This window comes from Hemitrygon akajei, chromosome 4 (assembly GCF_048418815.1).
Source record: "Hemitrygon akajei chromosome 4, sHemAka1.3, whole genome shotgun sequence".
NCBI lineage: Eukaryota > Metazoa > Chordata > Chondrichthyes > Myliobatiformes > Dasyatidae > Hemitrygon > Hemitrygon akajei.
Genome location: NC_133127.1, coordinates 8,455,723 through 8,509,874, shown reverse-complemented (window position 1 = coordinate 8,509,874; position 54,152 = coordinate 8,455,723). Strand labels below are relative to the sequence as shown.

General features: G+C 44.2%; 2 protein-coding genes and 1 long non-coding RNA gene across 3 annotated transcripts in view; 2 read left to right on the top strand and 1 right to left on the bottom strand.

The window, feature by feature from the left end:
• Positions 1–516: 516 nt before the first annotated feature.
• On the bottom strand, positions 517–27,718 carry LOC140726107 (protease-associated domain-containing protein 1-like). The gene is made up of 5 exons (XM_073042060.1): positions 27,605–27,718; positions 18,528–18,628; positions 8,124–8,233; positions 4,513–4,680; positions 517–1,891 (listed from the first exon to the last, which is right to left on the bottom strand). Exons 1-5 carry the CDS (start codon positions 27,669–27,671, stop codon positions 1,771–1,773), a joined length of 567 nt encoding a protein of 188 aa, XP_072898161.1. The 5' UTR covers positions 27,672–27,718; the 3' UTR covers positions 517–1,770.
• LOC140726108 (uncharacterized) lies at positions 3,959–20,200 on the top strand. Its single transcript, XR_012098573.1, has 3 exons — positions 3,959–5,974; positions 8,008–8,209; positions 20,015–20,200. It is a non-coding gene; the product is annotated as an uncharacterized lncRNA (long non-coding RNA).
• Positions 27,719–37,343: 9,625 nt separating the features above from the next.
• Positions 37,344–54,152, top strand: part of cct7 (chaperonin containing TCP1, subunit 7 (eta)) — a 34,892-nt gene continuing 18,083 nt past the window's right edge. Inside the window, exons 1-6 of the mRNA XM_073042057.1 lie at positions 37,344–37,469; positions 44,619–44,772; positions 46,030–46,136; positions 47,334–47,459; positions 52,960–53,012; positions 53,676–53,847. Coding sequence (XP_072898158.1) covers positions 37,380–37,469; positions 44,619–44,772; positions 46,030–46,136; positions 47,334–47,459; positions 52,960–53,012; positions 53,676–53,847 — 702 coding nt within the window. The 5' untranslated portion in view covers positions 37,344–37,379. The remainder of the gene's footprint in view (positions 37,470–44,618; positions 44,773–46,029; positions 46,137–47,333; positions 47,460–52,959; positions 53,013–53,675; positions 53,848–54,152) is intronic.

Below are 54,152 nucleotides of genomic sequence, written 5' to 3'. Positions count from 1 at the left end.
CACTCTACAAAGAAACATTTGCTTTCACATCAGCCCACAAGGTCGTCAGTCTAACCCCTCCCACATAACCCACTGTTTTTCTACCATCTATTGGTCAAGATTGGCTTTCATTTTAACTCAAAGATGTATTTATTTGTTTGATTTATTGTCAGATGCAGCCAGGTGCAATGTTCGTGTGAAGTTGAACTTCCTCAGCTGTCGTGCTGGATTTGAACGACAGACCCTTTCAGTCCATTGAGCCCACACTGAGCTTCAACCAGATTCCCCCTTCATTCTCCCCACCTCATCCACGCAGCAGCCAATTAACCTACACACCCACATATCACCAGGGGAAGTCCACGCTGTTTCAAGGACAGCCTGCAGACTCCACACAGACAGCATTGTTGGTGGAGATTGAACGGAGGTTATTGGGCAGGTAAGGAAGTGCTCCTATCAGGGGTGGTACTGCCCCTCACCCTGCCTGCCTCTCCATAGCTCCCCATGGCTATTTGAGGAGCCAGCTCTGCAGGCTACAGGGCCCATATGGGCAGGGATGAGCAGTCCTACTTCCCCTAGGTCACAGGAGCTTCCATTGTAGGCTGAACCCGTGGGTCAGAGGTGCTACCTTAACAGGATAGAATCCTCACTGTCCCTAACCTACCACCCCATGACCCTCCACATCCAGCACATCATTCTCCATAATGTCCGCCCTCACCAATGGGATCCTACCACCAAATGCATCTTTACCTCATTTTCCCCTCGATCCACGTCTCCCTTGTCCACTCATTCCTCCTGTCACTTACCCCGGCAAATGGGATAAGGACTACACCTGTCACTTCATCACCACCACAGAATCCTTAACTTCCAGTAATTTCCTCCCACCCCCTAGCTTCTCTCTTTTCAATTCCCCATTCTGATTCCCATCTCACCCCCACCACCAAACTACCCATCATCTTCCTCTGGTTCTCAATTTCCCTTTCTTTCATGGACTCCTCCTCTAACACCTATGAGTCTGTCAGGGGTCACCCACTGTATCTGCACTCCCAGTTCAGCCTGCTCTAGACAGGGGAGACCTGACGCAGCTTGGTGTTAATCACTTTCACTCCGTCAGCGTCAGGGAGGATTTCCCAGTGGTCAACCATTTTAATTCCAATCCTAATTCCCAGTCTGACGTGTCAGTCCACGGCCTGCTCTACTGTCACAATGAGCTCACTCTCGGGCTGGGGGAACAATTCCTTCTGGCTAGCCTTCAACCTGACGGCAAGAACATCGATGACTCTAACTTCTGGTAATTTCTCCCAACTCTCCCTTCTCTCTTTTTCCATTTCCCATTCTGGTTCCCTTTCTCCCATGGTCCTCTCTCCTCTCCTATCAGATTCCTCCTTCTCCAGCCCTTTACCTTTCTCACCATAACCTTCCCCCATCTTCTCACTTCATCCCACCCAGTCAGTCACCTGGTCTCACCAATCACCTGCCAGCTTGTACCCCACCCACCCAGTCTCACATATTACCTGCCAGTTTGCACACCCACCTCCCTATTCTAGTTCCTTTCTAGTCCCGATAAAGGGTCTTGGCCCAAAATGTAAATTGTTTATCTCCCTCCACAGATGCTGCCCGACCTACTGAGTTCCTCCACTGACTGGGCAGCAGCATCACTCTGGAACCTGCGGGAAGAGGCTGAGGGGGTCAGGGTGTGGAATCCAGTGAGGAGATGATTTAGTACAACACCAAACCACGAGCATCACAAAGTGTTCATTTGATCCGGCCAGAAGTCCTTCAGGCGCTGTCTCCTCACCACAGAGTCCAAGGTGGCTGCTTCAGGTGGAAGGTCGGGACGCCACTCACGTTGACGGGGATAGAGATGACAGCCCAAGGCAGCCCGTGGACCTCCAGCGATCGGCGGATCATATACCTGCCCGACACAGGAAAAGGAAGCTGTCACGTGTTGAGATTATTAAGCAGAGGAGCAGAATTTGACCCATCGATTGCTCTGCCATTCCATCATGGCTGATTTATTATTCCTCTCAATCCCATTCTCCTGCTTTCTCCCCGTAACCTTTGGTGCCCTGACTAATTCTGTAAATTCTGCATTCACAATACCCAATGACTTGCCACCACAGCTGTCTGTGGCCATGAATTCCACAGATTCACCACCCGCTGACTAAAGAAATTTCTGCTCATCTCTGTTCGAAATGTATGTACCTATATTCTGAGTCTGTCCGTTCTGATCCTAGACTCCCCCACTGCAGGAAACATCCTCTCCACACCTACTCTGTCTTGGCCTTTCAATATTCAATAGGTTTCAATGAGACTCCCCCACATTCTTCTAAACTCCAGTGAGTACAGGCCCAGACTATCAAACGCTCCTCAAAAGTTAAACATGCAATCATTCTCGTGAACCTCCTCTGAACCCTCTCCAATGCCAGCACATCATTTCTTGGATAAGGGGCCCAAAACTGCTCACAATACTCCAAGTACGGTCTGACTAATGCCTCACAAAGGCTTGGCATTATATTTTTGCTTTTATATTCTAGTCCTCTTGAGGTGAATGCTGACATTGCATTAGCCTTCTCACCGCCAAGTCAACCTGTAACTTAACCTTTAGGGCAGGGGTTCCCAATGTGGGTCCATGGATCCCTCAGTTAACAGTGGAGGTTTATGGCATAAAAAAGGTTGGGAACACCTGCTTTAGGGAATCCTGCACGTGGACTCCCAAGTCCCTTTGCACTTCTGATTTTTGAATTTTCTCCCCATTTAGAAAATATTCTGTGCCTTTATACATTCTACCAAAGTGCATGACCGTACATTTCCCCACACTACATTCCATCTGCCACTTCTTTGCCCATTCTCCCAATCTGTCCAAGCCCTTCTGCACACTCCCAGATTCCTCAATACTGCCCACCTCTTCTGCTTCCTCATCACCACCTGTCCCTCCACTTACCTTCGTATCATCTGCAAGCATTGTTAGAAAGCCATCAATTCCATCATCGAAATCATTGACATATAACGCAAAAACAATCAGTCCCAATACCACCCTCCACTAGTCACCGGCAGCCAGTCAGAAAAAGGCCCCCACTTGCCTTTATCTGCATTTCGCCATCACACAGGGAAGGGCTACATGAGGGAGGGGAATGAAAAGCTTCGTACACAAGGCAAAGTTGGAATTGGTTTACTATTACTGAGGCACAGTGAGAAACTAGTTTGCATATAATCTACATGGATTCATGGAACATAGAATAGTACAGCACAGTACAGGCCCTTCAGCCCACAATGCTGTGCTGACCCTTAAGCTCTGCCTCCCATATAACCCCCCACCTTAATATTCCTCCATATACCTGTCCAGTAGTCTCTTAAACTTCACTAGTGTATCTGCCTCCACCACTGACTCAGGCAGTGCATTCTTCCACACACCAACCACTCTCTGAGTGAAAAACCTTCCTCTAATATCCCCCTTGAACTTTCCTCCCCTTACCTTAAAGCCTTGTCCTCTTGTACTGAGCAATGGTGCTCTGGGGAAGTAGTGCAAACCTACTCTAGTGTAACGGCTTGTCGTGTCCATTCCAGGGCCATTCACTCACTTTTAGTTCCCCACCAGAGACTCGACTCTCACCTGTACCTCCAAATAGCTGTTTGCATTTGACATCAGACTCACCCCAGTACATCGCTTCAATAGGTGAGGTCAGAGAGTGGAGCTGCCCCAGTGCAATGGCTTTCCCACTTTAAATCATCTCCCGTCATCAGGGGAACCATCATATTTTATGGTGGTGGCATCCGTCGGTCTCGAGAGACCATGGATCTGCGCCTGGAGTTTCCAGGGCGCAAGCCTGGGCAGGGTTGTATGGGAGACCGGCAGTTGCCCAAGCTGCAAGCCTTCCCCTCTCCACGCCACCAATGTTGTCCAAGGGAAGGGCACCAGTGACGTCGCAGAGCAATGTGTGGTTAAGTGCCTTGCTCAAGGACACAAACACGCTGCCTTAGCTGAGGCTCGAACCAGTGACCTTCAGGTTACTAGTCTGATGCCTTGCCCACTAGGCCACGCGCCAACACATATTTTATATACACAGTATATATCATATTTATACATACACCTTATTAGAGTACATCTCATGACAAATTTCATGACATGTTAGTGATAAAAATTCAGATTCCGATTCTGAGTGGAGATGTCTGGCCTGTATGCTGGGGAGAGAAGGGTTAAATATCCCTGTTACGTGGCACAGAAAAAGGCCCTTTAGCCCAGCTCATCCATCCCGGCCAATAATCTCATCTGAGCCAGTCCTATTTGCCCACATACACCTAAAACTTCCCTATCCATGTCCCTGGCCAGAGACTTTTTAAATGTTCGTGTACCCACCTCAATCACTTCCTCTGGCAGCTCAATCTGCACATTTACCTCTCTGGGTAAAACACTGTCCCTCGGGTTTCTGTTAAATCTTCTCCCTCTCACCCTAAAACTGGGCTCTCATTCTCAATCCCCTAAGCCCAGGGAAAAGTCGGAGCACATTCACCCTAGACGATTACAGTCGTACTCACCCGTCCTTCCCAAGAAGGAAGAGAGCAGGGATTTCACTCTCCTGGTTTGTCCCGTCCTGCACCATGTCAACGTAGGAGTTGTCATTGTCAAAAGCATTGTCCGAGATGATCACTGCCCTGCCACCGTGTTCCTGGATAATGCGGGCTTTGGAGAGAAAGGAGCAACCCCTGCAAAACACACGCACCACGGGTAAACACTATCACAGGTAACAGACACAAAACGCTGGAGGAACTCGGCGGGTCAGGCAGCATCCACGGAAGGGAATTACAAAGTCGACGTTTCAGGACAAGAAGCTTCATCGGGACTGGGAAGGATGGAGAATGGAGGCAGAATAAGATGGGTGGGGGGGGGGCATGAAGAAATACAAGCTGGCAGATGATAGGTGAAACCAGGTGAGGGGTAATGTGAGTAGGAGGGGGATGAGTGAGAAGCTGGAAAGGTATAGGTGGAACAGGTAAAGGGCTGAAGAAGAAGAAGAGGAGAGTGGATCACAGGAGAAAGGGAAGTAGGAGGGTAACCAAGTGAGAAGGGGAAAAATGGAAAATTGAGAGAACGTTTCAGAGATGAAATTACTGTAAGTTTGAGAAATCAATGTTCGTATCATCAGGTTGGAGGCTACCTGGATGGAATACAAGGTGCTTCTCCTCCAACCTAAGTTTGGCCTCATCGTGGCGAGAAGAGGAGAGCATGGAGCAATATGAGAATGGGAAGTTAAAAGGGACAGGTTTAACAGAGAGGGGAGAAAATATAAAGGGGATCTGAGGGGCAGGCTTTCACACAGAGGGTGGTGGGTTTCTCGAGACCACTGCCAGAGGAGATGGTCAATGCAGATACAGTCACATGGGTTTGAAGGCACCTTGATAGGGGATGAGGGCTTAATGCAGGAAAATAGGATTACCATTGGGTGTTATCACAGTCAGCATGGATAAGATGGACCAAAGGGCCTGTTTCTGTTCTGAATTGTTCCATGATTTCTCCCAGACCCCAACTTGAAAGGGAAATCCAGAGCAACACACAAAATGCTGGAGGAACTCAGCAGGTCAGGCAACATCTATAGAAGGGAACAGATAGTCAACATATCGGGCCAAGACCCTTAATCCTGGCCTAGTGACGGATCGTGGTCTGTAATGTCAACTGTCTGTTTCACTCTACAGATTATGCCTGACCTGCAGAGTTCCTCCAGTAGGTTGGGTGTTTCATATCCCAGCGTCTGCCATCTCATGCATCTCCTCAACAACCACCTCACTGAATCTCCAAAGTTCAAAATCCCGTGATCAGCGAGTCCTGGGGTCAAGACCAAAGTCGGCAAATCCAGCAGTCGAGGCCCCTGGGTCGTGGATCTGCAAGTCTGAAGCCCCTGTGATGGCCACTGTGTTCCCTTTAAACTGCTCGGGTCTGTGGCCATGCAGTGACTGAAATGCTCCTGTGCACAGAGCCTTTGTTGCCGCACAGCTAGAAAAGGTCCGTGAAACGTGGAAGGTTTTCTTTGTTGTATACTATATCCTTCAATTAATAAATAAAATCAAAAGTCTGATTTTTCAATTTTCATTCTGAATGTTCATAGTATACATATTACTAAAAAAACATTTAAAGTTCCGCGCAGCTTTCCGTCCATGTAAAAATTTCCTGCTCAAAAATTTGGCCCTTGCAGCTATTAAAAGAAAAATCAGAGGGAACATTGGTCATAGCCCCTGGGTCAGGGGTCCGGAAGCCCGAGGCCCAAAAGTCTGGACCAGGGACTGTCCTAGTGTCAGAGCACTGTCTGTGTGTTTGTTTTGCTATTGTTATTTTGTCTCATTTCGAGACAAAGCGTGGAGTAGGCACTTCCAGCCCTTCAAGATGCGCCACCCAGCAACCCTCAACAACCTCGTTTTACCCCTAACCCAATCGTGAGACCTAACCGGGTCATCTTTGGACTGTGGGAGGAAAGCAGAGCACCCGGATAAAACCCACGTGGTCATGGGGAGGATGTACAAACTCTCTAGAGGACACCGGGATTCAACTCTGAACTACGACCCTCCGAGCCGCAAAGGCATCACGCCTACTGTGGCGCCCAAGTTCTGTTGTGGTTATTGTTGTTTGTGACAACGCAGCAGGCTTGCTATGTTCATGCCAGAACGTGTGGATAACTTCACTCAGCTCAACGCTGAGCTGACTCCACAACCTACAGACTCACTTTCGTGGACTCTACAACTCAAGTTCTCAGTTATCTATTGATTTCATGTTTTGTACAGTTTGTTGTCTTTTGCACACTGGTTGTTTGTGTGATTTTCACTGACTATCATGCTTCTTTGTCCTACTGTAAATGCCTGTAAGAAAATGAACCTCAGGGTTTTATATGGTGGTATATCAAAGTCAATTTATTATCAAATATGAACATGTCACCATATTCAACCCTGAGAGTCATTTTCTTGTGGGCACTCACAGTAAATACAAGGAACAAAATGAAAGACCAGACAAGCAACCAATGTACAAAAGACAACAAACTATGCAAATACAAAAATAATTCAGCAATAAATATCAGGAACACGAGATGAAGTGTTCTTGAAAGCGAGTCCAAAGGGTGTGGGCACAGTTCAGTGATGGAGCAAGTGAAGTTGAGTAAAGTTAATCCCACTGGTTCAGGAGCCTGATGGTTGAGGGGTAATAACTGTTCCTGAACCTGCTGGTGTGGGTCCTGAAGCTCCTGTACCTTCTTCCTGATGGCAGCATCAAGAAGAGAGCATGTCCTGGTAGTGGGAGTCCTTGATAATGGATGCTGTTTTCCTTCGACAACACTCTGTGTAGATGTATTCAATGGTGGGGAGAGCTTTACTCGTGATGGACTGGGCTATATCCACTACCTTTTATAGACTTTTCCGTTCAAGGTCATTGGTGTTTCCATTTCAGGCAGTGATGCAACCAGTCAATATACCCTCCACTACATATCTATAGAAGTTTGTCAAAGTTTTAGATGTCATGCTGAATAAATTTACTGGATCTTTAAAGTTTTGAACTTGCAGGCTGCCCACAGCACATCAATGTACATGTGATAAATAAATCTGAATGTGGGACAGGTCCGATTTCAAAAAGTGGTGGATACAGCCCAGGTAAAGGTCTGCCATCAGGAAGAAGGTACAGGAGCTTCAGGACTCACACCACCTGGATCAGCAGCAATTAATACCCTCAACCATCAGGCTCTTGAACCAGTGGGGATAACTTCACTCAAATTCACTTGCCCATCACTGGATGCTCCCACAACCCATGGACTCACTTTCAAGGACTCTTCATCTCATGTTCTCAATATTTATTGTTTATTTATTATTATTATTATTATTATTATTATTATTATTATTATTATTTTGCCTTTTGTTGTACTTACTATCAATATCCACAAGAAAATGAATCTCAGGGTTGAATATGGTGAGATACGTATAGTTTGATAATAAATATATTTTAAACTTTGAAGATTTGCATTAACTGGGCGCCTTCTCCTGCTCCTGTGTGTCTAACAGGGAATTTACTCGCCGAGAAGCGTCTGTTTTGTTGGCTGTGAATTGCTGTGGAAGTATGGCTCAGTGGGTATGTGGATCCTGTCTCCATAGCAGTGTTGAAAGAGGCTAATACCCACCCTCGCTCAACCAAGGCGATCTGATCCTGGATAAAAGCTCCGTTGTTCAGGTCACCGCAGGCTTGCGGAGGGTCTGCGGGAACCAGGTAAATCTGCTCGTATCTGGTGTGCTGCGGAGAGAAAGTCAAAGATACATACATCTATTTCTCTAACTTGGGCTAGCCACTCCCCTCCACGTTTTCCCCTTTTCCCACCAGCCCCCTTTAATCCTTCTCTTTCCCTTCCCCACCCTCTCCATCTGCTCATCACTCACACATTCCACCCTCCTCACCCCCTCCCTTTATTCCATGGTCCACTGTCCTTCCCCCATCAGGCTCCATCCGCTTTAAGTACGCCCAACGACTTGGCCTCCACAGACATCTGTGCCAATGAATTCCACAGACTCACCACCCTCTGGCTAAAGAAATTGCTGCTCATCTCCATTCTAAAGGGACATCCCTCTATACCAGGAGTTTCCCAACCTTGTTTATGCCATGGACCCCCACCATTAACTGAGGGGGTCAACTGATGTGGAAGCCATAGAAAGGGTGAAGAGGAGATTTACAAGGACGTTGCCTGGATTGGGGAGCATGCCTTATGAGAATAGGTTGAGTGAACTCGGCCTTTTTTCTTTGGAGCGATGGAGGATGAGAGGTGACCTGATAGAGGTGTGTAAGATGATGAGAGGCATTGATCCTGTGGCTAGTCAGAGGCTTTTTCCTAGGGCTGAAATTGTTAGCACGAGAGGGCACAGTTTTAAGGTGTACAGAGGAGATCTGAGGGGTAAGTTTTTTTTTTATGCAGAGAGTGGTGAGTGCGTGGAATGGGCTGCCGGCAACGGTGGTAGAGACGGATACGATCTGTCTTTTAAGAGACACCTGGACAGGTACATGGAGCTCAGGAAAATAGAGGGCTATGGGTAACCCTAGGTAATTTCTAAGGTAAGGACATGTTTGGCACAGCTTTGTGGACCGAAAGGCCTGTATTGTGCTGTAGGTTTTCTATGTTTCTATGTTTCTAAACTGGAGCAAGCAGGGGAAACCCACACAGGGAGAGCTTGCAAACTCCACAGAGATAGAGCTGGAGGTCGGAATCAAACCAGGGTCTCTGGGACAGCGAGGCAACAGCCAGGTTATAATCAGCTGTTTCAAGCACACAGGAGAAGTAACAAGGCAAATGGATTCACAGTTATCTAACATGGAAACAGGCACTTTGACCCAACTCATTCATGGTGACCAAGATTCTCATCTAAGCTAGTCCCTTTTACATACGTTTGGCCCATTTTCCTCTAATCCAGGGGTTCCTAACCTTTCTTATGCCATGGACCCCTACCATTAAGCAAGGGGTCCGTGGACCCCAGGTTGGGAAGACCTGCTCCAAGTCTTTCCAACCCATTTACCTGTCCAGGTGTCTTTTGAATATTCCTGTGGCAGCTCATTCCACATACGGACCACATGGATAAAGTCACAGAGTAGTACAGGAGAGAAACAGGCCCTTTGGCCCATCTAATCACTGCCTATCTCGTCAACCTGCATCTGGACCATAGCCCTTGTGCGAATCGGTTATTTTTAAACTTTATATGTATTAGTTGAAATAATGCAAAAACTAAAATTGTAGTTTGTTAAGAGATAAATTGCCATATTTGAATCTACTGAACCTCTTTAATCAACTTCTCAGCTCTTCACTTAGTTTCAAATGCTCTGTAATTTTGTTAAACTCTAACATAAACTATCATGAAGAATCAATGAATCGAAAATTCTCAATCATTCCTGAACTCCTAAAAGAACTCAGAAATCGAAAATTACTGACATCTAACACTCTCCATACTCCTCCCATCCACGTACTTATCCAAATTTCTCTTAAATGTCACAATTGCACTCCTGCTAGCAGCTAGCACCACCTTCTGAGTGAAGAAGTTCCCCTCAGATTACCCTTAAAATATTTCATCTTCCACCCTTAACAAATGACCTCAAGTTCTATACTCAGCCAACCTCAGTGGAAAAAGCCTGCTTGCATTTACCCAATCAATACCCCTCATAATTTTGTCAAATCTCCCCACAATCTCCTAAACTCCAGGGAATAAAGTCCTAGCCTATTCAAGCTCTCCTTCTAATTCAGGTCCTCAAGTTCCAGCACCATCTTTGTAAATTTTCTCTGCACTCTTTCAAGCTTATTGATATCTTCCCTGTAAACAAGACCTACACACAATATTCCAACTTTGGCAACACCAACATCTTGTACAATTTCAACACTGCATCCCAACTCTTTGCGTCAATACTCGGATATTTGCGGATGTAAGAGAAAAGGAGGGTGATGGGCTGTGTAGGAGGGAAAGTTTAGACAGATTGTGGACTATATTTGCATAGGCCAGCACAACATCATGAGCTAACGGGCTCAGTCCGGTTCTATTTTCTATGTTCAGTACAGTGCAAAGACATAATATTACTATAAATTACAGAATGATTGTGTGGATAGTCAGAGCTGTCCCCAGGGCTGAAGTGGCTAGCACGAGAGGGAACAGTTTTAAGGTGCTTGTAAGTAGGAACAGAGGGGATGTCAGGGGTAAGTTTTTTATGCGGAGAGTGGTTAGTGTGTGGAATGGGCTGCCGGTGGTGGTGGAGGCGGATACGATAGGGTCTTTTAAGAGACTCCTGGATAGGTACATGGAGCTTAGAAAAATAGAGGGCTATGGGTAACCCTAGGTGATTTCTAAGGTAAGGACATGTTCGGTACAGCTTTGTGGGCTGAAGGGACTGTATTGTGCTGTAAGTTCTCTATGTTTCTAAAATAAATATTATTATGTGCCGTGTTACATGATGTGGGTGAACATGGTTTCCATGTTCTTGGCAAATATTTCTACAGAAGTGGTTTGCCATTGCCTTCTTCTGGGCAGTGTCTTTACAAGACGGGTAACCCCGGCCACTATCAATACACCTCAGAGATTGTCTGCCTGGCATCAGTGGTCACATAACCAGGACTTGTGATATGCACCAGCTGCTCATACAACCATCCACCACCTGCTCCCATGGCTTCACATGACCCTAATTAGGGGGCTAAGCAGGTGCCACATCTTGGCCAAGGGTGACTTGCAGGCTAGCAGAGGGAAGGAGCACCTCTCCTTTGGTAGAGACGTATCTCCACCCCACCCAATCACAAAGAATAAATATAGTGCAGAAACAAAAGGAATAGTGAGAGTTCAGAAAAAGGCTGAAACATCAACAGTTCATTTATTTCTATAGATTCTGCCTGACCTGCTGAGCTCCTCCAGCATTTTGTGTGTGTTACCCATAATGAGGTATTCATGGGCTCATGGACTGTTCAGAAATCTGAATGGTCCTAGCCTGTTAATTTGTATATACAGGACACTTACTCAAAGCTGTTAACACATTAATGATCCCAAAGTGCCCCTCAGGAGCTCTTCAAAATAAGCACCTACTGAGCCATTGAAGGAAGTGATCAAAAAGATATCTTGAAGGATTTTGCATTTGTACAAGATGTCAGTGGGGCCACATTTGGAATACCATAAGAAATAGGTGCAGAATTGGGCCTTTTGGCCCATTGAGTCTGCTCCATCATTTCATCACGGCCGATCCATTTTCCCTCTCAGCCCCAATATCCTGCCTAAGAATCACAGCAATGGACAGCACAAAACAGGCCCTTCAGCCCTGAAACCATATAAACTGCCTACTCCTATCAACCTGTACTGAGACCATAGCCCTCCATATCCCTACTATCCAAATACCTCTCCAAACTTCTCTTAAATATTGAAATCCAGTTTGCCTGGACTACTTGCGCCGGCAGCTCATTCTACACTCTCACAACTCTCTGTGTGAAGACATTTCTCCTCATGTTCCCCTTAAACTTCTGACCTTTCAGCCTTAAGCCATGACCTCTGGTTGTAGTCACAGCCAACCTCAGTGGAAAAAGCCTGGTTGCATTTACCCTGTTGATATCCCTCAATCTTGTGTACCTCTATCAAATCTCCTCTCAATCTTCTCTGTTCTAAAGAATATAGATCTTTCCTTATAACTCATGTCCTCCAAACCCGGCAACATCCTTATGAATCTTATCTGCACTCTGTCAAACTTTTTTTTACATCTTTCCTGTAGGAGGGTGACCAAAAATGCACACAATGCTCCAAATTAGTCTTCACCAACATTTTATACAATTTCTAAATAACCTTCTCTCTCCTGCAACACACACAAAATGCTGTTGGAATGCAGCAGGCCAGGCAGCATCTATAGGGAGAAGCACTGTTGATATTTGGGGCTGAGACCCTTCGTCAGGACTAACTGAAAGGAAAGATAGTAAGAGATTTGAAAGTAGGAGGGGGAGGGGGAAATGATAGGAGAAGACCGGAGGGGGTGGGGTGGAGCCAAGAGCTGGAAAGGTGATTGGCAAAAGGGATACAGAGCTGAAGAAGGGAAAGGATCATGGGACAGGAGGCCTAGGGAGAAAGAAAGGTGGGGGGGAAATAAATAAATCAGGGATGGGGTAAGAAGGGGAGGAGAGGCATTAATGGAAGTTAGAGAAATCAATGTTCATGCCATCAGGTTGAATGTTCCTCCAACCTGAGTGTGGCTTCATCTGGACTGTAGAGGAGGCCATGGATAGACATATCAGAATGGGAAAGGGATGTGGAATTAAAATGTGCGGCCACTGGGAGATCCTGCTTTCTCTGGCGGACAGAGCGTAGGTGTTCAGCGAAACTCTCCCAGTCTGCGACAGGTCTCACCAATATATAAAAGGTCACATCGGGAGCACCGGACGCAGTATACCACACTGGCCGACTCACAGGTGAAGTGTTGCCTCACCTGGAAGGACTGTCTGGGGCCCTGAATGGTGGTGAGGGCAGATGTAGCACCTGTATTACAAGGATAAGTGCCAGGAGGGAGATCGGTGGGAAGGGTTGCGGGGGGGTGGGGGGGGGAACGAATGGACAAGGGAGTTGCGTGGGGAGTGATCCAGCATCTGCTTATTTCCTCGTGTATCCTCTCTCCTGTATTCAATACATTGATTTATGAAGGCCAATGTGCCAAAGCTTTCTTTATGACCCTATCTACCTATGACACCACTTTCAATGAATTATGTACAGATAGATCCCTTTGTTCTACTGCACTAAGTGCCCTACTGTTCATTGTGAAAGACCTACCTGATGAAGTTTAAGGGTGTTGGGGAGGTAGGGAATGATTTTTAGAACTTCGCACTTTATCAACATGACTTGTGTAATTCCCACCCCACGCGACTGCCAGATTGACAAAAGATAGCTGACTTCTGCATAACTGTCAAACCACAAAGACAACCCTTCTGTTTGCACATGTTCTGTAATGATTAGCAACTCTTTGTATGGTATAAAGGCCAACGCTTCTAAGTTAGAAGTTCAACATGAGCCAACAGTAGGGAGAGGAACTCTGTCCTGCTGGTATTTGGCTGCAAACTTCTCGCTGGCTGAGTTTGAACAAATAAACTGGTGGAAAGGATAAAGTAGAGAACTGTTTGTGGTGTGGTTATTGGTCCGGCGAATTTAAGTTTACATACCCCCTGGCTGGTTCCACCAAAGTGCAAAACCTCACACTTCCCTGCATTAAACTCCATCTGCCATTTTTCAGCCCATTTTTCTAACTGATGCAGATCATAAGATCATAGGACATAGGAGCAGAATTAGGCCATTCAGCCCATCGAGTCTACTCTGCCATTACATCATGGCTGATCCTGGATCCCACTCAACCCTTCAATCACTGAATCATCTTCATGAACCTCCTCTGGACTCCCTCCAATTACAACACATACTTTATGAAATATGGGGGGGCCCAAAACTATAGACAATACTCCAAATGCAGCCTGACTAGTGTCTTATAAAGCCTCAGCATTATCTCCTTTTTTGTTATATTCTATTCCCCTTGAAATAAATGCCAACATTGCATTTGCCTTCTTTACCGCAGACTCAACCTGTAAATTAACCTTCCGGGAGTCTTGCACGAGGACTCCTACATCCCTCTGCACCTCTGATGTTTGAACCTTCTCCCCATTCAGATAATAGTCTGCACTATTGTTCCTTTTACCAAAATGCATTATCATACATTTCCCAACACTGTATTCCATCTGCCATTTTTTTGCCCATTCTTCTGATTTGTTTAAGTCCTGCTGCAATCACATTGCTTCCTCAGTACTACCTACCCCCTCCACCTATCCTTGTATCATCCACAAACATTGCCACAAAGCCATCAATTCCATGATCTAAATCACTGACAATCAGTATGAAAAGTAGCGGTCCCAATACCGATCCCTGAGGAACATCACTCGTCACTGGCAGCCAACGGGAAAAGGCCCTCTTTATTCCCACTCGGTGCCTCCTGCCTGTCAGCCATTTCTCTATCCATGCCAGTGTCTTTCCTGTAACGCCACAGGATTTTATCTTGTTAAGCAGCCTCATGTGTGGCACCTTATCAAATGCCTTCTGAAAATCCAAGTAAATGACATTCACTGCCTCTCCTTTGTCCTCTCTGGTTGTAACTTCCTCGAAGAACCCCAACAGATTTTTCAGGCAAGATCTCCCATTACAAAAACTATGCTGACTTTGACTTATGTTATCATTACTCTCCAAATATTTTCCAGCCACTGAGGTTAGGCTAACTGGCCTTTCTTTTGCCTTCCTCCCTTTATAAAGAGTGGAGTGACATTTGCAATTTTCCAGTCCTCTGGAGCCATGTCAGAATCAAGTGATTCTTGAAAGATCATAACCAAGGCATCTGCTATTTCTTCAGCAACGTCTTTCAGAATTCTGAGGTGTAGTCCATCTGGTCTTATCCACCTTAAAATCTTTCAGTTTGTCTAGCACTTTTTCCTTTGTAATAACAATGGTACTCACTCCTGCTCCCTGACACTCACAGATCTCTGGCACACTGCTAGTGTCTTCCACAGTGAAGACTGATACAAAGTACCTATTAAGTTCATCTGCCATTTCTTTGTCCCCCATTACTACCTCACCAGCATCTTTTTCCAGTGGTCCAATGTCAACTCTCACCTCCTTTTTATATAACTGAAAAAACCTTTGGTGTCCTGCTTTATATTACTGGCTTGTCTGCCCTCATATTTAATCTTTTCCCTTCTTATAGCTTTCTAGTTGCCTATTGTTGGATTTTAAAAAGCTTCCCAATCATCCGACTTCCCACTCACTTTTGCTACCTTACATGCCCTTTCCTTGGCTTTTATGCAGTCTTTAACTTCCTTTGTCCACCCGTCATTTGAGAACAACTTCTTCTGTGGGACATATCTATCCTGTATCTTGTGAACCATTCCCAGAAACTTCAGCCATCTCTGCTCTGCCGTCATCCCTGCCAGTGTCCATCTTCAATCCCTCCATAAGCAGTGATAACCTTCCTCACTGTCCACTACACCCCCAATCTTGGTCTCATCCATAAATTTGCTGATCCAGATCGTATAGTCGACAAACAACAAAGGACCTTGCACCGATCCCCCCAGCACACCACTAGTCACAGGCCTCCAGTCAAACGACACAACCATCTACTACCACTCTCTGGCTTCTCCCACAAAGCCAATGTCTAATCCAATTTATCACCTCATCCTGAATGCCGAGCAACTGAACCGTCTTGACCAGCCTCCCGTGCAGGACCTTGTCAAATGCCTTGCTAAAGTCCACATAGACAACATCCACTTTCCTGGTAACTTCCTTGAAAAACTCTATAAGATTGGTTAGACATGACCTACCACACACAAAACCATGCTGACTGTCCTTAATCAGTCCATGTCTATCTAAATACTTGTATATCTGGTCCCTTAGAAAACCCTCCAATAGCTTTCCCACTACTGATGTAAGACTTACTGGCCTATAATTTCCTGGTTTAATGTTAGAGCCTTTTTTAAACAGCAGAGAAACATAGACTATCCTTCAATCCTCTGTCACCTTTCCTGTTGCTAAGGATGTTTTAAATATCTCTGCTAGGGCCCCTGTAATTTCTGCACTTGTCCCCCACTTAGGGTCCAAGTGGACACCTTGTCAGGCCCTGGGGATTTATCCACCCTGATTTGCCTCAGGATAGCCAACACCTCCTCCTCTGTAATCCATATAGGGTCCATGAAGTTGATGCCACTTTGCCTCACTTCTGTAGACTCTGCTGTGCCCATCTCCTGAGTAAATACAGACACAAAAAAAAATTAAGATCTCACCCACCTGTTTTGGCTCCACGTCTGGGTCACCATTCTGATCTTACAGAGGACCAATTGTGTCCCTTGCAATCTTTTTGCTCTTAACATATCTGTAGAATCCACTGGGAGTCTCCTTCACCTTGTCTGCTGGAGCAACCTCGCACCTTTTAGCCCCCCCCGATTTCTTTCTTGAGTGTTCTTTTGCATTCCTTGCACTCCATACGCACCTCATTTGTTCCTACCTGCCTAATCAGTTCCCTTTTTCCCCTTAACCAGGGCTTCAACATCTCTTGAAAACTAAGGTTCCCTACACTTGTTATCTTTACCTTTATTCTGACAGGCACGTACAAGCTTTGTAACTCTCAAAATAAATGAACGTCTCCCACTTACTAAGTACATCTTTGCAGAAAACAGCCTGTCCCATCCACACTTATCAGATCGGTTCTGAATTTTGTTCCTTCACAGTCAATCAAAAGAACACAGTAGATGAATTACTCTGTCGATAATGATTAGGAACTCATACACAGCTTTATAGTACTGTAGATGTATTGATTATGTTCTAATTGGTTCTGTATTTCACTTAAGTACATAGTTTGTCATTCAGCTAATCAGTAATTTGTCTTTTTTATACCTTTGAACTATTTCCATGAAACTTCAGCTAATTGGGGCAGCCAGTTAATAGGGACCAAATGTACTGGTCCTGATTAACCAGACTCCACTGTATAGTGTTCAGTTTTGGTCACCATGCTCATTTGAAAGATTCCATGAAAGAGTGCAGATATTTACAAGGACGTTGCCAAGACCCGAGGGACAGAGTTAGGGAGAGAGGTTGAGCAGCTTGAGACATTATTTGAATGTAGGAAAATGAGGGGTGATCTTACAGAGGTGTATGAAATTATGATGGGCAGAGTTATGGTGAATGGTAGCAATCTTTTCCCCAAGGTTGAGGAGTCCAAACTAGGGGGCTTAGATTTAGGGTGAGAGGGGAAAGATCTAAAATGGACCTGAGGAGCAACTTTTTCACCCAGAGGAAGTGATTGAGGTAGGTACCATAGTATCATTTAAGAAACACTTGGACAGGTACATAGAGGGGTGGGATTTAGAGGGATTTTGACCAAATGCAGGAAATTGGGAATAGCTAGGTGTACACTGCGGTCATCATAGACTGGATGGGCTGAGGGGCCTGTATCGGTGCTGCATTACCCTGTGATCATTAAACACCACTGGGTCAGCATAGACTGGATGGGCTGAGGGGCCTGTATCTGTGCTGTATTACCCTGTGATCATTAAACACCACTGGGTCAGCATAGACTAGGTGGGCTGAGGGGCCTGTATCGGTGCTGCATTACCCTGTGATCATTAAACACCACTGGGTCACCCCACTGTAGCAACAGACTGAGGGTGTAGAGCTTGCAGAATACTACAGTGCCACAGTACATGCACAAGCCCTTCGACACGCAGAATTCACAGAACACTACACAAAAGAAAATCTGAGAAGTAGAATAAAATTTGCTCTCACCAAATTTATGTGAAAATATAAATAAATTGCATTAGTCAGGAGATTGAGTTCAAGAACCATGTTGCAGCTCTATGAAACCCTGGTTAGACCACACTTGGAGTACAGTACAGGTACTGAGTTTGGTTCTGGTCACCTTATAGGAAGGATGTGGAACCTTTAGAGAGGGTGCAGAGGAGATGTACCAGGATGTTGCAAGCATGGATGAAGAGGATAGGTTGAGTGAGTTAGATTTGTTCTCTTCAGAGTGAAGGAGGATGAGAGTCGATTTGATTGAGGTGTACAAGATGACAGTCGAGTGGACAGCCAGAGACCTTTTTCCCAGGATGTAAATAGTTAATACGAGAGGGCATAATTATTAAGTGACTGGAAGAAAGTATGGGAGGGCTGTCTGAGGTAGGGTTGTTTTGTTTCAGAAAACTCAGACAGTGCTGGGTGCTTGGAACTCGCTATTAGGGTGGAGATAGAGATATTTAAGAGGCATTTAGATAGTCACGTAAATGATAGAAGAATGGGGAGGTTATGATTGAGGGAAGGGTTAGATTGATCTTTGAGTAGGTCAGCACAACACTGTGGGCTGAATGGCCTGTACTGAACTGTTCTATTCAATTCCATGTTCTAGATACTATAGGCTTAGCAGCTCACATTTCTGATACCTGCACAGATGCCCATTACAGAAATCTTCAACAGGTCATTTTCTCAGAACACCACCCTCCCATAACATGAAGCTTGCCAGTACTTACAAAGATGCCCCCAAAGTCTTTGGCCAGGTTGGTCTGAAAGATGTAGCGAATATCTGCAGGGCTCAGGACTTGAAAATATAAATATTCATTGACTCCCAAGCCTGTATTAAGAATAAAATATAGCGAGAAGGCATCATGGAGAGGAAAAAATGTCAGCTGACTCAACTTAAGAAGGTGAATGAGATTCAGGATGTCCTCTTTAACCCTTAACAATTTTTATCAATGTACACTAGAAAGCATCCTATCTGGATACATCACAGCTCGGTACGGCAACTGCTCTGCCCGTGACCACAAGAAACTGCAGAGATTTGTGGACACAGCTCAGCACATCACCAAAATCAGCCTCCCCTCCACCGACTGTCTACACTTTGCATTGTCTCGGTAAAGCAGTCGATATCATCAAAGACCTCACCCACTCTGGACTTTGCCTATTCTCTCCTCTCCCATTGGGCAGAAGGTAGAAAAAAAGCCTGAAAGTACATACCAGCAGGCTGAAGGACAGCCTCTACCCCACTGTTACCAGACTGCCGAAGTACGATGAGACTCCTGACCTCATCGTCTACTTTGTTATGGGCTGACACCTTACTGCTTGCCGGCACTGCGCTCTCTCTGTAACCGTAACGCTTTATTCTGCATTGTCACTGCCGTTCCCTTGTGCTAACTCAATGTACCGATGTGTTGAACTGGTCTGTATGATGACAAGCAAAGAATAAGATTTATATAAAGATTAGCTTTATTTATCACATGTAGTTCGAATCATCAAAACATTCAGTGAAATGTGTCATTTGTGTCAATAACCAACAGTCCAAGGATGTAAACACAAATACACTGCAGATGCTGTGGTCAAATCAAGACGTACAAACAAGCTGGATGAACTCAGCAGGTCGGGCAGCATCCGTCAAAATGAGCAGTCAACGTTTCGGGTCGAGGCCCTGCGTCAGGACTGTGCTAGGGTCGCCATGTTTCCGGCACCAATACATCAACCCACTAATCCTAACGCGTTTGTCATTAGAATGTGGGAGGAAACTGGGGGATGCTCACACAGTCAGAGAGAGGCTGACTGCAATGGGAATTGAACCCCAAACACTGATGCTGCCACTGTAATAGCTTCATGCCATCCACGACGTTACCGTGACACCATTCAGGGATGTCAGTACACGTGACAATATAAACTCATCTTCCAATTAGTTTGGGTCCTCTGCTCTACTTGAGAAAGGGTTTCAGATGGACAAAGTGACGGGCTGGTCATCACTCAGAGGGTTACAAGGTCAAAGGCGAGCTGTGAAACTGTACCGAGCAACCTCAACACTGGGGGGAGGTGGTTATCAACGGTGTGAGCAGTAAAAACCATGTAGCATTTATATTCAATGTATGGTTTTCTGGTGAATGTGTCTGCGATGCTGATTTGAGTTTTCCATTCTACCTGTGTGCACGTGGGCTGGTGCAGATGACAATAACCTTGACTTTGAACTTTGCATATCTTCAAGGAATGATGCCTCAAAAAGACAGCACCCATCATTAAGGACCCCCACTACCCAGGACGTGCCCTCTTCTCATCGCTACCATCAGGAAGGAGGTACAGAAGCCAGAGGAGACACACTCAGTGAATCAGGAACAGCTTCTTCCCCTCTGCCATCCGATTTCTGAATGGACACTGAACCATGACTTTTGCACTAATGTAACTATTTATTTATATATAAATAAAGAATTATTTGAAACATCGAGGGGCTGCTTATTCCCCCTCATACCTGACCTGCTGAGTTCCTCTGGCATTTTGTGTGAGAGATTCTGCAGATGCTGGAGATTTTAGCAACACACTCAAAACGCTGGCAGAACTCAGCAGATCAGGCAGCATCTATGAAGAGGAACAAAATACAACATTTTGTGTGTTTTACCACCAAAACACAACACTCTTGATTTTTTCGACAGTAAACTGCATCGGTCACCTCAGCAACCATTCCTCTCTATACTTTCTGAAGTCCATTACCAACCACGTCGCAGTTCACTACACCTCCGTGCCTTGTATTGTACAACTTCCTTGTCAATCACTTCATCTCTCTGACCACCAACTGAACTTCATAAACACAGGAGATTCTGCAGATGCTGGAAATCCAGAGCAACACATACACACAATGACCATAAGACCATAAGACAAAGGAGCAGAAGTCGGCCATTCGGCCCATCGAGTCTGGTCCGCCATTTCATCACGAGCTGATCCAATCTCCCCTTTAGTCCCATTCCCCCGCCTTCTCACCATAACCTTTGATGCCCTGACTACTCAGATACTTATCAATCTCTGCCTTAAATACACCCAATGACTTGGTCTCCACTGCCGCCCATGGCAACAAATTCCACAGATTCACCACCCTCTGGCTAAAAAAATCTTTTCGCATCTCCGTTCTGAATGGGCGTCCTGCAATCCTCAAGTCATGTCCTCTCATACAAGACTCCCACACCACGGGAAACAACTTTGCCACATCCACTCTGTCCATGCCTTTCAACATTCAAAACGTTTCTATGAGATCTCCCCTCATTCTTCTAAACTCCAAGGAGTACAGTCCAAGAGCGGCCAAACATATGTTAACCCTCTCATTCCTAGAATCATTTTAGTGAATCTTCTCTGAACCCTCTCCAACATCAGCACATCCTTTCTTAAATAAGGAGCCCAAAACTGCACACAGTATTCCAAGGGAGGTCTTACCAGTGCCTTATAGAGCCTCAACATCACATCCCTGCTCCTATACTCTATTCCTCTAGAAATGAATGCCAACATTACATTCGCCTTCTTCACCACCAGCTCAACCTGGAGGTTAACCTTAAGGGTATCCTGCACGAAAACTCCCAAGTCCCGTTACATCTCAGAACTTTGAATTCTCTCCCCATTTAAAGAATAGTCTGCCCGTTTATTTCTTCTACCAAAGTGCATGACCATACACTTTACAACATTGTAATTCATTTGCCACTTCTTTGCCCATTCCCCCAATCTATCCAAGTCTCTCTGCAGACTCTCTGTTTCCTCAGCACTACCGGCCCCTCCACCTATCTTTGTATCATAAGCAAACTTAGCCACAAAGCCATCTATTCCATAATCCAAATCGTTGATATACAACGTAAAAAGAAGCAGCCCCAACACGGACCCCTGTGGAACACCACCGGTAACCGGCAGCCAACCAGAATGGGATCCCTTTATTCCCACTCTCTGTTTCCTGCCAATCAGCCAATGCTCTATCCACGTATGTAACTTTCCTGTAATTCCATGGGCTCTTATCTTGTTTAGCAGCCTCATGTGTGGCACCTTGTCAAAGGCCTTCTGAAAATCCAAATACACAACATCCACTGCATCTCCCTTGTCTAGCCTACTTGTAATTTCCTCAAAAAATTGCAATAGGTTTGTCAGGCAGGATTTTCCTTTAAGGAAACCATGCTGAGTTCTGCCTATCTTGTCATATGCCTCCAGGTACTCCGTAGCCTCATCCTTGACTATTGACTCCAACAACTTCCTAACCACCGATGTCAGGCTAACAGGTCTATAATTTCCTTTTTGCTTCCTTGCCCCCTTCTTAAATAGCGGAGTGACATTTGTAATCTTCCAGTCCTTCGGAACCAGGCCAGAATCTATCGACTTCTGAAAGATCATTGCTAATGCCTCCGCAATCTCCACTGCTACTTGCTTCAGAACACGAGGGTGCATTCCATCTGGTCTGGGAGATTTATCTACCCTTAGACTATTCAGCTTCCTGAGTACTTTCTCTGTCGTAATTGTGACTGCGCATATTTCTCTTCCCTGACACCCTTGAATGTCTGGTATATTGCTGAAGTCTTCCTCAGTGAAGACTGATGCAAAATACCCGTTCAGTTCCTCCACCATCTCCTAATCTCCCATTACAATTTCTCCAGCATCATTTTCTATCGGTCCTATATCTACTCTCACCTGTCTTTTACTCTTTAAATACTTGAAAAAGCTTTTAGTATCCTCTTTGATATTATTTGCTAGCTTCCTTTCATAGTTCATCTTTTCCCTCTTAATGACCTTCTGTAAGCATTTAAATACTTCCCAATCCTCTGTCTTCCCACTAAGTTTTGCTTCCTTGTATGCCCTCTGCTTTGCTTTTACTTTGGCTTTGACTTCTCTTGTCAGCCACGGTTGCATCCCTTTTCCATTCGAAAATTTCTTCTTCTTTGGAATATATCTGTCTTGCACCTTCCTCACTTCTCGCATAAACTCCAGCCACTGCTGTTCTGCCGTCCTTCCCGCTAGTGTCCCCTTCCAGTCAACCTTGGCCAGTTCCTCTCTCATACCACTGTAATTTCCTTTACTCCACTGAAATACCGACACATCGAATTTCGGCTTCTCTTTCTCAAATTTCACAGTGAACTCAATCATGTTGTGATCACTGCCTCCTAAGGGTTCCTTCACTTCCATCTCTCTAATCACCTCTGGTTCATTACACAATACCCAATCCAGTACAGCCGATCCCCTAGTGGGCTCAACAACAAGCTGTTCTAAAAAGCCATCTCGTAGACATTCTACAAATTCTCTCTCGAGATCCAGTGCCGACCTGATTTTCCCAATCCACTCGCATGTTAAAATCCCCTACAATTATCATAACATTGCCCTTCTGGCAAGCCTTTTCTATTTCCTGTTGTAATTTGTAGTCCACATCACTGCAGTTGTTTGGAGGCCTGTAGATAACTGCCACCAGGGTCAATAGACAATAGACAATAGGTGCAGAAGTAGACCATTCAGCCCTTCGAGCCTGCACCGCCATTTTGAGATCATGGCTGATCAATTACTATCAATACCCGGTTCCTGCCTTGTCCCCATATCCCTTGATTCCCCTATCCATAAGATACCTATCTAGCTCCTTCTTGAAAGCATCCAGAGAATTGGCCTCCACTACCTTCCGAGGAAGTGCATTCCAGACCCCCACAACTCTCTGGGAGAAGAAGTTTTTCCTTAACTCTGTCCTAAATGACCTACCCCTTATTCTCAAACCATGCCCTCTGGTACTGGACTCTCCCAGCATCTGGAACATATTTCCTGCCTCCATCTTGTCCAATCCCTTAATAATCTTATATGTTTCAATCAGATCCCCTCTCAATCTCCTTAACTCCAGTGTGTACAAGCCCAGTCTCTCTAACCTCTCTGCGTAAGACAGTCCGGACATCCCAGGAATTAACCTCGTGAATCTACGCTGCACTTCCTCTACAGCCAGGATGTCCTTCCTTAACCCTGGAGACCAAAACTGTACACAATACTCCAGGTGTGGTCTCACCAGGGCTCTGTACAAATGCAAGTGGATTTCCTTGCTCTTGTACTCAATTCCCTTTGTAATAAAGGCCAACATTCCATTAGCCTTCTTCACTGCCTGCTGCACTTGCTCATTCACCTTCAGTGACTGATGAACAAGGACTCCGAGATCACTTTGTATTACTCCCTTACCCAACTCTATACCGTTCAGATAATAATCTGCCTTCCTGTTCTTACTCCCAAAGTGGATAACCTCACACTTATTCACATTAAACACCATCTGCCAAGTATCTGCCCACTCACCCAGCCTATCCAAGTCACCCTGAATTCTCCTAACATCCTCATCACATGTCACGCTGCCACCCAGCTTAGTATCATCAGCAAATTTGCTGATGTTATTTTCTATGCCTTCATCCAAATCGTTAACGTAAATGGTAAACAGCTGTGGTCCCAATACCGAGCCCTGTGGCACCCCACTAGTCACCACCTGCCATTCCGAGAAACACCCATTCACCGCTACCCTTTGCTTTCTATCTGCCAACCAGTTTTCTATCCATGTCAATGCCTTCCCTCCGATGCCCTGAGCTTTGATTTTACCCACCAATCTTCTATGTGGGACCTTATCAAATGCCTTCTGAAAATCGAGGTACACTACATCCACTGGATCTCCCCCGTCTAACTTTCTGGTTACATTCTCGAAAAACTCCGACAGATTAGTCAAGCATGATTTACCCTTGGTAAATCCATGCTGGCTCGGCCCAATCCTATCACTGCTATCTAGATATGCCACTATTTCATCCTTAATAATGGACTCTAGCATCTTTCCCACCACCGATGTCAAGCTGACAGGTCGATAGTTCTCTGTTTTCTCCCTCCCTCCTTTCTTAAAAAGTGGGATAACATTAGCCATTCTCCAATCCTCAGGAACTGATCCTGAATCTAAGGAACATTGGAAAATGATTACCAATGCATCCGCAATTTCCAGGGCCACCTCCTTTAGTACCCTAGGGTGCAGACCATCTGGACCTGGGGATTTGCCAGCCTTCAGTCCCATCAGTCTTCTCATCACCATTTCCTTCCGAATGTCTATCTGTTTCATTTCCTCTGTTACCCTATGTCCTTGGCCCATCCATACATCTGGGAGATTGCTTGTGTCTTCCTTAGTGAAAACAGATCTAAAGTACTCATTAAATTCTTCTGCCATTTCTCTGTTTCCCTTAACAATTTCACCCAATTCATTCTTCAAGGGCCCAACATTGTTCTTAACTATCTTCTTTCTCTTCACATACCTAAAAAAGCTTTTGCTATCTTCCTTTATATTCCTGGCTAGCTTGCGTTCGTACCTCATTTATTCTCCCCGTATTGTCTTTTTAGTTAAGTTCTGTTGTTCCTTAAAAACTTCCCAATCATCTGTCCTCCCACTCACCTTAGCTCTGTCATATTTCCTTTTTTTTAAAATGCTATGCAATCTCTGACTTCCTTTGTCAACCACTGTGGCCCCTTTCCCCCCTTTGAATCCTTCCTTCTCTGGGGGATGAACTGATTTTGCACCTTGTGCATTATTCCCAAGAATACCTGCCGTTGCTGTTCCACTGTCTTTTCTGCTAGGCTATCCGTCCAGTCAACTTTGGCCAGCTCCTCCCTCATGGCTCCATAATTTCCCCTGTTCAGCTGCAACACTGACACCTCCGAGCTGCCCTTATCCTTCTCAAATTGCAAATAAAAGCTTATCATATTGTGATCACTACCTCCTAATGGCTCCTTTACTGCGAGATCGCTTATCAAATCCTATTCATTACATCCTGTCCTTTTACCCCTGCGATTTCTTAGCTCAACCCATAAAGATTCTGTACCTTCCGATCCTATGTCAACTCTTTCTAATGATTTAATATCATTTCTTACCATTAAAGCCACGCCACCCCCTCTACCTACCTGCCTATCCTTCCGATACACTGTGTATCCTTAGACGTTCAGCTCCCAGAGACATGCATCCTTCAGCCACGTCTCAGTGATGGCCACAACATCATACCTGCCAATCTGTAACTGTACAACAAGATCATCCACCTTATTCCTTATGCTGCGTGCATTTAAGTCCAGTGTTTGGTACTTTTTGCATTGATCGCACTGCAACTTTATTGCACTGCAACTCATCCCAATGGCTGCAAATTTGCTCCATCACCTGCCTGTCCTTTCTGACATCCTTACTGCTCACTACCTTAGATCTATTTCTGTTTTCCCTCTCCTCCGCTCCATCGTTCCGGTTCTCATCCCCCTGCCAAATTAGTTTAAACCCTCCCTAACAGCTCTATTAAACCTTCCTGCCAGGATATTGGTCCCCCTAGGATTCAAGTGTAACCCGTCCTTTTTGTACAGGTCACACCTGCCCCAAAAGTGGTCCCAATGATCCAGAAACTTGAATCCCTGCCCCCTGCTCCAATCTCTCAGCCACGCATTTATCCTCCACCTCATTCCATTCCTACTCTCACTGTCGCGTGCCACAGGCAGTAATCCCGAGATTACTACCTTTGCGTACAAATTACTACCAAATTACTACCATTACTACCAAATACTGTAAGTATTTGTCAGGTCAGAGTCCTAATGAAGTATCTCAGTCTGAAATGACAACTGTCCTCTCCTGTCTGTCTGACCTGCTGTTTCTCCAGAATCCTGTGTGTTACTCATGACACATCAGTGATAATAAATCTGATTCTGATTCATCGTGCGGTAGGTTAGAGAGCCAATGTGGAATACCCCTTTCCAGCCCGAGACGCACCACCCAGCAAACCCTGATTTAACACTAGTCTAACCACAGGACAGTTTACGATGACCAATTAACCTACTAACTGGTATGTCTTTGGACTGGGGGGGGAGAAACAGGAGCACCAAGGAAAGCTATGCTCACACGGAGAGATTGTACAAGCTTTCTTACAGGATTGAACTCCAAATTCCGTCACCCCGAGATGTAATAGTGTCACACTGACCACTAAGCTACTGTGGAGTGTATATAGATCAGCATGCCACAGAGTCTGAATGGCCCACATCGTTCTGTCTCCTGTCCGATTTCCAACACAGAGTCTCAGAAGCATACAGTACAGAGAGAGTCCCTTCAGCCCAATTGCTAGCCCCATTTGGGCCTTTTAGAATAGAAACAAAGCACAAAGTCATTGCCCAAAGTGGTATGGTACTGATTTGGCTCTTCCTCTGTCTCAGTAATTGCCACCCTGGCCGGGGGGGGGGGGGGGGGGGGGGGAGGAGAAAGATAGTGTAGCAGTTAGCGTAACGCTTTACAACACCAGCAATCCCTCCGCTGTCTGTACATTCTCCCCATGACCCTGTGGGTTTCCTCCCACAGTCCAAAATGCACGGGTTAGGATTAGTCAGCTCCGGCCATACTACCTAGGCACCAGAAACGTGGCAACACTTGCGGGCTGCCTCCAGCACATGCTGAGACTGTCGACGCAAAAACGGCACATTTATCCCACTGGATAAATCCTCGCCATCCACACTGAATGTTCCGATGTACACGTGACAAATAAATATCAATCCGATTGTCATACACAATGGGTATGAAAGCCACCGCCAGAGCTGTCCTGTGAGTCCGCTAAAGGGGCTAGACTAAATGTGCGGCCACCTCCGCATATTAGCTCCATCCAGGCAAACTGTCCCTGAGTCCAACTCTCCGAAACTCTCTGGGTTTTATTCCAGGACTGGCCAAAGCTGTCAGATTTACTAACACGGGGTTTGCATACAGCTGCGAAATCCCCCTCTCGCCGGCCTGTCCAGTGTGTCTCTAATGCAGTGAAGGCAGTGGGCTGCATGAACTCACCCGCCGCTGCCAGGATCTGCAGGAGCAGCACCGGAGCCGACTCTCGGGGCCACAACGGCGACCTCATCGTCCGGCCTTCAGCGCCTGTCAATCAGCCGCCCACCTCCCGGGATCGGCTAGGCGAACAGGACGCTTCTCATTGGAGAAATCCCCGCTGATTGCGATTTCTATTGGATAAATCGCCTGCTAGTAAAGCGCCGTGCCGCCCAGCCGATCCTTCACCTCATTGGACAGGTTAGAAGAGGCTGCTTTCCGTTGGTCTCTGAAGCTGTCCATTACTTTCAACCCGCCCTCGGTCGAAATTAGACGGAATTGATTCGTTAATTCACGATTGACCCGGTTCACTGCCTATAACTGTAAAAATAATTGCAGCAACTACCGTAATCTGCAAGGTATACAGAATCTATGCAAATATATGCAGAATTTATGCAATGATATGCACTGAGTGGTGGGACGAGGGGTTAGTAGAGGAAGATGCATTCGAGACACATTTATGAAATTTGGGTACATGGATGATAGAAAACTAGAGAGTTATTGAAAGGGAAGACATTGACCTTGGATTGTGTTAAAAGGTTGTTACAACATGGTGGCCGAAGAGCCGTGTGCTGTACTGTTTTATGATTTATGTTCTAGAATGCACAAATTATCAAACAAGATGAGAAAATCTGCAGATGCTGGAAATCCAAAGCAACACACACAAAATGCTGGAGGAACTCATCCTGTCAGGCAGTGTCTATGGAAAAGAGTGAACAGTCAGCCCTAAACATGGACTGCATAAATGCTGCCTGGGCTGCAGAGTTCCGCCAGCTTTTGTGTGTGTTGCTTATCAAACAAGAGGTGACTTGATTGGAAGTACATTTATTATCAAAGTATGAATGGAGTATACAACCCCGAGATACATCTTCACACGGACATCACGACAGAAAGAAGAACCACGGAACCAATCATTCAGAGAAGATTATCATCCCCACCCCTCCCATGCACATGGAATACACATGTACCCCAGGCTACTGTGGGAGGTGAGGGAAGAGATTGCTGAGCCTCTGACGATGATCTTTGCATCATCACTGGGGACGGGAGAGGTTCCGGAGGATTGGAGGGCTGTGGATGTTGTTCCTTCATTCAAGAAAGGGAGTAGAGATAGCCCAGGAAATTATAGTCTAGTGAGTCTCACCTCAGTGGTTGGTAAGTTGATGGAGAAGATCCTGAGAGGCAGGATTTATGAACATTTGGAGAGGCATAATATGATTAGGAATAGTCAGCATGGCTTTGTCAAGGGCAGGTCGTGCCTTACAAGCCTGATTGAATTTTTTGAGGATGTGACTAAACACATTGATGAAGGTAGAGCAGTAGATGTAGTGTATATGGATTTCAGCAAGGCATTTGATAAAGTACCCCATGTAAGGCTTATTGAGAAAGTAAGGAGGCATGGGATCCAAGAGGACATTGCTTTGTGGATCCAGAATTGGCTTGCCCACAGAAGGCAAAGCGTGGTTGTAGATGGTTCATATTCTGCATGGAGGTCGGTCACCAGTGGAGTGCCTCGGGGATCTGTTCTGGGACCCCTTCTCTTCGTGATTTTTATAAATGACCTGGATGACGAAGTGAAGGGATGGGCTAGCAAGTTTGCTGATGACACAAAGGTTGGAAGTGTTGTGGATAGTGTGGAGGGCTATCAGAGATTACAGCGAGACATTGATAGAATGCAAAACTGGACTGAGAAGTGGCAAATGGAGTTCAACCCAGATAGGTGTGAAGTGGTTCATTTTGGTAGGTCAAGTATGATGGCAGAATATAGTATTCATGGTAAGACTCTTGGCAGTGTGGAGGATCAGAGGGATCTTGGGGTCCAAGTCCATAGGACACTCAAAGCAGCTGCGCAGGTTGACTCTGCGGTTAAGAAGGCATACCGTGTATTGGCCTTCATCAATCGTGGAATTGAATTTAGGAGCTGAGAGGTAATGTTGCAGCTATATAGGACCCTGGTCAGACCCCACTTGGAGTACTGTGCTCAGTTCTGGTCACCTCATTACAGGAAGGACGTGGAAACCATAGAAAGGGTGCAGAGGAGATTTACAAGGATGTTGCCTGGATTGGGGAGCATGCCTTATGAAAACAGGTTGAATGAACTCAGCCTTTTCTCCTTGGAGTGACGGAGGATGAGAGGTGACCTGATAGAAGTGTAGAACATGATGACAGGCATTGATCGTATGGATAGTCAGAGGCTTTTTCCCAGGACTGAACTGGCTAGCACAAATCATGCAAACAGCAGCAAAACTAACCTTGCAGAAACACAGAAAATAAAACACAAAATTAAAAGGTGCATTTCAATCCAATGTTCATTATTTGCAGGCTGCCGCAATTCAAAAATTGCCCAAAAGTAGCAACAAAAAATGGAACAACCAGAACTAGAACTAGGACACACCATAAGAACTGAATTCCAGTCCAAATCTGCAATCCGCATCGCTTAAACCGCACTCCAGCCCCGTCCGCCAACAGCACTGGGAGATCACTGAAACACGAGGACCTTCCCTTGGGAGCAGAGGTGAGAGACCGTCACACACAAACATCTCCTCTGGCAGCCGCGAGCGAGAGGCACCCACCGCAACAGATTCTATCTTCCTCGGCGCTTTAATCGGCAAGAGATGGAGTTGACCATGGGCTCACCCCCCGTCTCCTGGCCACCTGGCCTCCATGCCGTGAGCTTTGGCCGCAGACTCGTGGAACACTCTTGGAGGCAGTAAATCGCCTGATCACTTGATCAGCCCAAAATCACACCTCCAGAGTGTAGATAACAGGCTCTAACAGTAGCAGAAGCACATCTGAAATAAAAAGAAGATGTAAAAAAAATTGAAGGCAATTGCTTCATGAACCATCGTGGGGGTGTTGCCTTTGCAGGTGCCATCTTTGTGTACAAGGTGATATATAGATCAAGTGGACAGCCAGGGACTTTTCCCCCAGGATAAAAATGGCTATACAAGGGAGACATAATGTTAAGGGGATTGGAGGAAAGTATAGGGGGGATGTCAAAGGTAAGTCTTTTTACACAGAGAGTGGTGGGTGCAAGGAATGGTGGTAGTGTTAGTGGAAGATACATTAGGGACATTTAAGAGACTCTTAGGCACATGGATGATAGAAAAATGGAGGGGTATGTGGGAGGAAAAGGTTAGCTTGATCTGAGAGTAGGTTAAAATGTCAGCACAACATTGTGGGCTGAAGGATCTGTACTGTGCTGTAATGTTCTGTATTCTAAACAGAGTGGAAAAGCAAATTGTACAGAGGATGTGGAGAGTCTGCAGAGGGATAGAGATAGGTTAAGTGAGTGGGCCAAGGTCTGGCAGATGGAATACAGAAGAGCAGATTATTGTTTAAACGGCGAAAGATTGCAGCATGCTGTTGTGCAGAAGGACTTGGGAGTGTTTGTTCATGAATCGCAAAAAGTTGGCTTGCAGGTACAACAGGTTATTAAGAAGGCAAATGGAATGTTGACCTTCATTGCTAGAGGGATTGAATTCAAGAGCGGGGAGGTCATGCTGCAACTATACAGGGTACTGGTGAGGCCGCACCGGGAGTACTGTGTGCAGTTCTGGTCTCCATACTTGAGGAAGGATATACTGGCTTTGGAGGCAGTGCAGAGGAGGCTCACCAGATTGATTCTAGGGATGAAGGGGTTAACCTATGAGGAGAGATTGAGTCACCTGGGACTATACTCTCTGGAGTTCAGAAGAATGACAGGGGATCTTATAGAAACATATAAAATTCTGAAAGCGATGGACAAGATAGAAGTAAGAAAGTTATTTCCATTGGTAGGGGAGACTAGAACTAGAGGACATTGCCTCAAGATTCAGGGGAGAAGATTTAGGATGGAGATGAGGAGAAACTGTTTTTCCCAGAGACTGGTGAATCTGTGGAATTCTCTGCCCAGGGAAGCAGTTGAGGCTTCTTCACTAAATATATTTAAGATACAGTTAGATAGATTTTTACATAGTAAGGGAATTAAGGGTTATGGGGAAAAGGCAGGTAGATGGAGGTGAGTCCATGGCCAGATCAGCCATGATCTTATTGAATGGCAGGGCAGGTTTGATGGGCTGAATGGCCCACTCCTGCTTATGTTTTTATGTTCTCATGTTCTAAGCTGAAAGAGAAACAGCCTTCTTGTTTCAGTCCCCTGTCCTTACAACTGGGAAAGAGAGAAAAATAAGCAGCCCAGGTTACACAAGTTTCTTGTCATTTCCAGCATGAGATTTCTTACTGTTGTGAAGCTCACAAAGCAAGCTGATAAATCAGTAAATACAACAATTAAAGCAGTGATGAAGACAGAACGAGTGAATGCCACATCGCAGTGCAAACTGAAGTACAGCAAAAAGAAATGCCAAAGTGACTATTTTGGAACTTACAATAATTTTTATGCCTTGCACTGTACTGCTATCGCAAAGCAACAAATTTGACTTCATATAAGATAGTTATAGTTATATACCATACAGCCCTCATTGCTGGGGGAAATGATCTGTTTAATGCAGGGTTATGGGCTGAGTGCAGGTCGGTGGGACTAGGTGAGAGTAAGCGTTCGGAACGGACTAGAAGGGCCGAGATGGCCTGTTTCCGTGCTGTAATTGTTATATGGTTATAATAGTTGGGTGTATAAGGGAGGACAGGAGGATGAGTACAGGGCCCTGGTGGAGGACTCTGTTGAATGGTGCAAGCTGAATCATCTGCAGCTCAACATCAATAAGACAAAGGAGATGGTGATGGACTTTAGGGAGACCGAGCCTGCACTGCTCCCTGTTACTGTTGATGGTGAGGATGTGGATGTGGTGAGGACCTACAAGTACCTGGGGGGGGGGGGGCACCTGGATGACAGACTTGAGCAGAGCACCAACACAGAGACTATGTACAAGAAGGACCAGAGTCACCTCTACTTCCTGAGGAGACTGAGGCCCTTTGGAATATGCAGGCCTCTCCTTCACAGGTTCTACCAGTCTGTTTTTGCCAGTACAATCTTCTATGTGATGGTGTGCTGGGGCAATGGCATCAACACGGGTGATGCCAACAGGCTCAATAAACTGATTAGAAAAGCTGGCTCTGTTATAGGAGTCAAACTGGACTCACTGCAGGCTGTGGTAGAACAGAGGACCCTATGGTAAATCCGGGCAATTCTGGACAATGTTTCTTACCCTCTGCACACCACCCTGGCTGAACAGGAGTTAAGACAACTGCACTGCTCCAAAGCGTGCTCTATGAGGTCATCCTTATGCTCAGCCATCAGGCTCTATAATGAGTCAACCCACAGCCAGGGAAGTGGTCATTGTGCATTTTATTTTTAAGGTAACTTATTTTTATCCTTTTTTACTTCTCTTCTAACATCTGTATATCTGTGCACTTGTAATGCTACTGTGACACTGTAATTTCCTTTGGGATCATTAAAGTATCTGTTTATCGATCTATAATTAAACCGAAACCTGGTGAGTAAACCTGAGTCTAATTCTGAAGGGTATAGTCACATGCACAAGTACAGGTGCAATGAAAAACTTACTTGTTCTTTCTTTTTCAATCTTTTTATTAGTATTAATAATATTATGAACAAGATACAATTGATATATTAATAAAGGGATTACAAACATACAAATTCCCATTACACATGAAAGAATACATAAGCAATGATTACAGTATAAATAAGTTTTCCCGAAACATGAACCATATAGTATATATATGAACAAGGTAAATCTAGATGTTTCATAATATATAATATAAAAAAGAAAAAAATATATATATGCAAAGTTGACTAACCTACTAATCTAATATCTAAGGGAAAAAAAGGAAGCAAAAAAAGAAAAAAAAAGAAAAACTAAAAAAAGAGAAAAAAAAGGGCTGTTTATAATATCTCACAAGAATACATAAACATCAATGTCGTCAACTCCGATCCTCTCAACATAAATACGATTAAAGCTGAAAAAACCAATAAGCTTGGAACAGGGTCGTATTACATCATATGAAAATATTGAATAAATGGTCTCCATATCTTTTCAAATTTAATAGAAGTATCGAATACACCACTTCTAATTTTTTCTAAATTTAAACATAACATAGTTTGAGAAAGCCAATGAAATACAGTGGGAGGATTAATTTCCTTCCAATTCAACAAAATAGATCTTCTAGCCATCAAAGTGAGAAAAGCAATCATTCAACAGGCGGAAGGAGATAAATGAAGTGAGTCCATCATCGGTAAACCAAAAATTGCGGTAATAGGATGGGGTTGTAAATCGATGTTCAGTACCGCAGAGATAATATCAAAAATATCTTTCCAATATTTTTTCAAAAGCGGACATGACCAAAACATATGAGTTAAAGACGCGATTTCCAATTGACGTCTGTCACAAATAGGGTTTATATAAGAATAAAAATGAGCTAATTTATCCTTGGACATATGGGCCCTAAAACTTACTTGTAACAGCATCATAGGGACATCACATCAGATAAGCAGCATTCAGAAGAAAAAATATTTAATGTATTATCGATGTACATGAGATTCATTTTCTTGCAGGCATTTATAGGAAAATAAATAAATACAACATGCCGACAAAGACTGACAAACAACCAATGTGCAAAAGAAGATAACTTGTGCAACTAATAAAAAATACTGAGAATGTGAGTTGTTAAAAAGTCATTGAAAGAAAGTCAGTAGTTTGAGTTGTGTCAAATTTACTTTGAACTTTGAGTGAAGTTATCTACGCTGGTTCAAGATCCTGATGGTTGAAGGGTGAAGGAGCACAACTGAGAGCATCCTGACTGGCTGCATCACTGCCTGGTATGGGAACTGTACTTCCCTCAATCGCAGAACTCTACAGAGAGTGGTGCGGACAGCCCAGCGCACCTGTAGATGCGAATTTACATAGAAACATAGAAAACATACAGCACAATAAAGGCCCTTTGGCCCACAAAGCTTTGCTGAACATGACTGTACCATAGACTACCTAGGCTTACCCATAGCCCTCTATTTTTCTAAGCTCCATGTAGCCATCTAGGAGACTCTTAAAAGACCCTATCAATTCCACCTCCACCACTGCCACCAGCAGCCCATTCCACACACTCACCACTCTCTGAGTAAAAAAACTTACCCCTGACATCTTCTCTGTACCTACTTCCAAGCACCTTAAAACTATACCCTGTTTTGCTAGCCATTTCAGCCCTGGGGAAAAGCCTCTGACTATCCACATGATCAATGCCTCTCACTCTCTTGTACACCTTGATCAGGTCACCTCTCATCCTCTGTCACTACAAGGAGAAAAGGCCGAGTTCACTCAACCTATTCTCATAAGGCATGCTCCCCATTCCAGGCAACATCCTTGTAAATCTCCTCTGCACCCTTTCTATGGTTTCCACATCCTTCCTGTAATGAGGCGACCAGAACTGAGCACAGTACTCCAAGTGGGGTCTGACCAGGGTCCTATATAACTGCAACATTACCTCTCAGCTCCTAAATTCAATTCCATGATTGATGAAGGCCAATACACCATGCGCTTTCTTAACCACAGAGTCAACCTGTGCAGCAGCTTTGAGTGTCCTATGGACTCGAACCCCAAGATCCCTCTGATCCTCCACACTGCCAAGAGTCTTACCATGAATACTATATTCTGCCATCATATTTGACCTACCAAAATGAACCACCTCACACTTATCTGGGTTGAACTCCATCTACCACTTCTCAGTCCAGTTTAGCAACCTATCAATGTCTCGCTGTAACCTCTGACAGCCCTCCACACTATCCACAACACCTCCAAAAGTTTCTTCAGATACTTTAAATGTAAAAGAGGGGTGAGAGTTGATATTGGACCGATGGAAAATGATGCTGGAGAGGTAGTTATGGAGAAACAAAATGGAGGAGAACCTGAATAAATATTCGGCATCAGTCTTCACTGTGGAAGACACTAGCAGTGTGGTGGAAGTTCAAGAGCATCAGGGGTCATTGATGCACCATCAATAACTCTCGGAGACGTGAGGCGAGATATAGGCTTTTATTGGCTGGAGGAAAGGACAAGCAGCAAGTGACCACCACACAACATCCTGGAGACTGAGGCCGGGGCTGTGTCTCCAATCGCCTTTATACCGGGGTCCGTGGGAGGAGCCACAGGAGCAGTCAACGGGGGAGGGGGGCATGTCCAGACAGGTATATGTAGTTCACCATAGTCATGAAGTGTGTGAAGTTACCATAACTAGAGAGAAGGTTCTCATGAAACTGAAAGGTCTGAAGGTAGATTCAGACCTTTAGTGGATCAGATGGTGTACCTCCCAGAGTTCTGATAGATGTGCCTGAAGAGATGGTGGAGGCATTAGTAATGAACTTTCAAGAATCACTAGATTCTGGAATGGTTCAGGAAGACTGGAAAATTGCAAATGTCACTCCACTCTTCCAGAAGGGAGAGAGGCAGAAGAAAGGAAACTATAGGCCAATTAGTCTGACTTCAGTGGTTGGGAAGATGTTGGAGTTGATTATTATGGATGAGGTCTCAGGGTACTTGGAGGCACATGATAAAATAGGCTGCAGTCTGCATGGTTTCCTCAAGGGAAAAGTTTGCCTACAAATCTGTTGGGATTCTTTGTGGAAGTAACAAGCAGGACAGACAGAGGAGAATCGGTTGATGTTGCATACTTGGATTTCCAGAGAGCCTTTGACAAGGTGTGAGACATGAGGCTGCTGAACAAGCTACTAGCCCATGGTATTAAAGGAAAGATTCTAGCATGGGTAACGCAGTGGCTGATTGGCAGGAGGCAAAGAATGGGAATAAAGGGAACCTTCTCTGATTGGCTTCTGGACACTAGTGGTGTTCCACAGGGGTCTGTGTAGGGACCGATTCTTTTTATGTTATATGTCAATGATTTGGATGATGGAATTGATGGCTTTGTTACAGATGATATGAAGATACATGGAGGAGCAGGTAGTTTTGAGGAAGTAGAGAGACTACAGAAGGACTTAGACAGATTAGAAGAGTGGGCAAAGAAATGACAGGTAGAATGCAGTGTCAGGAGTGTATGGTCATGCACTGTGAAGAAGAAATGAAAGGGTTGAGTATTTTCTAAATGGAGAAAAACACAAAAAAACTGAGCTGCAAAGGGACTTTGGAGTGCTTGTGTAGGATTCCCTAAAGGTTATTTTGCAGGTTGAATCTGTGGTGAGGAAGGCAAATGCAATGTTAGCATTCATTTTAGGAGGACTAGAATATAAAAACAAGGATGTAATGTTCTTTATAAAGCACTGGTTGAATATTGACAGCAGTTTTGGGCCCCTTATCTTAGAAATGGTATGCTGAAACTGGAGAGTGTACAGAGAAGTTCATGAAAATTATTCCAGGATTGTCATCTGAAGAGTGTTTGACGACTCTGGGCCTGTATTCATTAGAATTTAGAAGTATGAGGGGTGACCTCATTGAAACCTTTTGAATGGTGAAAGGTGTCTCAGAATAGAGCGGCGTCTTTTTAGAATGGAGATGAGGAATTTCTTTTGCCGGAGAGTGGTAAACTGGAGTTCTTTGCTACAGATAGCTGTGGAGACCAAGTCTTTATGTATATTTAATGCAGTAGATAGTTTCTTGATGGTTCAGGAAATGAAGGGATACGGGGAGAAGGCAGGAGACTGGGATGAGAGGAAAATTAGATCAGCCATGATGAGCCAAATAGCCTAATTCTGTCCTGTACTTTCAGTCTTAGTGTTGGAGCTGCCATCTTTGTTGCTGGCACGGAGGCGTCGTGGGCACCATGGCGACCAGCGGGTGATGGCGTCATGACGCCAGACGGCAGCGGAGTAGTTGCTGGAAGGTTCGGGCGGCGCGGTGGATGCCGGGAGGTTTGCCTGACAGCCGACAAGATGATGGTGAGCGAGGGGAGCGGCATGGGGGAGCGGTGTAATCCGGCGCCATCTGCTCGCGGTGGATGCGCGGCTGCCAGGGGCAGGGGCCCAGCGTGTGCCGGGCGGCGCGTCCGTGCGGTTGGAGCGGGTATTAGTGAGCGGTCGCTTCGCATGGCGGGGTGAATGGGGCTGGGGCTGTGGGCCGCAGCCGTGAGCCGAGCCGAGCAGAGAGAGACACTGCCGGTGATCTCTTCAAGCGGGCGGTCGGGTCGGGTGCACCAAGGCATGGGTGACAGCGCCCTAGTGCGGGTGCGCAGCCCCCGGGGGGTGGGATGGGATGGGGTGGGGGTCACAGTAGGACAGCGTGGGCACAGCAAGATCCAAACACCCCTGCCGGATGGAGGGGGAGGGGTGTTGTCTGTCCCGGAGGCACCAGGCTCAACTCTGAAGAGGAATGGCCCCAGGATCTTACCCTTCCTCTCATGAAGGGCAGGGCATTATGTAGTGTAGTTGCTGCACTTTGTTTTATCAGAATCCCATTGTCCATAGATATACCAGTGGGTGGTTGATTTCCCTGGCATATGTGGTGAAATTTGTTGTTTTGAGACAGTAGTACTGCAGTACATAATAAAAGAATCTCTAAATTACAATAAGAAAATACATGTAAGCAACTCTGTAGCGTAGCGGTTAGCACAATCCAGTGACCTGGGTCAAATTCCTGCCGCTGTCTGTAAGGAGTTTGTACGATCTCCTTGTGATGGTGTGGGCTTCCTCCCACAGTCCAAAGATGTACCAGTTGGTAGTTAGTTGGTCAATTGTAAAAATTGTCCTGTGACTAGGCTCGGATTAAATCAAGGGATTGCAGGGCAGTACAGCTCAAAGGGCCAGAGGACCTACCTATTCCACACTATTTAATCATAAATATGTGCAAAAAGCAAAAAAATAGTAAGGTAATGCACATGGGTTCATTTGATGGCAGAGGAAAAGAAGCTGTTCCTAAAACATTGAGTTTTAGGACAGCTACTGTTGTAATGAATTCAAGCAACACACACAAAACGCTGGTGGAACGCAGCAGGCCAGGCAACATCCATAAGAAGAAGTACAGTTGACATTTCGGGTCGAGACCCTTCGCCAGGACTAACGGAATTTCCTCGTTTTTGCGTTGTAATGAATTGATCTGTGCAAACAGTATGCAAAGCAAGGTTTATGTGACAATATGACTTTGGTACATTTAACAGTAATAAGCCAACAGCAATTCATCAGTGTGGTATCAGCACTGGCCACAGCTGCCTCCCTCCCCATCCTCTCATCGTTTCAGCACCTATCCCTCCTGGTGCTGCCTGTGGTGTCACCCCTATCCCTGGTGCTGATTTATGGCTTTGTTTCAAGGAGTGGTGCCTCAGAAAGGCAGAGTCCATCGTTAAGGATCCCCATCACCAGGTCATGCCCTTTTCTCATTGCTAACATCAGGAAGGAGATACGGGAGCCTGAAAGCACATACTTGCGGTTTAGGAACAGCTTCTTCCCCTCTGCCATCCGATTCTAAATGGTCTTTGAACCCATGAACCCTACCTCACTACTTTGTTTTTATTTTTGCATGCTTATTTAATTTAACAATTTATACTTGTAATTCAGTTTCTTTCTCTATTATTATGTGTTGCATTGTACTGCTGCTGCAAAGACAAATTTCATCCCAGTGATATTAAACCTGATTCTGATTTTCCTCTTTCTTGCAGCGCTGTGTCGCTGTAGCAGTGCAGTATGGCAACTGCTCTGCCCAAATATAATTAACAGCAGGGAACTGTTCACACAGCCCAGTCTCCTCTGTACTAACTCCATCCTGTCTGCAGCATCGGGGAGATAGCCAACATGGTTATGGAGCCCTTCCACCCCATTCATTCTCTTGTCTTCCTCCTTCTGTTGGGCTGATATACTGGAGGTTCTGGTTTTGCCCTGGATTCTCATTCCCAAGTCATGGATCAGGGCAATGATGGACCTTTCCACAGTGTTTCTGACAGCCTTGGGCTGGTGCAAAAAATCTCACCAGCCAACACCATAAAGCAGAATATTCAGGATTAGCTTTGCAAGTAAACATTTCCAGTCAAGGCTCTCTTTTCCTTCTGGATGTTTCCTGACCCGGGTGTTGCAGACCATAGTTTGTTTTGCCTCAAAGTTCCAGCATCTGCACTATTTTGCTGATAATGAAGTATCCTTCACAGAAACTTAGCTGCTAATCTAAACACTTGCATAGACAATGGTTAGAAAATGGCCACAGAATCTGTTTCTGTAATTTTAGTACTATAGGATAAGTGTTTCCTTGTCCAGAATTTCCTTGTCCTGATGAATGGTCTCTGCCCAAAATATCGATGCAGTTCTTCTCCATAGATGCCGCCCGACCTGCCAAGTTCCTCAGCATTTTGTGTGCTTATGAAAACAGGGAAGCCATGTAGTTGTTTAATAGAAAATGCTACCAGTGCTCAGCAGGTCAGTCAGTGTCTGGAAAGTGTTACAGAGTTAATAATTCAGGTCATGATTTTTCATTGGAAATCTGTCTCTGTTTCCAATATACTTGTGGTGGAGGGTTCGCAGCCGTTGCTACTTGCACATGGAAAAATTTTCCCTCTCCCTTTGTCTTAAACCTCCACTGCTTCTGTGCTACTTGAAGTCCTTTGCCATCACCTAGCTGATGGAAACAGATTTGCTGTGATGCTGCGCACTTCTATCAAATTTCCCTTCCACCATTCAACTTTGAGAAGAGCCCAATCTAACCTTAGTAAACACAAAGTACACTGCAGATGCTGTGGTCAAATCAACACGTACAAACAAGCTGGATGAACTCAGCAGGTCGGGCAGCATCCGTTGAAAGAAGCAGTCAACGTTTCGGGCCGAGACCCTTCATCAGGACTGAAGAAGGAGGGGGCAGGGGCCCCTTGTTGCAGAAACCCCTCTTTGCTGATAAATCTCTGCCCCCTTTCAATAACAATCACAATCTTCCTATTGGTTAATTATCAGTTCAAAACTTTGTTTGCAAGGCATCCATTCTGATTATTTCATCATATCAGTACATTGAGGTCGTTCAATGGCAAATAATAACAGAATACAAAATAAAATGTAATAGTCATAGAAAAGCACAGCATAGAAAAAAGCCCTTTGGCCCATCTAGTCTGTACCGAACTATTTGAACTGCCTACTCCCATCAGCCTGCACCAGGACCATTGCCCTCCATACCCCTACCATCCACATACCTATCTAAACTTCCTTTAAATGTTGAAATTGAGCATCCACCATTTTTACTTGCTGCTTGTTCCACACTCTCAAGTCTCTCTGAGTGAAGAAGGTTCCCCATAAACTTTTCATCTTTCATCCTTAACCCATAACCTCTATTTGTAGTCCCACCCGATCCTCAATGGATAAAGCTTGCTTGCAGTTACCCTATCTATATACCTCATAATTTTGTATACCTTTATCAAATCTCTTCTCAATCTTCTTTGTTACAAGTAATATATTCCTAACTTATTCTATATTTCCTTATAATTCAGGTCCTCCTGTCCTGGCCACATCTTTGTAAATTTTTTTTCTGTATTCTTTCAACCTTATTTACATCTTTCCTGTAGGAAAGTGCACACAATACTCCAAATAAGGCCTCACCAACATCTTATATAGTTACAATAAAAGTGCAGTGTAGGCAGGCAATATGGTGCAAGGCCATAACGAGGTAGACTTTCAGGTCAGGAGTCAATCCTTATTAGAAGCTGCCCTTGAGCCTGGTACTATGTGCTTTCAGACTTTAGGCTTTTGTATCTTTTGCTGAATGGGAGGGGGACAACACAATGTTCTGAGTGTTTAGGGTCTGTACAGGAGTCCATGGAGAGGAGGGTGAAGGCTGATTTCTGATGTGCAACCTTGTGTAGTGCAGTTGCTATACCAAGTTGTGGAGCATCCAAAAAGGATGCTCTCTGTAGTATGTTGGTAAAAATTGAGTGTCAAAGGGAACATGTCAAATTTCTTTAGGCTCCTGATGAAGTAGAGGTGCTAGTGTGCTTTCTTGGTTGTGGCATCTACGTGGTTGGACCAGGAAAGTCTTTTGATAAGATGTTCACTCAGCTCTCAACCCTTTACACCTCCGCACTGTTGATGTAAAGAGGAGCATGTGCACTGTCCCCTTCCTGAAGTCAGTGAAGAGCTGTTTTACTGGTTAAAGGTGAGGTTGTTATAATCCATGCCATTTGCTCTCTGTCTCCTTCCTGTGGTATGATATCATTATTTGAGATACAGCCCACAATAGTGGTGTTATCTGCAAACTTGTAGATGAAATTAGGGCAGAATCTGCCCATGCAGTCAGGGCACTCAGGGAACACCTGTTTTTTTAGAATAATCATGGCACTGCCTGCCTATCCTTACTGATTGCGGCCTGTTCATCAGGATGTTAGCAATTCAGATGAATTGACAACTAAAGCAAGCCTTTGTAAATTTGAACAATTTAGACAAGTTTGTCTTGAACAATTCATTTTCTTCAGTTTAATATTAGGCAGCATATTGTCTAATTCAGAAGTTACTGATTAGAAAACACTTGTTAATTAGTCTGCCCCTAGATTTTACTGCAGTACATAAGGATGGGCTGTATTAGTGGGGAAATTTGAGGTCTGGTTTACTTCCTCAGCTGTCAAATCCTGAGGCACTCATGACAATATTTGACAACTAAAAGGATGTTTAATCTCTTAACCACCATTACTAAAATCAAAATCAGGTTTATTATCACTAACTTACATGATATAAAATTTGTTTTGTGGTAGCAGTACAGTGCAAAGATATAAAATTACTATAAGTTACAAATTAAATAAGCATAAACAAAAGGAATAACGAGGTAGTCCAGATGCAGTTCATGTAGAACAAGAACAAGCTGCCAGTGGAAGTGGTGGACTTCCTTAAATGTTGAAGTCAAATCTGAATCCACCACTTCCACTGGCAGCTTGTTCCACACTCCCATAACCCTCAGTGAAGAAGCTCCTTCTCATGTTCCCCTTAAACATTTCACCTTCCGTCCTATAGTTGTAATCTCACCCAGCTTCAATGGAAAAAGCCTGTTTGTTTGCATTTACCCAATCTGTACCCCTCTATCAAATCTCCTCTCATTCTACTCAATTCTGGGGAATAAAATCTTAACCTATTCAATCTTTCTCAGTAAGGAGATGACCAAAAACTGCACTCAGTACTCCAAATTAGGTCTCATTAATGTTTTATACAATTTCAACATAACATCTTAACTCCTGTACTCAGTACTTTGATTTATGAAGGCCACTATGTCAAAAGCTTTCTTTGTGACCCTATCTACTGTACCTGTGAAGCCACTTTCAATGAATTACGGATCTGTATTCTCAGATCTCTGTTCTACTACATTCCTCAGTGCCCTACCATTCACCATGTAAGTCCTATCCTAGTTGGTCCTTCAAAAGTGCAACATCTCACACTTGTCTGCATTAAATTACATCTGCCTTTTTCAGCCCATTTTTCCAGCTGGTCTAGATCCCGCTGCAAGCCATGATGGTCTTCCTCACTGCCTGCTGCACCCCTAGTCTTGGTGTCATCTGCAAATTTAATGATCTAGTTTACTACATTATTATTCAGGTCATCAATATAGATGAAAAGCAATGGACCCAGCACCAATCCCTGCAGCAAACTACGAGTCACAGGCCTCCAGTCAGGCAACTATCTTTTACCACGCATTGGCTTCTCCCACAAAACCAATATCTAATCCAGTTTATTACCTCATCCTCAATGCCAAGCGACTGAACCTTCTTGACCAACTTCCCATGTGTGATCTTGTCAAATGCCTTGCTAAAGTCCATGTAGATACCATCTATTGCCTTGCCTTCATCAACTTCCCTGGTAACTTGCTCAAAAAAAATTCTATGATTGTTTAGACGTGACCTACCACCCACAAAACCATGTTGGCAATCCCTCATCAGTCCATATTCTTATATATCCAGTTTATCCAAATCTTCTATATCCAGTTGCCTAGAATAGTGCCACTACAAATGTCAGCCTCAGCAGCCAGTAATATTTGGGTTTATTTTTAGAGCCTTTCTTAACTAGTGGAACAACATTAGCTGTCCTCCAGTACCTCACCTGTCGGAAAGGATGATTTAAATAATCTCTGCTAGGACCCCTTGAATTTCTGCATTTGCCTCCCACAGGGTCTAAATGTTAGACCCCAGAATTTATCCATCCTGATTTGCCTCAAGACAGTAACCACTTCCTTCTCTGTAATCTGTATGCAGTCCATGACCTCGCTGCTGCCTTGCCTCACATTTGTAGACTCTGCCCATTTCCCAGATGCAAAAGATCCAGTTAAGATCTCTCCCATCTCTTTCAGCTCCATGCATCAATTACCACTGATCTTCCAGAGGACCAATTTTGTCCCTTACTGTCCTTTGCTCTTAATATGTCTATAGAGCCCTTAAGATTCTCCTTCAACTATATCAATTACAATGTGGAGAAAGTGTTGCCAAAGTGGATGGATTGGAAGTCTGAGATTATCGGCAGAAGAACTAGAAATGGCATTTTTTTTGTGAGTGTGACTGTGCCTCCTGAATGAGCACTCAAAGCAAATTCAAAGTAACTCTCAAAAGAAAACTTGGCAAATGTTTTTGTGGCAGGATCTTGGGAGAGAAAAAGCGGATAGAACTAATTGGAGAGCTCTAATCAAAAGTTCAGCAAAGGTACTTTGGGCTGAATGAACTTTTCATTCACATTAGTTCATCTTTTTTTGAACTAGTCCATCACTGGTAGGTCTCCTAATTAGATGAGCTAAATTTAAGGTTATTGCAGGAAAAGAAAGATTTAAAAGATCCAGGTGCAAAAAATGTAATTTCTCCACCATGTCTATTGTTTTTTAAAAAACCTTATGTCTCCTCTAGCATTGGTAATAATTTTACTCCATATTGTAGTTTTAAAAAGTGGCTTACTAAGAAAGTGATATCTATGGATTCATAGAGTTAGAGTGATAATAACAGAATAACAGGTTCTTCAGACATTTCTGTTTGTGCCAACTGCTTTGCCCATCTACATCAATCCCATTTGTCCGCATTTGGACTGTATATGTCTATGCCTTGAAGTGTCTAAGTTCCTTTTAAACATAGTAGCTAATTCAATATATTTCCATTTCTTTGGCAGTCCGCACCAGTTATCCTCCTCAAGGAGGGGACAGATTCTTCGCAAGGGACTCCACAACTGGTCAGCAACATTAATGCCTGTCAGGTTATTGCTGAGGCCATTCGAACCACACTGGGGCCACGTGGGATGGACAAACTGATTGTGGATGACAGAGGTAAAGGCACTGGGCAACTTGTTGTGCTGTTTCTATCTTTACAGGTCTGTGTAACATGCTTGAGAAATGCTGGGGAGTTGATCCAGATTGGTTCAATTGAGAGAACTTCCCTGATGATTTCTATTTCATTACAATATTTAGGGCCATTGAGCAGGGTCTGATACAATACACTCTGCCAGTCAGTGTACAGTCCACACAATAGATTTAAATAACCATTGCTTATTCTGCTGTAGTAACTTCATCTTCAGTAGCTTTTACTCTTAATTCTGTATTGTTTTACCTTGTTCTACCTCATGCACTGCGCAGTGATTGGATCTGTATGAATAGTATGCTACGTAAGCTTCTCTCTGTATCTGTTACAATAGTAATAAACCAATACCAAAACCATTGTTTGTTGAGGAAAGGCAACCTCTTCCTACGTTGAGGTGGGGAGTTGTGTTACTAGAAAACAGCCCTGTCCAATTTTCCATAACTTAAAGCTGTGAGGCGTCATGGTAGCATAGTGGTTAGCACAATGTTTACTGTACTAGCAACCAGGTTTGATCCCACCCCCGCTGCACGTTCTCCCCGTGACTGCATGAGTTGCTTCTGGATGCTCCAATTTCCTTCCACAGTCGAAAGATGTACTAGTTGGTAAGTTAATTGGGCATTGTAAATAGTCCTGTGATTAGGTTACGGTTAAATTGAGGGTTGCTGGGCAGTGCGGCTCCAATGGCCAGAAGGGCCTGTTCTGCACTGTACCTCAGAGTCATAGAAAAGTACAACACTGAAGCAGACCCTTCGGCCCTTCTAGGCTATGCCAAACCATTTAACCTGCCCACTCCCGTCAACCTTTCTACTCTTAGCTCAATAAATGAACATAAATCATCCATGCTTACTTCAAGATTTTAAAAAAAACACTTGTGTTGATTGATTTACTTTTTACGCAGGCATTCTGTTTGAGCGTATTATTCAGTCTTTTGGTAGTGATGTCTGAATTTCGTAAAGCTGAATGGCCATAGTGCATGAGTTATCTGTGTTGCAAGCAGAGATGGTGCTGTTCCCAAATCACATTCACCTTCACTCTTACAATGCCCAGTGCAGAGTATCTAGCTAGGCCAGTTATGCTGGACCAACTTGGTATCTCAGCCGATGTGTACTACATAATTGGCAGGGTTTCTGTATATTGCTATTGTGTACGTATAATTTATTTTCCCATTTTGGGAGTTCACAATTTCTTGCACAATCGCAAGTTTAATTCTGCATTTTTATTTAAAGGGAAAGCAACTATTTCAAATGATGGGGCCACCATCTTGAAGCTGCTCGATGTCGTTCATCCAGCTGCAAAGATCCTCGTAGATATTGCAAAATCACAGGATGCTGAGGTAAAATCAGATGTTTTTCCCCCACTTGTGATTGGAATCACAAATTTCATAGCTACCAGAGTTTTTGATAAACAGATACAAAATGGTGGAGGAACTCAGCAGGCCAGGCAGCATCTATAGAAAAAAAGTACCCGTTTGTTCTGGCGGACGGAGCGTAGATGTTCGGCAAAGTGGTCTCCCATTCCGATATGTCACCACCCATTTTAATTTTGCTTCCCATTCCCATTCTGATATGTCCGTCCATGTCCTCCTCCACTGTCAGGTTAAGGCCACACTTAGTTTGGAGGAACAACACCTTACATTCCATTTGGGTAACCTCCAAACTGATGGCATGTACATTGATTTCTCAAACTTTCAGTAATGCCTCCACCACCCCCCCCCCACCATTTCCAATCTCCTTGCCCCTCCCCCTTTCTTTTTCTTCCATGGCCTTCCGTCACTTTCACCAATCAACTTCCTAGCTTTTTGCTTTGTCCCTCTCCCTTCAAGTTTCACCTATCACCTAGTGTTTCTTTCTCCCCTCCCCCCACCTTTCAAATCTACTCCTCAGCTTTTGTTCTCCAGTCCTGCCGAAGGGTTTCAGCTTGAAACATCAACAGTACTTTTTTCCTTAGATGCTGCTTGACTGCTGAGTTACTCCAGCATTTTGTGTGTGTTGCTCGGATTTCCAACATTTGCAGACTTTCTCTTTTTTGTGAGAGTATTTGATAGCTGTAGATCAGATATATATCATATCTATCTTGTAAAGAGGGTTCTACAACAGGTAGTCAAAACTGCCCAATGCATTATGGGCACAAGCCTACCCACCATACAGAAAGGTGCTGGTAACATCATGAAGGATCCCACCCACCCTGCTCATGGACTGTTTCTCCCACTCCTGTTATGCAGTACCCACACCACGATCACAAGACTCCCCAAGCACCAAGATTGATCAACACCTCCACCCACTAACCTACCCCTCCAAAGCGACATACACATCACCTTATGTACATATAATCAGTTAAGAGATATAACAGTTACTTGTACATTGTGTTTTATAGGATTATTTTTATATTTATATTGTGTTTTGTATTTTTTTATGTTGCATTTTATCCAGAATAACAATCATTTCATTCTCCTTCGCACTCGTGTACTGAAGAATGACTGTAAATAATCTTGAATGCAAAGTAGGTATATTGACTGTTCTTCTGTTTCCAGGTGGGCGATGGGACCACTTCAGTTACTCTGCTGGCTGCAGAATTCCTAAGGCAGATAAAATCGTACGTGGAAGAGGGGCTTCACCCACAGATAATTATCCGAGCCTTTCGTACAGCCACCCAGCTGGTAATGTGCTTCTTCAGTATTTTACAATGGATGTCTAAGATTTATCAGAGATTCGTGGTTCATTGTCTTTCTGAAATAGTACTTACAAAGTTGGTGTTTCTCCTATCTTGCATAAAAAACTATTCACATGCATTACTGCAGTCCTCTGAAAAGTACATTTCTTGTGTGGCTCACGTTGCAGTACAGGGACAGCCTTGCGACCCACCATCTTTGTGCTGTAATATAAGCCACGTATCATGTAGTTCATAATATGTGGGTGCAGACCACAGTGCCTGTCTAAACTAACTGCTTGCATGTCCCTGTTGGTCTACATCTCACTAGGTCTCTCTCTATCCATGCTTTTAATGATTTTGCCTTTCACTGAAGACCTTTCCTTGCATTTGACCTGCCAAAATGCATCACCTCCCATTTAAGACCATAAGATATAGGAGCAGAATTAGGCCATTTAGCGCATTGAGCCTGCTCCACCATTTCATCATATTTGATCCAATTTTCCTCTCAGCCCCAATCTCATGCCTTCTCCCCGTACCCCTTCATGCCCTGACTAATCAAGAATCTTATCAAACTCTGCCTTAAATATACATAAAGACGGCACAAAGAATTACACAGATTCACCACTCTCTGGCTAAAGATATTCCTCCTCATCTAAACAGATGCCCCTCTATTCTGAGCCTATGTCTTCTGGTCTTAGATTCTCCCACCATAGGAAACATATTCTCCACATCCACTCTATCAAGTCCTTTCATCGTTTGATAGGTTTCAGTGAGGTCAGCCCTCATTCCTCTGAATTCTAGTGAATACAGGCCCAGAGCCATCAAATGTATGGGGTTGAGTGGGATCTGGGATCAGCCATGATGGAATGGCGAAGCAGACTCAATGGGCTGAATGGCCTAATTCTGCTCCTATGTCTTATGGTCTAAATGCTGTTCATACAACAAGCCATTCAGTCCTGGAGTCATTTTCGTGAACATCCTTTGAACCCTCTCTTGTTTCAGCACAACCTTTCAAAGATAAGGGGCCCAACACCTGAAGTGAAGTCTCACCAGCGCATTATAAAGTTTCAACATTGCATTTGCCTTCCTCATCACAGACTCAACCTGCAAATTAACCTCTAGGGAATCTTGCACAAGGACTCCCAAATCCCTTTGCAACTCAGTTTTTTTGTATTTTCTTTCTATTTAGAAAATAGTCAACCCTTTAATTTCTTCTACCAAAATGCATGACCACACACTTCCCGACACTGTGATTCACCTGACATTTCTTTGCCCATTCTCCTAATATGTTTTAAGTCCTTCTGTAGCCTCCCTACTTCCTCAAAACTACCTGCTCCTCCACTTATCTTCGTATCATCTGCAACAAAGCCATCAATTCCATCCAAATCATTGACATATAACATAAAAAGACTCGGTCCCAACACAGATTCTTGTAGAACACCACTAGTCAGAAAAGGTTGCCTTTATTCCCAGACTTTGCCCCTGCCAATCAGCCACTGCTTTATCCATGCTAGAATCTTTCCTGTGGCTTGTTAAGCAGCCTCATGCATGGCACCTTGTCAAAGACCTTCTGAAAGTCCCAAGTACACAACATCAACTGATTTTCCTTTGCCTATCCTGCTTGTTATTTCTTCAAAGAATTCCAACAGATTTGTCATGCACGATTTTCTCTTGAGGAAACCATGCTGACTACAGCCTATTTTATCATGTGCCTCCAAGTACCCTGAGACCTCGTCCTTAATAATCAATTCCAACATCTTCCCAATCACTGAGATCAGACTAACTGGCCTATAGTTTCTTTTTTTCTGCCTCTCTCCTTTCTTGTAGAGTGACATTTGCAATCTACCATTCTTCTGGAACCACTTCAAAATCTTGTGATTCTTGAAAGATCATTACCAGTGCCTCCATGATCTCTTCAGCCCCCTCTATCAGAACTCTAGGGTGTACACCATCTGGTCCAGGTGCCTTATCTAGCTCCGGCACCTGGAACTTCCACCATACTGCTAGTGTCTTCCACAGTGAAGAACAGCACAGAATACTTATTCAGTTCATCCACTATTTACTACCTCTCCAGCATCATTTTCTTCCAGTCCAATATCCACTCTCGCCTTTCTTTTACACTTAATGTATCTTAAGAAACTTTTGGTATCCTTTTTAATATTATTGGCTAGCTTACTTTCATATTCCATCTTTACCTTCTCAATGACTTTTTCCAGTTGCCTTCTGTTAGTTTTTAAAAGCTTCCCAATCTTCTAACTTCCCACTAATCTTTGCTCTATTATATCTCTTTGGCTTTGACTTCTCTTGTTAGGCATGGTTGTGTCATCTTTCCTTTAGAATTCTTCTTCCTCTTTGGGAGGTATATATATTCTGTGCCTTCCAAATTGCTTCAAAAATTCCAGCCATTGCTGCTCTGCCAGCATCCCTGCCAGTGTTCTTTTCCAATCATTTCTGACCAACTCCTCTCTCATGCCTCTGTAATTTCCTTCTCTCCACTGTAATATTGATATATCCACTTTTCCTTCTCCTTTTCAAATTTCAGGGTGAATTCTATCATATTATGATCACTTGCCCCTAAGGGTTCTTTTACTTAAGGTCTCTTAATCAATTCTGGTTCATTGCACAACACCTAATCCAGAATAACTGATCTCCTAGTGGACTCAGCCACGAGTTGCTCTAAAAAGCCATCTCATGGGCCTTCTAGAAATTCCCCCTCCTTTAATCTAGCACCAACCTAATTTTCCCAATCAACTTGCATATTGGAGTCCCCCATGACTATTGCACTTTTGGATTGCATTTTCTATCTCCCATTGTAATTTGTAGGCCACATCCTTAACTGCTGTTTGGGGGTCTGTATACAACTCTAATCAGGGTCTTTTTACCCTTGCATTTCCTTAGCTTGATCCACAATGATTCAACACCTTCAAACCCTATGTCACCTCCTTCTAATGATTTGATTTCATTTTTAACCAACAGAGCAAGGCCACCCCCTCTGCCTTCTTGCCTGTCCTTTCAATATAATGTGTGTCCTTGGACATTAAGCTCCCAGCTATAATCTTTCAGCCTACAACATCATACCTGCCAATCTCCAACTGCTGCGAGTTCATCTACCTGATTCTGAATACTCCACGCATTCAACTACAACACCTACAGCCCTGTATTCACCCTTTTTGATTTTGTCCACTTTTTATGTTGCAGCTTTCCTGTTGACTACAGTTTTGCCCTATAAACAACCTCTCCTCACTACAGATTGCCTCTGTTTGTAAACTAGCTACCTCATCTTCAGCACTATCATCTGCCTTTCTTGCATTTAAGTATAGGCATCTCAGGACACTAGTCACACCATGTTCAACCTTTTGTTTCCTAATTTTGTCTGAAGTCTTGCCAACATCTGCCTCCACAACCTCCACTAATTGATCTGGCACTCTAGTTGCCATCCCCTTGCAACTCTAGTTTAAACCCCACCGTGCAGTATTAACAAACCTTCCTACATGGATATTCGTCCCCCCTCCAGTTCAGGTGCAAAATGTCCCTTCTGTACAGTCCCACCTTCCCTGGAAGAGAGCCCATTGGTCCAAAAATCTATCCTCCCTCCTTTACCAACTCCTTAGTCATCTATTAAACTGTATAATCTTCCTAGTTCTGGCCTCACTAGCACGTGGTATGCGTAGCAATCCTGAGATCACAACCCTGGAGGTCCTGCCCTTTAACTTAGCACCTAACTCCCTGTACAGAACCTCGTCACGTATCCTACCCATATCGTTAGTACCTACATGGACCATGACTTCTGGCTGTTCCCCCTCCCACTTAAGAATGCTGAGGACCTGATCCGTGATTTCCCGGACCCTGCCACCCGTGAGGCAACATTCCGTTCTCCTAATTAGAGAATCCCCTATCACTACAGCATGCCTCTTCTCCCCTCCTTCCCTTCTGAGTCACAGAGGCAGACTCAGTGCCAGAGACCTGACCACTGTGACTTTCCTCTGTTAGGCCATCCCACACCCACCCCTGCCGACAGTATCTAAAGTGATACTTCTGTTGTAAAGTGGTATGGCCACAGGGGTACTCTGCACTTTGGGTGTAACTACCTCTCTATATGTTCTGTCTATTACCCTGTTAGTCTCTCGAATGATCTGGAGTTCATCCAGTTCCAGCTCCAACTCTTAACGTGGTTTGTTAGAAGTTGTAGCTGGATGCACTTCTCACAGTTGTAGTCTTCAGGGTCACTGGAGGTCTCCCTGCCTTCCCACATCAAGAAGTGTGTTTCAGTATCCTCCCTTTCATCCCTACAGTCCCAGCTGAGCTGATTGAAAAAAGAGAAGGGAAAAACTTGAGCTTTTCTTCCCTTTGCTTTCTCTGAGTGAAGCCTCAAAGAGCTAAAGCCTTAAAATCACCACTCTGACTATTCCATACAGAGGTCGGCTGCTGTGCTTGCCCTTGCTCTTACTAATCAAACCCAAACACCGATTGGCCGCTGGGTGAAGTTCTATTATGCTACCGTGACCCGCTCTGGCCTTTTATCTTCGGTCAGTGGACCTAGTTGAAGTCCCCACCTCTCCAGACTTCTGATGTCTGCATTGGCTGCTGGTCAAAGCTCTGTTTGTCTGAGGTTTGCACTGTAGAATTCCCTCCCTTTACATTTTATTTTCCTTTACAAGTACATTTGAAATCTACCTTGGAATGAACAGTTTTGAAGTTCCTCTTGTACTTTCTTCTTGCTGTGGTGTTGATCTTTACCGTTTTTGCTCGTGACAGTTTGAGATATCCTAAATAAATGCTAGAACATTGTTTACATTTACGTTATTATATTGTAATTTGCCCTTTACTGCGCCTATTGTCTTGTTTATTAATTATTGTACTGTCTTGCACTGTTTTGTGCACTTTATTTAGTCCCGTGTAGGTCTGAAGTCTAATGTAGTTTTGTGTTGCTTCACACAGTCTAGTGTAGTTTTGTGTTATTTCATGTAGCACCATGGTCCTGGAGGAACGTTGTTTTGTTTTTACTGTGTACTGTACCAGCAGTTATGGTTGAAATGACAATAAAAGTGACTTGACTAAAAATGGAGAGATTCTCTGATCTGGTATTACATTCACAATAACAGATCTTTCCTCTAAGATTCATATCGGAACACACAACGTGGTCAGCACCCATTAGGTCAGGCAGCATCTGTGGAGTGAACATTTTGGGCCGAGACAGTTCTTCAGGGCTGTTTATCAAACTCCTCTGTGCAGTTGACCAGTATCAATGTCTCACATAAACATTGCTAAGCAGATTATCAGGTCACTATCACGTTGCTCCATTTGGCAGCTTGCATGTAGGTTGGTTGCTTTCAACAATACAACTTAAGGCATTATGACTGTAGAGTGCTTTTAGAGGCCCTGAGTTTGTCCTCCACATGTATCTCAAGTATTAGGTACACTCAGCAAAGTAGTTTAGTGTTATAAACTTTAGGGTGTTATTATCTTGAACTATGTGTATGATTTTATATTTTTTGTTTGTGGAACAGGCTGTGGAAAAAATTAAATCCATTGCTGTAACAGTGAAGAAAGACGACAAGGAGTAAGTGATTTGCCTCTGATTTCATATGTCTACTTACTAGTCTTACTATGAATATTCTCATCTGAGTTTGGTGAATCTGTTTTAGTTCACCATAGAGCGAATGAGTGACTCCACTCAGTAATTATCTGAAGCAATATTTGATAATCTAAAAACAGTATTAACAATTACATTGTTGAAGTTTAAGTTAATTGTCATTCAACTATACACAGTACACATGTATACAGCTAAACGAAACAGCATCCCTAAGGGGCCAAGGTGCAAAATACAGTATTTACAGTACTGACACCACATACTGTCACAAAGCAAGTCCCTGAGTGCACAGCCTGATGATTGATGGTGCATGAGATGTTGTCCTAGAGCCACATTTCAGCAAAAACAAGTACACGGCAGTTCCTCAATTTTCACAGTTTCCTCCCACATTCTAATGATGTATGAGTTAGGGTTAGAAAGTTGAGGACATACTTTGTCGGTGACAGAAGCATGGCGACACTTGCAGGCTGCTCCTAGTGCAATCCTCAGACCGTGAGAAAATGCATACGTATTTCACAGTACGTTTCGAAGTAGAAGTGACAAATGAAACTAATTTGTAAATCCTTCAGTGCTGATAGAGGATGAATTTGCTACTTAGTTTCTATTTTAATCCTTTCTCTCCTGTCCGTGTAGGCATCAACGAGAGCTCCTTGAGAAATGTGCAGCTACGGCCCTCAGCTCCAAGCTGATTGCTTTGCAGAAAGATTTCTTCTCCAAGATGGTGGTAGATGCGGTGATGATGTTGGATGACCTCCTCCCACTGAAAATGATTGGAATGAAGAAAGTTCAAGGAGGTGGTTTGGAGGTCAGTGTTGCTGCGGATGATAAGTTTTAAATGGTAGCTTAGTGATTTTCTTAAAAGATTTACTATAATTAAGTGCATTTGTATTTCATCCCTCTAAAGCCAAGAAGCTTTTATTGACGTGACATACCAACTCTTGAAACTGTTTAAATTTTTTGTTTCAAAAACATACTTCTTCATGTTGAAAGCCAACAGCCATGCCCATTTTACCTGTCCTGATAATGGAGTACCACAGCACAGAAGCAAAACCTTTGGCCCATCTAGTTCCTGCTGAATTATTACTCTGCTTAGTTCCATTGACCTGCATC

What these genes read in the sequence shown, in the direction of transcription:
- LOC140726107 (XM_073042060.1), bottom strand. Translation starts at nt 27,671, where the DNA reads ATGAGGTCGCCGTTGTGGCCCCGAGAGTCGGCTCCGGTGCTGCTCCTG. An exon ending in AAGACTTTGGGGGCATCTTT is followed by an intron (nt 8,234 to 18,527) that starts GTAAGTACTGGC and finishes TTCTCTCCGCAG; the next exon opens with CACACCAGATACGAGCAGAT. An exon ending in TTCCTTCTTGGGAAGGACGG is followed by an intron (nt 1,892 to 4,512) that starts GTGAGTACGACT and finishes TGTGTCGGGCAG; the next exon opens with GTATATGATCCGCCGATCGC.